The following is a 72089-nucleotide window of genomic DNA, read 5'->3' on the forward strand; positions in this document are numbered from 1 at the left end:
ACAGAATGTTCTAAATGTCCTAGTTCTAACTGTTCTTGTACTAATTGTCTTGCAGCTTCCAGCTTTTCCAAGGAAAGGGGCCACTGAGGGACCCATACCGGCTTATCTACTAGCCAAGGGATGGGCATTGTCTTTTGTGTGGAAGCTACAGCTTCAGTGGCCCCTATGAAAAACCCAAGCCTTTTCTATCTAACTTGGAGACAGTCTCAATAGGATTCTGTCTACCTTGGAGACATTTACCAAGTCCCTTATTGGGAACATAGCCCTGACGTGCCATCATTTGCTTACTGGTATCAGAATAATCATTTGTAAGTCTCAATCTCATTTGAGACTGCACATCCCTGCCCCATAGGTTGATGGGCAAATCAACCACAAAAGGCTGAAAAGTCCCTCTCTGATCTTCTGTTCTCCAGACTAACTCCTTAGCACTTATATGCGGTGTTTGTGCATACCCCAGCCCTTGAAGGGACTGGGAGGCCTGTTGTAAGGGCCAGCGTTTTGGCCATGCTTGGGATCTGATGATACTTTTATCTGCTCCAGTATCCACCAGGCCTGAAAAAATCTTTCCTTCTATTTCTAAATTTAAGATTGGTCGCTGATCAAGCTCCAAGGATAAACATGCCAAATCTACTCCCGTGGTAGCAAGGCTTTTGTCCTTTAAGACAAGCCCCTCTGCTGGAAGCTTATTATGCCCTGAAGGCAGAACTAAGAGTTGAGCTATTCTGTCTCCTGGGGCGATGGAAACTACCCCGTATGGAGAATGGCAAAGAATTTTAATGCAACCTTCATAGGCAGGGTCTATGACTCCAGGATGGACTATCAGGCCTTTCATAATTGAGGATGAATGTCCCAAGACTATGCCAACATTATCTTTTTCTAATGGCCCAAACACGTCAGTTTCTATGACCTGAACTCCCATATCCTGAGTTAATAGCAGTTTGGAGGTGGCACAGAGGTCCAGCCCTCCGGAGCCTTTGGCTGTCCTTCTTGTTGGGACGATGGAGTCATCTCGGGGACTGCCATCGTGTTCTGGATTGCCCCAAATATTTTTGGGCCCTGGGTGCATGGGCCCCTCAATCCGTTTTTTGACAATGACTGAATAGGCATAGGAATAAGTTGTCCATTTATATCCCTAACTGATCTGCACTTATTAGCCCAATGTTTCCCTTTCTTGCATCTGGGACAAATGTCTGGCTGCCTCTGCGATGTTGCAGCTGAGAGCCCTGAAGAATCTGAGGCATTATGACTATTGGGACATTGTTTTTTGAAATGCCCCAACTGTCCACATTTAAAGCATGCCTTTCCCTTATCTCCTCTGACACCTCTGGCAGCAGCAAGCACAGCAGCCGCCAGCCCTGCATTGGTTAGAGGCCCCCCAACTTCACGGCAGGCTTTGATCCAGGCTTCTAATCCCTTTCCCTTTACTGGACCTATTGCTCTTTGACATTCCTTGGTGCTCTGCTCAAATATTATTTGCTGGACAAAAGGCAATGAAATATCTAAATTCCCAAACATTCTTTCAGCTTCCTCTGTCATCCTAGCCACATAATCAGAGAATGGCTCTGCAGCACCTTGAATAATCTTGGTTAGGTTACCAGCTGTTTCACCTTTATTAGGGAGTGATTTCCATGCTCTATAATGAATCTCACTAACCTGCCTATAAACCTCCCAAGGATAATGATTCTGATTTCCAGCAAATGCCCCCTGTCCAAGAAGCATATCAGCCGTCCACTCTGGGTGGCCACTTTGTATGTTAATGCGCTCTTGGGTCTGAGCCTTGTCCTGGACTATAGATTTAAAATCCAGGAACTGCCCTGCTGGAAGAGCTGCTCTTGCAATCTCCTGCCAGTCTGTAGGAGTCAGCGCTACTGTAACAATCCTTCTCAATAATGCGATTGTATAACTGGCATTTGCTCCATAATTTCTCGCAGCTTCAACCAAATCCTTCAGCTGTCTGTATGGGATTGGTTCATACCACCTATTGTAATTCTGTGGCTCCTCAAAAACAGGAAAGGCAGCAGCCAGTTGCGACCAAGTTTGCCTTCCTATGAAGCTGTGACCTTCTGTAGCTACCTGCTGGTACATGGGTGGAGGGGCGGATGGGGGGAGGGCAGCAGGAACTGGCGCCTCGTCTCTTCTGCCCTTTGTAGTAAACACATCAACATCGCCCCGCCTCCGGCTACCTTGCTGCTCTTTCTCGGATTTAGCAGCCGTTCCCTCTAGTTGTTCTTCCTCCTCTGATAAATCTAAATCTACAAATTCTTTCACTACTAAAGCTATGGGGCTTCTCTTCCCCTTTTCTCCTTTTTTTATTTCCGGATCCTTTTAATTTTTCCTTTTTCTTTCTAGGCCTACACTCTTGTTCCTCCTTCTGATCTGATTCTGAAAAGCTGTCCTGATGTTTCTGTAATGCCTTGCGACCCTGTTTTAATATCTCTATATTACGTTCTTCCTTCAAGCAGTCCCGCACCATCCTCCAAAAAGGAAGTGTGCCTCTCCCAACATTTCCTTCTGCTTGTTCCAAATCCCTGCCTAGCTTATTCCAAGATGGTAAAGTTAGGTCACCTGAAGCTGCAAACCAAGGTGAGACATCAATAATGTCTTTTACGATGTTAGCGACAGTGCTAGAAGAGATCTTTAAATCACGCTGTCGCAAAAGTGCCTGGATTGAGCGATAAATCTCCCTGGGGTTCGAACTGGCTCCATAAGAATTGCCCATGGTGCGCACTTACCCCCTGGGCTAAAGAAAAAAACCTCCTTTTTACTTACAAGGAAGTCCTTTTAGAAAAATGCCGCTTGATCTACTGCGGACTTATTTTTACTTTTGACTAGAGCTGCAGTCACAGCAGCAACAAAGGCACTCACCACCTGGTTAATCACAGCGCAACCCAAAGCAACAGAGAAGAACAAATGCACACATTACCACTCTGGACCAGCCTTAGCAATCAGCTTACATCTGGAGGATTTCCTGACGTCAGTCACCGCTCTTTGTGTTGAGTTCTGAATTCTGCTCCCTCCTTGGCTTGTTCAAATCCGGCGTCCCGGTTTTCAGCACCAAAATGCGACGCGCTCCCTGACCAGCAGGAATGGACGGTCACAAAATCAAGAATCCTTCTCAATCACAATTTATTAGAGCTCCTTGCTTGAAAGGGGGAATGGGGAACAGGGATGACGAGAGAGAGCGAAAAATCCAAAGACAGCCGCTTTTCTAGGGTGAGAGGCTCGAATGCTGATTGGTTGATGCCATTCTACTAGGATCCAAGGCCACGGGACAGGTCAGGAGACCGAGTCTCTTGAAATGCAAAACAAGGCTCCAGCACACCGGCCTAAGGCGGCAACATCAAAGGATATGTATACCTCCAGGCTGTAGGAGTGCTGGCACTATCTGGCCAAGGCCACATCCAGGCGGCTCCCTACACTCCCCCCCTGCCCCCCCCCATGGACATGCTGGACCCGGGTCTGGATCCTGCTTCCTCGGCCACCGCTGCTGCTGCCGCCAGCCACGAGCTGCAGGAAGGCGGGGACGGCCCGGGGGCTGAGGAGCAGACAGCGGTGCCCATTGCCAGCGTCCAGCAGGCAGCGTTCGGCGACCACAATATCCAGTACCAGTTCCGCACAGAGAATAATGGAGGCCAGGCTGTAATTCAAAATCCATTCAGCAATGGTGGCAGCCCAGCTGCTGAAGCAGTCAGCTGGGAGGCACGGTTTGCATATTTCCCAGCATCCAGTGTGGGAGATACCACCGCTGTGTCTGTCCAGACCACAGACCAGAGCCTACAGGCCGGAGGCCAGTTCTATGTCATGATGACACTCCAGGATGTGCTTCAAACAGGAACACAGAGGACAATTGCACCCCGGACACACCCCTATTCTCCAAAAATCGATGGAACCAGAACTCCTCGAGATGAGAGACGAAGAGCTCAGCACAACGAAGTGGAGCGGAGACGAAGGGACAAGATCAACAACTGGATCGTCCAGCTTTCAAAAATCATTCCAGATTGTCATGCAGACAACAGCAAGACAGGAGCGAGTAAAGGGGGCATCCTGTCCAAGGCCTGTGATTACATCCGGGAGCTACGCCAGACCAACCAGCGAATGCAGGAGACCTTCAAGGAGGCCGAGCGGCTGCAGATGGACAATGAACTCCTGAGGCAGCAGGTGGGTGCAGACCTGAAACCCACTGGGAGCACCAGGATGCCAAGGCTAGCCCCCTGGCTCATGTATCCTCTGTGGTGCCTGCAGATTGAGGAGCTGAAGAATGAAAATGCCCTGCTTCGAGCTCAGTTGCAACAGCACAACCTGGAAATGGTGGGCGAGAGCACCCGGCAGTGATGCCCACTGGCCTACCCTGCAGCTGCTGCCAGCCTCTGCTGCCCCTCCCCCAGCCCTTAGCACAGAGAGGGAGGTGCCCCTCCCCAAGCTGCATTTTTTTATAGTAGATTTTTAACAAAAACAAGGAGACATAATGCATTTCTGTGGATACATTGCCCACTACCCTCCTCCTTGCGAAAATGATGCCCACCTGCCCACCTGTCCGCCAGCCTCCCTTCTCAGTCCTCACCAGGAGGAGCAAGGGAGGAGGACAGAGGCCCCGCTGCCCGCTGCCTCCTTGGTCTCTAGGGGTATTGAGACAGGGTACTTATGGGAAGGAGGGAGCTTTGGGGGTGCCTTCCCTGGGGCCTGGACCTATGCAGGAAGGCCACGTCCCCCGTCCCTCTTGTTTCTGGATCCCTGCTCCCTCTGGGTGTGTGGGTGTGGGTGTGGGTGTGTATGCGTGTGTGTGTTTTAATTTTCTTTATGGAAAAATGGACAAAAAAATAGAGAGAGAGGTATTTAACTGCAATAAACTGGCCAGTGTGGCCCCGCCTAAAAAAAAAAATTATGCATTGCATTTTTAAATGAACTACACAGTCACAATACCTCAATCAAGATCAGAAATATATATACATATAACAAAATTGACCTTAAAATCCATACCAATGCAAATTATTCAATCTGTATCATATCCCCCTTTAAATGTAAAAGAACATTTATAAACAATATTTGTGAATATGGGCGCAGTTATTTCTCTCCAAACTGCTTGATGCTGAATGGTGACACTGTTATTCAGGTCTTCCATGGTAACACCTGTTTGCTAGGTTCATCTCAGTTGGCAGTTGAATGGAGCAATTTTTTAGGGTGTTCACAGCAATGTTTCAGGAGGGTATGTTCTATCATACCATATCGGGATAGAAGCAGTCCACAGGGTCTCATCATCTGTGAAAACAAAAGAAGAACTTTTCCAAAGCATCATAACTTTAGATCCAAATTTTAAAGTCAAGGTATTTTCAAAATATCTATCTTGGGTTAGTTCAGCATCATTTATAAACAAATACCTTTTAGCAGCTGTTGATCCTTCCTCAGCATTCAAACTGTTCAAAGAGAGCATAATAGCATACAGTATTAAGATTCTCTGTGTATTTTTCATCTTTATGTGGCTTTATTTTAACCTCTATTTCTTTTATTTTTACTTTTAGTTTTTGAGACAGGTTCTCTGTATATCTTTGTCCTGGAATAACTCTGTAGACCAGGCTTTCTTTGAACTCACAGAGATCCACTTGTCTCTGCCTCCCAAGTATTAGAATTAAAGGTGTGTACCACCAGACCCAACTACTTTCTTTCTTCCTTTTTTACCCTAAGGACTTTAACCTTTAGCCTGCCTGTATTTTTAACACATAGTAAACCATTTAGAGTTTTTTCCATCTTTGAATCTCTCTTTACTCTACCTCTCTTTTTCTGACCACATGAGCCTAAAACCATGACTTTGATGGCTGGATCCAGCCCATTCCTTAGCTTTCCAGCCTCATGGCAAAGGTACTGCTGGAGCCATTTTTATTGCCACAACTCTGTGGCGTTTCAAGGTCCCTGCCATCAAGCAAGCTGCAGCATTCTGCTCACAGACCACACTCAGTCGGACTGCCTGCCTGAAAGCATCAGCGATTGTCCTGGCAGGACAGCCCAGAAAGCCAGCATTTTTAAACAGCAAAGCTTTTTTCCTGCTACAGCTGAAAACTGAAAAGCATGCCTTCAGCTTTTCATCAACACCGTTTAAGTGTTTTGTGGCAGGACCTCTTTAAAGAGCTGCAGGGTTTTGCAGCTAAAGCTGAGTCAGGAAGCCTCTCTTAGATGAGAGTGCTTGCTTGCCTCTATCAAGCAGTGCAGATCCGAGAAATTGCTGCTACCAAGAAAACATGCTTTACTCTATTCTTTCCCAAGATTTCTCAGGCTTTCTGTGATTCAGTTATCCACACGTTAGTGCCATTTGTGGTGAAGGAGCTGCGGACAGGCCTGCTTTTCATCCCGCCCAGCTCCCACATGGCTAACTTAGCCCCAGGAATAACAAGAATTCCTCCAACAATCTGAAAAACAACATGAAAACACCAGATCCCAGCGATCTTACGACAGAGGGCTTGAACACCCTATTCCGGAAGAAGTGGAAAACAGTGTCATTATGAAAGCAATAGAGTCTCTTAAACAGGGTATGAATAGCTCACTTAAAGAAATAGAAGAGAAATATAACAAAAAGATGGAAGAAATGACTAAAGAAATGGAAGAGAAATATAACAAAAAGTTTGAAGAAATGAGTAAATTCGTAAATGATACCCTGGGAAACAAGAAAAAACAATCAAACAGGTAATGGAATCAGTTCAAGAAATGAAAACTGAAATGGAGGCAGTGAAGAAAACACAAACCGAGGGCCAGCTGGATATGGAAAACCTAGGTAAACAAACACAGACTTCAGGAACACGCATAACCAATAAAATACAAGATATAGAAGAACGAATCTCAGATTATGAAGACACCATAGAGAAAATAAACGCCCTGACCAAAGAAAACAGCAAATCCAACAAATTCTCATCACAAAACATTCAGTAAATATGGGACATAATAAAAAAACCAAATCTAAGAATAATAGGAGTAGAAGAAGGAGAAGAATTGCAGATCAAAGGTCCAGAAAATATATTCAACAAAATTATAGAAGAAAACTTTCCCATCCAAACGAATTATATTCCTATGAAGGTGCAAGAAGCATACAGAACACCGAATAGACTGGATCAGAAAAAAACATCCCCTCGCCATATAATAATCAAAACACAAAGCATTCAGATTAAAGAAAGGATATTAAGAGCTGCAAAGGAAAAAGGTCAAGTAACCTATAAAGGTAAACCTATCAGACTTACACCAGACTTCTCTATGGAAACCATTAAAGCCAGAAGGTCCTGGATAGAGGTACTGCAGAAACTAAGGGACCATGGATGCAAGCCCAGACTACTATACCCAGCCAAGCTTTCATTCACTATCAACGGAGAAAACAAAATATTCTAGGATAAAAACAAATTTTAAAAATACGTAACTGCTAATCCAGCCTTACAGAGAATAGTAGAAGGAAAATTACATCCCAAGGAATCCAACATTACAAACACTGCCTACACTAACTCAGACATCTAGCGACCCTTCACAAGCACAACTCAAAGAAGGAAAACACATACACTCTACTACCCCCCCCCAAAAAAAAGGACCGGAGTCAACAACCACTGGTCATTAATATCTCTTAATATCAATGGACTCAATTCACCTATAAAGAGGCACAGACTTAGTGATTGGATACAAAAACAGGATCCAACATTCTGCTGTTTACAAGAAACACACCTCAACCACAAAGACAGACACCTACTCAGAGTAAAGGGTTGGGAAAAGGTTTTCCAACCAAATGGACCTAAGAAACAAGTGGGTGTGGCCATTCTAATAGCTAACAAAATCGACTTCAAACTAAAATCAATCAGAAGAGATGGAGATGGACATTTCATACTCATAACAGGAACAACCCATCAGGAAGAAGTCTCAATCCTGAATATCTATGCCCCTAATATAAAGGCACCCACATATGTAAAAGAAACTCTTCTAGAACTCAAGGCAGTCATCAAACCACACACGCTAATAGTAGGAGACTTCAACACTCCTCTCTCACCAATGGACAGGTCAATCAGACAGAAACCAAACAGAGAATTGTGAGATTTATTGGAGGTATTGAATCAAATGGACTTAACAGACATCTATAGAACACTTCACCCAAATAGGAAAGAATATACCTTCTTCTCTGCAGTTCATGGAACCTTCTCGAAAATTGACCACATACTTGGTAACAAAGCAAACTTCCACAGATACAAAAAAATATTAGTAACCACCTGTGTCTTGTCAGATCACCATGGATTAAAATTAGAATTCAACAACAATGCTACCCCCAGGAAGCCTACAAACTCATGGAAGTTGAACAGTCAACTACTAAATCACCCCTGGGTCAAGGAAGAAATTAAGAAAGAAATTAAAGGCTTCCTTGAATTTAATGAAAATGAAGACACAACATACTCAAACCTATGGGACGCTATGAAAGCAGTGCTAAGAGGAAAGTTCATAGCAATAGGTGCCCAAATAAAGAAAACGGAGAAAGCACACATTGGAGACTTAACAGCACACTTGAAAGCTCTAGAAAAAAAAGAAGCTGATTCATCCAAAAGGAGTAGAAGACTGGAAATAATCAAACTGAGGGCTGAAATCAACAAAATAGAAACACAGAAAACAATCCAAAGAATCAATGAATCAAAAAGCTGGTTCTTGGAGAAAATTAACAAGATTGACAAACCCCTATCCAAGCTAATCAAACGGCAGAGAGAGAACATGCGAATTAATAGGATCAGTAATGAAAAGGGGGACATAACCACAGACACAGAGGAAATTCAGAGAATCATTAGATCTTACTATGAAAGTTTATATGCCACAAAGTTGGAAAATGTAAAAGAAATGGACATTTTTTTAGATAAGTACCATATACCAAAGAAGAACCAAGAACAGGTGAACAATCTAAATAGACCTGTTAGTCGTGAAGAATTAGAAGCTGTTATCAGAAATCTCCCTACCAAAAAAAGCCCAGGACCAGATGGTTTCAATGAAGAATTCTACCAGAACTTCCAGGAAGAGCTAATACCTATACTCCTTAAGGTATTCCACAATATAGAAACAGAAGAGTCATTGCCAAACTCCTTTTATGAAGCTACAGTTACCCTAATACCAAAACCACACAAAGACACAACCAAGAAAGAGAATTACAGGCCAATCTCACTCATGAACATCGATGTGAAAATTCTCAATAAAATCCTAGCAAACCGAATCCAGGAACACATTAGAAAAATTATCCATTATGATCAAGTAGGCTTCATCCCAGAGATGCAGGGCTGGTTCAACATATGCAAATCTATCAATGTAATCCATCATATAAATAAACAGAAAGAAAAAAACCATATGATCATTTCATTGGATGCTGAAAAAGCATTTGACAAAATTCAACACCCATTTATGATAAAGGTGTTGGAGAGACTGGGGATACAAGGATCATACCTAAATATAATAAAAGCAATATACAGGAAGCCGACAGCTAACATCAAATTGAATGGAGAGAAACTCAAAGCCTTTCCATTAAAATCAGGAACGTGACAAGGCTGTCCACTCTCTCTATACCTCTTCAATATAGTGCTTGAAGTTCTAGCAATAGCAATAAGACAACATAAGGAGATCAAGTGGATTCGAATTGGAAAGGATGAAGTTAAACTTTCGTTATTTGCTGACGATATGATAGTGTACATAAGCGACCCCAAAAACTCTACCAAAGAACTCCTACAGCTGATAAACACCTTTAGTAACGTGGCAGGATACAAGATCAACTCCAAAACATCAGTGATCCTCCTATACACAAAGGATAAAGAAGCAGAGAGGGAAATCAGAGAAACATCACCTTTCACGATAGCCACAAATAGCATAAAATATCTTGGGGTTACTCTAACCAAGGAAGTGAAAGACCTATTTGACAAGAACTTTAAGTCTTTGAAGAAAGAAATTGAGGAGGATACCAGAAAATGGAAAGACCTCCCCTGTGGAGGGCCGGACCACATTCTCCATTGCTTCTAGGAACAAAGGTAGAGATTGACCTCTGTGACCCCAAGGTGTGGCGGCACACGCCTTTAGTCCTGATGCCTGGGCGGCAGAGGCAGATTGACCTCTGTGACCTGAGGGCGTGGTAGTATACGCCTTTGGTCCCAATGCCTGGGAGGCAGAGACAAGCAGATCTCTGTGAGTTCAAGGTGATGTAGCACACGCCTTTAATCCCAGCGCACGTGCTTTGTAACTCTCTACCGCTGCGTCCCTGCCTACTCCCGAGGCATCATCTGGGATAATGGGCAGTGGACCGATTCAAGAGTGACACGTCAGAAGCGAGGACTGTTTCCTTTATAAGGGCTGGGTTCCCCTCATTCTGGGTCTCCGCTTTGGAAGCTGATGCTCTCCCTCTCAAGAGGCATTAAAGCTTTACTGCAGAAGTATCCTAAGTGCCCCGCGTCGTTCTTGCTGGCGAGACCGTAGCGCGGGACACTCCCCTGCTCTTGGATTGGGAGAATCAACATAGTAAAAATGGTAATTCTACCAAAAGCAATCTATAGATTCAATGCAATCCCCATCAAAAATCCCATCAAACTTCTTCACAGACCTTGAGAGAACAATAATCAAGTTTATATGGCAAAACAAAAAACCCAGGATAGCCAAAACAGTCTTATACAATAAAGGAACTTCAGGAGGCATTACCATTCCTGACTTCAAACTCTATTACAGAGCTACAGTATTGAAAACAGCTTGGTATTGGCATAAGAACAGAGAAATCGACCTTTGGAATCAAATAGAAGACCCGGATATTAACCCACAAACCTATGAGCACCTAATTTTTGACAAGGGACCTAAAGGTATACAATGGAAGAAGGAAAGCATCTTTAACAAATGGTACTGGCATAACTGGATGTCAACCTGTAGAAGAATGAAAGTAGATCCATATCTATCACCATGCACAAAACTCAAGTCCAAATGGATTAAAGACATCAACATCAATCTTTCCACTTTGAACCTGATAGAAGAGAAAGTGGGAAGTAGTCTACAAGATATAGGCACAGGAGGCCTCTTCCTAAGTAGGACCCCAGTAGCACAGACAATAAGAGAAACAATGAATAAATGGGATCTACTGAAACTGAGAAGCTTCTGTAAAGCAAAGGACACTGTCAGTAAGACAAAAAGGCTGCCTTCTGACTGGGAGAAGATCTTCACCAACCCCTCATCAGACAAAGGTCTGATCTCCAAAATATACAAAGAACTCAAAAAACTAGACACTAAAACTCTAATTAACCCAATTAAAAAATGGGGTACTGAACTGAACAGAGAATTCACAACAGATGAACTTTTTATGGCCAGAAGACACTTAAGGTCATGCTCAACCTCCTTAGCGATCAGGGAAATGCAAATCAAAACCACTTTGAGATACCATCCTACACCTGTCAGAATAGCTAAAGTCAAAAACACCAACGATAGCCTATGCTGGAGAGGATGTGGGGCGAGGGGAACACTCATCCATTGTTGGTGGGAATGCAAACTTGTGCAGCCACTGTGGAAATCAGTGTGGCGGTGTCTCAGGAAACTGGGAGTCAACCTCCCTCATTACCCAGCAATTCCACTCTTGGGAATATACCCTAGAGATTCCCTAACATACTACAAAAGCATTTGTTCAACTATGTTCATAGAAGCACTATTTGTAATAGCCAGAACCTGAAAACAACCTAGGTGCCCCTCAATAGAAGAATGGTTAAAAAAGGTGTGGAACATATACACATTAGAGTTTTACTCAGCGGTGAAAAACAATGACATCTTGAATTTTGCATGCAAATGGATGGAAATAGAAAACGCTTTACTGAGTGAGCTAAGCCAGACCCAAAAAGAGGAACACGGTATGTATTCACTCATAAGTGGATTCTAACCATAATTAAAGATCTTTGAGCCTATTATTCGTGATCCTAGAAAAGCTAAATAAGAAGATGAACCTGATGAAGATTATTTAGCTATCCGCCAGGAGGTAGGAAATAGACAAGAGTCCCAGGTAACCTCGGGTGCATGGGGGGGGGGGGGTGGGAGGGTTGTTGGAAGGGGAGAGGGTTAGAGAGAAGGGAGTAGGGGAAGAATGGGGAAAGCTCAGTGGACCGGGATGGGGGGGAGGGAGAAAGGATGAATATGGGATAAGGGAAGAATATATTTCAACTAAGGGAGTCATTTTAGGGTTTACAGGAGACTTGATTATATATGGGATCCCAGTTCCAAGGAGAGATCCCCAGATGGTTCTCTGGACAGAGGAGAGGATTCCTGAACCGGCCTTGGCCCATAACCATACTGATGAATATTTTGCTTATCACCATAGATCCTTCATCTGGCGATGGATGGCGATACAGTCGGAGACCCACATTGGAGCACCGGACTGAGCCCCCCCAAGGTCCAAATGAGGAGCAGAAGAACGAAGAAAATGAAAAAGGAAATTAGGACTGCGAGGGATGCTATCACCCACTGATACAAGGGGACCGACCTAATGAGAGTTTACCAAGGCCAGCTGGACTGCAACTGAATGAGGACGTGACCCAACCAGATTCTCTGAATGTGGCCGGATTCTCTGAATGTGTCTGGCCCGGAGTCTTTCTGAAAAGCCATTGACAATGACTCTGAGACCTGTTTCCTCTGCATATACTGGATTTTGGGGATCCAGTCTGTTTGGATACTCACCTTCCTGGACCTGGAGGGAGGGGGGAGGAACTTGAACTTCCCACAGGGCAGGAAACCCTGACTGCCCTTAGGGACGACGAGGGTGGAGGAGAGGGAGTGTGGGGAGTGGGAGGGTGTTGGGAAGAGGGGCGTAAATGGAAACTTTTATAATTTAATAAAATTACTTTCTAAAAAAAAGTTAATTAATTTATGAGAAAATAGTATTTTTTGTTGCATAAAATATCACAAATTTTTTGAGCTTTATTGTACTGAAACTTTTCCCAGAAGTTATACTTACACCATTTTTAATTTTTCCTCAACCTTATTCAAGCCATTAATCAAATTTATCATTTTAATTAGTTTGAAAGAATGAAATCTTCATTTTTGTACAATTTTTTTCAGATGATTGTCATTGCACTATTAATGAAAACATGTCTCCTTGAAAAGTCCTTCCACTTGTCTTAGCCTTACAAATTATTTTTTTTTAACTTTAAAACATGCCCACATTCTAGGGGAGAGAAATTCACTATTCATTAAGTTTGAAGTACCTGGTAAACTGATCATGCTCCTGTAAAGTCACATGTCCTAGTATATATAGATACCAGAAGCTCTTCTTTCTGATTTTGAAAGGGGGAACATTAAAATTTGAGTGGGTAGAGAAGGAAGAATAGATCTGAGAGAAACAGGGGAGTACATGTGAGCACACTCGTGCACACACACACACACACACACACACACACACACACATACATACACCACAGGAACAAAATGACAGGAATCAACACATTTGATGGATATCTTCCAACATGAACAGTCTTAACTCACAAAGAAAAAGACACAGAATAAATGAGGAAAAGCAACCCATTCTCAAGAGGGACAAGGAGTTTCAAACAGTGCCATATATCCTGCCTGACCACCACGGGTCAAAGATGAATACCAATAACAGCAGAAGTTGTTAAAATTTTACAAAATGGGGACTGGGCTGGAAGTGTAACCTTCACAAACATGTGAAGTTTCTTTATCAAACATTTTTTAAAATTTTCTATTCTGAATTCTGTGGGAGTTAGGTTGACTAAGGGAAATTACCAAGTCAACTCCTTCTAGATATATTATACTTAAAGTTGTTTTAAATAGATAAATAATGCATACAAAATGATAATTGCTTCTATATTACTCAAACTGAAGTTAGGATAAATATTTGTGAATTAGTAGCTTTGATAAAAATTATTTTAATTCCATTTTAATGTTGTATTAAAGTAAAATCTAGTTTCACAACACTAACATACTATCTTAATTTAAATTAGTGTTTATTGAAAGCAGTAGCTAAGTACACAACTTGCCTTGAGTGTCCACATGTTATTCTAAGATCATTAAAATGTATTGTGACATTGCCAATATAAAAAAGAATTTTATCTATTCATACTGTATATATATACACATATATATGTATGTATATATAGGAATGATTGATAGAACCATCAAAAATAATAGGTGATTATGCTATTTTATGGATATTAAAAGTACAAATGATATTTTGTTATGCATTAATTCTACATAAAAATTAGAAGATCAGGTTCTATGACTCATTTTACTTGTGAAATATATGAAATGACCATGCTGTTCTCTGTGCTGACCATTACAAACAAATAGCCCCTGCACCTTGAAGGGAGGAATTTGATGAAAGTAAGTTGTTAAGGACTGTGAACTCCAAAATTTCTTACTCTTTACACATTGTCTTGTTTAAATCTCTTTTTTTAATTCACATCTACTGTAGGAAGAAGTTTTTCATTTTGATGTTGAATGATGAACTGATCTGTGGGTTAAAAATATGTCCTTAATAATCATATTATGCCATGTTCTATTGAGTATTATTGGACATATCAATCACATTTCAAGATATTTCCCATGTACAGAAGTAGTTGGTCAACACAAAACAAATTCCTTCTTTACTTAGGATCTTTGTTGTTGTTCTCATATCATTGTTTATTAAAGCATATTTAACCTGTTCAAGGTCTCTGCATTTAATTGTGCTTAGTTACAAGTGTCTAGGGACCACCTCTTTCTTTTAGATTTTTCAGGATTTTGAATATAAATTTTTACAATTTTTTGTCGCTCTCTCTCAGAATGTCTATTATTAAACTCTTAAAATTGTAAGAATCTTTAATCTGTTATAGATCAATTTTAAAAGGTTAATAATAAATGGTAATAGTTTGATATTTTGTTATTTGATATGAAGAATGCTGACTCACACTGTTGACACCAGAAATAAATTTTGCTGAAAACGTAAATAGTTTGAATTACTGCATATATATGAGAAAAGCTAAGAGAGAATGTATTTTTGCTTTTTCGTTTGTTCAATCAACTACATAGCTCTCTATATAATTTACTGATAAATAATAGTTTATTTATGATGATACTTTAATTATTGTTGATGATAAAGTGATAATTTAATTGCCATGATACTGAATCACTCACGGTAGAGCTCTCCCAAAGCTTATGGCTAAACTAATTCTACTCATCTAGATATTCTGTAATAATAAAACTAGATAATGTTAGAGCAAACTATTGAACTGCATTCAATTTCCTGAAGAGTTAAACACAGCACTCATCAAAATATGTTCAAATGCTGAATTCAACATATACCAAATCTGGCCACTAGAATCACACATACACATACACAAACACACACACAGACAAAGTTCAATATATTATATTGAAAGTTGCATGTTGAATTAGTATATACTTTAATATGCATATTTAGTATTATACGTTTAATGAGAGTAAATATTCATAAAATTATATATATGTGTATGTATGCATGTGTGTATGTATAGGTACATGAACTACAATAATGTAGCAGGTCCGGGCCGATAACAAGTTAAGAAATAAAGCAAAGAACAAATTACAAGCAGTTCCAGGTTTTTGGTTTTTTTTTTTTCATTTTCCTGGCTTGAAATTTTTCATTTTCCTGTTGAAACATGTAGCTTTTGAGGTGGGGAGGGGTCAAGACAGTCTTTCTCTGTGCAACTTTGGAGACTGTCCTGAAGCTATCTCTGTAGATCAGGATAGCCTCAAACTCACAGAGGTCCATCAGCCTCTGTCTCCTGGGTACTACGATTAAAGTTATGCACGACAACCTGCTGGCTTAATATGGTTTTAAGGAGGTATGAGCACATACAAAACAAAGCAAATTTTCATGATACCCAAAGTGAGAAACAGAACTGAATTGAGACCCTGAATTGACCCTGACATGCATAATAGATATAATACCACAACTTACAATTTTGTCAACATAAATATGAGATATGATTCATTTTCTCTCAGACATCGTTTAGAAACCTTACCTATGGACCTGTGTTGAAAGTTTGCCCACAGTGTTTCTGTTATGAAATACTTAATGGAAACTAAGAGCACATTTTGAAGTTTATTGTGAGGATTTTCACATGGTGTTCAGCACATGCAATCTGTTTCCAGACCACATTCAGTAGTTTGAATCTAATTGGCCCACATAATCCCATAGGGAGTGGCACTATTAGCAGGTGTGATTTTGTTGCAGTTGGTATGACTCTGTTGGAGGAAGTGTGTCTCTATGGGGGAAGGCTTTGAGGATTCCCATGCTTCGAACACTGCCCAGTGAACCAGTCGACTTCCAGTTACGTACAAGATGTAGGACTCTCAACTACTCCAGCGCCATGTCTGCATGCACTCTGCATTGCTCCCTGTCATGATGGTAATGAACTAAACTTCTGAAACTGTAAGCCACCTCAAATAATTTTTATAAGCGTTTCCATAGTCATCATGTCTCTTCACAACAATACAAACCTTAAGTAAGACACCACATTAAAATATATGATAATGTAGGCTGGGTGGATGTGGTACATGTTTTAAACCCAGCAGAAGAGACAAATTTCCATGAGTGTGTTGGAGGCCAGTCTGGTCTATAGAGTGAGTTCCAGGATAGCCAGGGCTACACAGAGAAATCTTGTCTTGAAAAAAAAAATATGACAATGTAAGCAATGTCAACTGAAATATTGAAACAATTTATAAGAGGCATTTAAAATTAGAATTTTTGAACCAAAATCTAATTCTATAGTTACATCATTCCCACTCTCCCTCTCCTTTCTCCAGTTTCTCCTGGGTGCCTCCTACTCGGTTGCAAACTCAAGGTCTATTATTCTTTAGTTATAATTATTTGACATATATATATACATATATATGTGTATTAAAGTTTATAAATATAAGCAGCTAAGATCATTTAGTATTATCCAATCTTATTTAGAACTGACCTCTTGGGATTGGCTAACCTATTGGGGAGTATGTCCCTAGAGAAGACTGATTCTTCCTCTCTCAGTAACCGTTAATTGTCAGTATCTCTTCCTCTAGGAGTATAGCCTTGTGAGAATTCCCTCATCTTAGTAGGCATGAAAAATGGTGTTTTATTTTAGATCTTGCTGACATTTCATGGTTGCAGATCCTCTGTTATATATAAAAGACACGTTCAAACAACTGACTTATTGTCCTGCTTCTCTGCCTCTTACAAATTTCTGTCCCCTCTTCTGTGACATGCTTTTACCAGCTCTCAACCTGTGAGTCACAACCCCTTTGGGGGTTGCTAATCAGATATCTTGCACATCAGTTATTTACATTACTATCTGCAACAGTAGCAAAATAGCAGTTTTGAAATAGCAAATATTTTGAAATAGTAAATAATTTTTAAGAAGTAAATAAATAATTTTATGGTTGGGGTCACCACAGCAGGAGGAATTGTATTAAAAAGGCACATCATTAGGAAGGCCGAGAACCACTGACTTAGATATTAGGGCTGCATTGCAGATGTGTTAAATAGGATAAGACACCCTGTGGTCAGTTCTTGTCTGTGTTCTGATCTGTTGTTGTTTTCTATAATCATCTCCACCTGCTGCAAATGAAGTTTCTTTGATGAAGGTGTGAACTATAAATATTAGAAAGCAATTAGAAAGTATACTGACTCAGTGAATTAGTATTAGTAGCTTCTCTTCTGGGATCCATGGCCTCACCAGCCAGAGCCAGCAGGAAAGACTTACAATACCAGGCATGATTTCTCGACTATTGTTTGAGATGTAAGTACAATTTCATGACTTTTTGTGACTTTTACAATATTTGTGACATCATTTCATCTTTCAGTATATCTTGTTATTTTTATGTAAATAATTTATACGGCTTTGTAATGATTGAATTTTTATTTACAGAGGAGGGGCATGAGTCGTTCAGTGAGAAACACAACATGTTCAAACAGAAAGTGGACCGTGATTGAGATAAAGCATAAGTTTGTCAAGAAGAAGTCACTAATACATTTGATACATGAAATTCCAGCAGCTCATTTTGGAAGTGTGCCTGCCTTCCATAACCCACTCCTCTGCTGTAGACTGCTGCTCAGGATGAACTCTGTGATTTCCTACAACAGAAGCCAGAGGTGGAATGAGGGAAATGGGAGCATGGTGTCTTCTTTTATTCTCTTGGCCTTGTCAGAATTCCCCTACCTCCAGGTGCCCCTCTTCCTGGAATTCTTGATCATGTACACAGTCACTGTGTTGGAAAACCTGGGTATGATTTTTGTCATCAGGATTAACCCCAAACTCCACACTCCTATGTACTTTTTTCTCAGCCACTTATCCTTTGTTGATTTTTGCTACACTTCTGTAATTGTACCTAAGCTGTTAGGTCCCTTGCTTGTAGAAGACAAGACTGTCTCCTTTGAAGGGTGCATGGCACAGTATTTCCTTGGGTGTACATTTGTGATTACAGAGATGTTCATGCTGGCAGTGATGGCCTATGACAGGTTTGAGGCTGTTTGCAACCCCCTGCTCTACACTGTTGCTATGTCTCACCAGCTCTGTTCTCTCCTAGTAGTCGTTACCTACATATGGGCTGTCATCTTCTCCTCAACCCTCATGTATATCCTTTTGCAGCTCTCCTACTGTGGACCTAATGTCATCAATCACTTCTGCTGTGAGGACTCTGCCCTCCTTTCTGTATCATGCTCAGACACCTCCTTCAGCCAAATGGCGTGTCTAGCCATTTCCATGTTTAATGAGGCTTGTTGCCTCCTGATCATCATCACCTCCTATGTTTTCATTGTTGTCACCGTCCTCAAAATTCCCACGAAGTGGGCCCTCTGAAAAGCCTTCTCCACCTGTGCCTCTCACCTCACAGCTATCGGTGTCTGTCATGGAATTGTTCTTCTACTATATTGCGTGCTCAAATCTAAAAGCTCACTATTTCTCGTGAAAGTAGCCACAGTTTTCCACAGCACGGCCATCCCTATGCTGAATCCCCTCATCTACAGCCTCAGAAACAAAGACGTTAAAGACACTGTGAGGAAGTTAGTCTACCTAAAATGTGATTTTATTCCTTATAACCAAACATGTTTTTAACGGTTTTAATAAACATACTTTATATATTTTATTGATAATTTGTAGCTATTGCTATCAATAAAATAAAATTTATTGAGGAGCTAAATTGTGCATATGATTTTGTATTTCTATAACGAATAAATCTTAGTATGATTTAGGAAGTAGAGAAAGGAAATTATCATTATGGTCTTCTAAGAATTTAATATAATAATGTGGGGTTTTAAAATCTTTTCAAAAATTGTATTTTTAATAATTAACTGACTTTTCTAATATATATCAGTACTGAGATGTCCAGACAGGAACACAAAATACCTAAATGAACAAAAACTGTATTTAATTCTGATCAGACAACTCTAATATAGATAAATTTACCAAATAAAATATGATTATATACACAGAAATCTATTACTTTCAAAGTGTATACTCTGATATAGTTCAGTTTATTCCAGTTTTATAAATTAAACACTTTCTCTACTGTATGAGAAACAGTGATAGAATTTAAAGTATATTCTAATCTTGCAGTTTGTCTTTAGTGATAGTGTAATCATTCAATGGCTATTGTTTATTATTATTCATGTGATACCTGAATGATATTATTTTAGGTTCATTTCTTTGGAAAGAATCATATTGATGTAATTATTTAACCCATGTTCTTCCATAACTATCTAACATAACAGCAAGTATATCAATATTGATGTTTTTTATACATCTGATGCTGACATTGACTATTTATTTGAAAAAGAGCAATTGTTTAACAATTGTTAGTTATAAATTGTCATTAGTTCTATGCTATAGACCATCCATTTGCACCTGTGACTTTTTAAAAACTGAAGCTAAATTTTACTGAATTACATGAAACAGAAGTTTCAAGTCTAGGTTCCTAAACTAGTAAATTTTAGTGTTTAGGCCTATGTGCATGAAGACATCCATAGAACATTAGACTCTTCACCTAGTAGTAAACAGAGTCAGAATTGAGGAATCTAACCCACCTCATGTCACAGATTGTATTTCATCTGTTAACATTTTACAACTCAGAAGAAATTGGAAGTCTAAGCCCAAGATCTACAGAGGAATCTAGTAATGTTTTGTGAACAAAGTTTTGTTCACAAGGTAACTGCAGTAACAGGGCGTCATGCTTAATCAAGGTGTTGATAACCTATTTCAGGTGCTAAACTCCACAGCCATTGTGCTAAGTCAACTTGAATTGTTGCCCTCATTGTTATATTGCATATTGTAGATGCTTATATGAAATGCAAAATGAAACTTTTACTCTCCTGAAATTTAAGAACTTCAGGATAAATAAGGTGGGAAATACAAATGAAGTATTATCGAAATATGAACTTATAGACTAGCAAAACAGCTCCTGAAAGAGTGGAAACAAAGACAGAAATGTTGAAATATCCTTTACACTTTTAAAGATTGACTTTATAATGGTCATAACATGCAATCATGAAGGAATAAGTAGAAAGTACCAGATAGTGGTGAGAAACAGGAAAGCGAAAACACCAACAATGAAGGAGGAAAGCAATGAAAGTCAGATCTAAAACTGACAGTTAAGGGGCAGATTCTGTGACTATATTATAATCTCATAAAAACCTAACTACTAATGAACTATTGAATATGAAACCTTAGAATGATTCACAAGTCCCAATCATTAATGCTCCAAAGTTCTTGGTTTAATTAATTCTAGATAACTATGTAACCATTTTCACATAATTATCACGTGACTTTACCTGTAAGTTACGTTTTTGCATAGTATATTCACTGTTGCAGGATTGGTGCAAGAACTAATGTGTAATTCAGACCTTGCTCAAAAAGCTTATTAGATGGTTAATGAAGAGGTAACAAAAAGTCTTTGGAAATCATAAACATTGCTGCAGTTCCTTCTAAATACTAATTCAGAAAGGTATCAGAATGCATAAGACAACTAGAATCCCTGGATTAATAAGATTATTTTAAGAGATTTTCTTATTATTACAGAAAATCCCTGTAAAATGTAATATTAGTTAGTTGGTTAATTAGTTAGTTAGTTATTTTTTTCATTCTCAGAAAAATAAGAAACAGAATGAATGTTTTAAGTGTCTTGATGGGAGAATATATAGACAAAAAATAAAAAAAGCAAACAGTCTGGCCTAGAAATATGAAGTTTCTATCAGTCTTCATGAGAGCTTATCGTTAGATGAGAAAATCCCCTTGCATTCAGTTTTTCTTTTTTCTTTTTTTGCACTCCTTCTTTGTGATGGTGTTAAGAATTAATCTATTTTCCACCATAAATGCTCCATTTTTCCACAGGTTAACCCCAAGAGTACTAACTAATATTTAGCAATGATTATTAAGAGGAAATATGTCCTCATCTGGCCCTAGAAGATGAATCAGTTTGCTGTAGGGAAGTGTATATGTGACTAGGTATGTCGGGATCAGAGGTGTCAATAATTGTATCATAGTGAGAAACTCATATTTCTCTGTTTGAGGTATTAACAAATACTATAAAGAGTAAAATACAATATCTTTTTCTGCTCTATCTTTATTATTCTGTCTATGTGGAATGATAAATAAATAGAACTGTCTGAATTCAAGAGCATATAAACAGAAAAATATTTTTTATAAATCTACTTTTAAATTGTACTGAGTAATAGGGTGAAGAATAAAGTGAAACAAGATCTAAACCTAGGACCACAACATGAATTGTTAGGACTGTGTAAAGATACTGAGAAATCTCTAGTCTGTAATTCTATATATCGTTTAAGATAATATGTCAACATATTTACACCATCCCTATTATTTAGGATCTAATGATGAAAAATTAACAAATATATAAGTATAGTACAATCTTACTCTATAATAAGAAATATAAAGGTCAAGAATTTGCATTTTAACTCGGTGTAATTTTTTATGTTTTTTTTATTTTTTTCTCAAAGTTTATTAAAATATAAAAGTTTCCATTTCTGCCCCTCCTTCTAACACCCTCCCACCCTCCCACTCCCCCCACTCCCTCACCTCTTCCCTCTCCATCCCTAAGAGCAATCAGGGCCTCCTGCCCTGTGGGTAGTTCAAGTTCCTCCCCCCTCCCTCCAGGTCCAGGAAGGTGAGTATCCAAACAGACTGGATCCCCAAAATCCGGTATATGCAGAGGAAACAAGTCCCAGTGTCATTGTCAATGGCTTTTCAGAAAGACTCCGGGCCAGCCACATTCAGAGAATCCATCCTCATTCTGAGAATCTGGTTGGATCACGTGCTCGTTCAGTCCCAGTCAACTGGCCTTGGTGAACTCTCATTAGATCGGTCCCCTTGTATCAGTGGGTGATCGCATCCCTCGCGGTCTTGATTTCCTTTTTCATGTTCTTCTGCCTTCTGCTCCTCATTTGGACCTTGAGGGGCTCAGTCAGGTGCTCCCATGTGGGTCTCCGTCTGTATCGCCATCCATCGTTGGATGAAGATTTCCTCTGATCTGCCTTCTTTGCTCACGTTCTCTTTCCTCCTGCTTCTCGTTTGGACCTAGGGAGTTAAGTCCAGTGTTCCGATGTGGGTCTCTGTCTCTATCTCCATCCATCGCCAGATGAAGGTTCTATGGTGATATGCAAAATATTCATCAATATGGTTATGGGCCAAGGCCAGTTCAGGCACCCTCTCCTCTGTCCAGAGAACAATCTGGGGATCTCTCCTTGGAACTGGAATCCCATTTATAATCAAGTCTCTAGTATACCCTAAACTGATTCCCTTAGTTGAGATATATTCTTCCCTGATCCCATATCTATCCTTCCTCCCTCCCCCCCTCCCAGTCCCCCGAGCATTCCCCATTCCTCCCCTGCTCCCTTCTTTCTAACCCTCTCCCTTTCCAACAACCCTCCGACCCCCCCATGCACCCGAGGTTACCTGGGACTCTTGTCTATTTCCAATCTCCAGGAGGAAAACTACCTGAATTTTCTTCAGGTTCACCTTCTTATTTAGCTTCTCTAGGATCACGAATAATAGGCTCAAAGACCTTTAAATATGGCTAGAATCCACTTATGAGTGAATACATACCATATTCCTTTTTTTGGGACTGGCTTACCTGACTCAGTAAAGCGTTTTCTTTTTTTATTTTTTATTTTTTTATTTAATTTTCACTGGGAACCCCTCCAGAATCAAGTCTCTTGCAAACCCTAAAATAGCTCCCTTAGTTGAGATATAAACTTCCCTGCTTGCTACATCCACAGCTGTCTTGCCAGTGTAGCAGAAATGCTGACTGGATGGGCAAATATTGCCGGTAGGAGTGGGATTTGTGCTTCTAGGAGCTGTGTGTTCCAGGCGGGTCCCTGGCAACCAGTTGTGGTGTAATGCTACCTGAGTCGCCATTAGTATTGACTCGACCTGGCTGTCCTTGGAGCCATATGTGTGTCTTTTCCCTTGTCTGTGTGTTCTTTGTGATTCTTGCATATTGCTAACAGATCAGACTATTCCAGGCAGTTGCGGATACAAACAAGACTGCTAAGGACATTTTTGAATTCTGCTCCACTATTAATTAAAGCCTTAAAAAAGTAGCCAGTTCTGGGAATTGCCAAAATCATCATTAGGACAATTCCTTGATGATGTGGAATAAAAGGAGTTAATCTTAGCAGAAAAAAACTTAGAAGCCTTCTACAGGAAAACAGCATTAGGCATTTATGTGCAACTTAACAGGAGGCCTATGCAACCTTCCTTATGGCCAAAAACCTAGGCTAATTACAACATCTGACCCTGAGAGTCGGGAAGGAAAAGGAGTTGAGATTAATGGTACAAAATGAGTCTCAGAGAGTTTTTCCAGGAAGATAGTAGCCTTCTTCTTCTTTCTCACCCAGACACACAAGGTCACTTAGCTGAGCCCAAGTCAGCCACCTGGTACAAGCTGATAAAGGTGGGCTAACTCAAAAACAATGGTCTCTCTAATAACAAGAAAAAAGAAGGGGTAACTTTACAAATGTAAGGAAGCAAAAGTCCTTGTACCCATGCCAAAGCATCTTTAAAGATTCTCTTTTAAAACTGTTTTATGCCGTTCTTTTCTATTTTATGATCTGATGATGTATGCCTTTGCCAAGTTCTTTGTTTGTAATAATATATAATCCTGCACTGAAGTAAGTAAATCGCAACAGCATGTCTCAAAAACAATGAACGTGTCTGTGTGTCACTTTTCCTCGCCGTATCCTGATTTCTCCTGTGCCTTCGCCCTGATTCCCTTACGGTCTGAGTGGCTCCCTTGAGCCGGTCCATAGCACCTGCTCCCATAACCATCCTTCCTCCCTCCCCCCCCTCCAATTCCCCCAAGCCATCCCTAATCCTCCCCCTCTCCCCTCTCCCTAACCATATTCCCTTACTTCCACCCCCCCCCCACACCCCATGCACCCGAGTTTGCCTGGCAATCTTGCCTGGTTCTATTATCCAGGAGGATAACTATATGACTTTCTTCAGGTTCACCTTCTTATTTAGCTTCTCTAGGATCGCAAATTATAGACTCAAAGACCTTTAACTATGGCTAGAATCCACTTATGAGTGAATACAAACTATATTCCTCTTTTTGGGTCTGGGTTACCTCACTCAGTAATGCGTTTTCTATTTCCATCCATTTGCATGCAAAATTCAAGATGTCATTTTTTTTTTACCGCTGAGTAAAACTCTAATGTATATATGTTTCACACCTTCTTTAACCATTCTATTGAGGGGCACCTAGGTTGTTTCCAGGTTCTGGCTATTACAAATAGTGCTGCTATGAACATAGTTGAACAAATACTTTTGCAGTATGATAGGGCATCTCTTGGGTATATTCCCAAAAGTGGAATTGCTGGGTCCTGAGGGAGGTTGACTCCCAGTTTCCTGAGAAACCGCCACACTGATTTCCACAGTGGCTGCACAAGTTTGCATTCCCACCAACAATGGATGAGTGTTCCCCTCACCCCACATCCTCTCCAGCATAGGCTATCATTGGTGTTTTTGACTTTAGCTATTCTGACAGGTGTAAGATGGTATCTCAAAGTGGTTTTGATTTGCATTTCCCTGATCGCTAAGGAGGTTGAGCATGACCTTAAGTGTCTTCTGGCCATTCGAAGTTCATCTGTTGTGAATTCTCTGTTCAGTTCCATACCCCATTTTTTAATTGGGTTAATTAGAGTTTTAGTGTCTAGTTTCTTGAGTTCTTTGTATATTTTGGAGATCAGACCTTTGTCTGATGAGGGGTTGGTGAAGATCTTCTCCCAGTCAGAAGGCAGCCTTTTTGTCTTACTGACAGTGTCCTTTGCTTTACAGAAGCTTCTCAGTTTCAGTAGATCCCATTTATTCATTGTTTCTCTTATTGTCTGTGCTACTGGGGTCCTACTTAGGAAGAGGCCTCCTGTGCCTATATCTTGTAGACTACTTCCCACTTTCTCTTCTATCAGGTTCAAAGTGGACGGATTAATGTTGATGTCTTTAATCCATTTGGACTTGAGTTTTGTGCATGGTGATAGATATGGATCTACTTTCATCCTTCTACAGGTTGACATCCAGTTATGCCAGCACCATTTGTTAAAGATGCTTTCCTTCTTCCATTGTATACCTTTAGCTCCCTTGTCATAAATTAGGTGTTCATTGGTTTGTGGGTTAATATCCGGGTCTTCTATTTGATTCCAAAGGTCGATTTCTCTGTTCTTATGCCAATACCAAGCTGTTTTCAATACTGTAGCTCTGTAATAGAGTTTGAAGTCAGGGATGGTAATGCCTCCTGAAGTTCCTTTATTATATAAGATTGTTTTGGCTATCCTGGGTTTTTTGTTTTGCCATATAAACTTGATTATTGTTCTCTCAAGGTCTGTGAAGAAGTTTGATGGGATTTTGATGGGGATTGCATTGAATCTATAGATTGCTTTTGGTAGAATTGCCATTTTTACTATGTTGATTCTCCCAATCCAAGAGCAGGGGAGGTCTTTCCATTTTCTGGTATCCTCCTCAATTTCTTTCTTCAAAGACTTAAAGTTCTTGTCAAATAGATCTTTCACTTCCTTGGTTAGAGTAACCCCAAGATATTTTATGCTATTTGTGGCTATCGTGAAAGGTGATGTTTCTCTGATTTCCCTCTCTGCTTCTTTATCCTTTGTGTATAGGAGGGTCACTGATGTTTTGGAGTTGATCTTGTATCCTGCCACGTTACTAAAGGTGTTTATCAGCTGTAGGAGTTCTTTGGTAGAGTTTTTGGGGTCGCTTATGTACACTATCATATCGTCAGCAAATAACGAAAGTTTAACTTCATCCTTTCCAATTCGAATCCACTTGATCTCCTTATGTTGTCTTATTGCTATTGCTAGAACTTCAAGCACTATATTGAAGAGGTATGGAGAGAGTGGACAGCCTTGTCGTGTTCCTGATTTTAGTGGAAAGGCTTTGAGTTTTTCTCCATTCAATTTGATGTTAGCTGTCGGCTTCCTGTACATTGCTTTTATTATATTTAGGTATGATCCTTGTATCCCCAGTCTCTCCAATACCTTTATCATAAATGGGTGTTGAATTTTGTCAAATGCTTTTTCAGCATCCAATGAAATGATTATATGGTTCTTTTCTTTCAGTTTATTTATATGATGGATTACATTGATAGATTTGCATATGTTGAACCAGTCCTGCATCTCTGGGATGAAGCCTACTTGATCATAATGGATAATTTTTCTAATGTGTTCTTGGATTCAGTTTGCCAGTATTTTATTGAGAATTTTCACATCGATGTTCATGAGTGAGATTGGCCTGTAATTCTCTTTCTTGGTTGTGTCTTTGTGTGGTTTTGGTATTAGGGTAACTGTAGCTTCATAAAAGGAGTTTGGCAATGACTCTTCTGTTTCTATATTGTGGAATACATTAAGGAGTGTAGGTATTAGCTCTTCCTGGAAGTTCTGGTAGAATTCTGCATTGAAACCATCTGGTCCTGGGCTTTTTTTGGTAGGGAGATCTTTGATAACAGCTTCTAATTCTTCGCGACTAACAGGTCTATTTAGATTGTTCACCTGTTCTTGGTTCAACTTTGGTATATGGTACTTATCTTAAAAAATGTCCATTTCTTTTACATTTTCCAACTTTGTGGCATATAAACTTTCGTAGTTAGATCTAATGATCCTCTGAATTTCCTCTGTGTCTGTGGTTATGTCCCCCTTTTCATTTCTGATCCTATTAATTTGCATGTTCTCTCTCTGCCATTTGATTAGTGTAGATAGGGGTTTGTCAATCTTGTTGATTTTCTCCAAGAACCAGCTTTTTGTTTCGTTGATTCTTTGGATTATTTTCTGTGTTTTTATTTTGTTGATTTCAGCCCTCAGTTTGATTATTTCCAGTTTTCTACTCCTCCTGGGTGAATCGGCTTCTTTTTTTTTCTAGAGCTTTCAAGTGTGCTGTTAAGTCTCCAATGTGTGCTTTCTCAGTTTTCTTTAATTGGGCACTTAGTGCTATGAACTTTCCTCTCAGCACTGCTTTCATAGTGTTCCATAGGTTTGAGTATGTTGTGTCTTTGTTTTCATTAAATTCAAGGAAGACTTTAATTTCTATCTTTATTTCTTCCTTGACCCAGAGATGATTTAGTAGTTGACTGTTCAACTTCCATGAGTTTGTAGGCTTCCTGGGGGTAGCATTGTTGTTGAATTCTAATTTTAATCCATGGTGATCTGACAAGACACAGGTAGTTACTAATATTTTTTTGTATCTGTGGAAGTTTGCTTTGTTACCGAGTATGTGGTCAATTTTCGAGAAGGTTCCATGAACTGCAGAGAAGAAGGTATATTCTTTCCTATTTGGGTGGAGTGTTCTATAGATGTCTGTTAAGTCCATTTGATTTAATACCTCCAATAAATCTCTTATTTCTCTGTTAGGTTTCTGTCTGATTGACCTGTCCATTGGTGAGAGAGGTGTGTTGAAGTCTCCTACTATTAGTGTGTGTGGTTTGACTACTGCCTTGAGTTCTAGAAGTGTTTTTTTTTTTTTTACGTATGTGGGTGCCTTTATATTAGGGGCATAGATATTCAGGATTGAGACTTCTTCCTGATGGGTTGTTCCTGTTATGAGTATGAAATGTCCATCTCCATCTCTTCTGATTGATTTTAGTTTGAAGTCGATTTTGTTAGATATTGCATTTTAACTCGGTGTAATTTTAAGAAGAAATTTTAAAATGATATTTTCGTTAGTTTGAGCCGTGGTCCGTATTTAAAATGCCCTGCAGTCTATCTAAGCCAATAAGTACACAGATGATGACAGGTATTCTTTGTTTTGCTCTACAGGTTTCATAAGTGAATAAGTATTTCACTGATAATTTTTATTTATCTTCTATTAATTTTTCTCACTTTCAGGAATACTCTTCATACAAACCAATGATGGTGCTGTCAGAAAGAAACAATAGTGGGTCCATATCCCTTCTCTTGGGCTTCTCAGATAACCCAGAACTGAAAATCCCAATCTCCTTGGTGTTTCTCAGCATCTACAGCATCACTGTAGTAGACAACATCGGCATGATCCTCATCATCAGAATTAACCCCAAACTGCACATCCCCATGTACTACTTCCTCAGTCACCTCTCCTTTGTGGATTTCTCCTATTCCTCCATCATTGCTCCCAAGATGCTGGTGAACTTTGTTGCAAAAGACAAAATCATTTCATTTATAGGATGTATAGTGCAATACTTTTGATTTAGTATCTTTGTGGCAACTGAAGTGGTTATGGCTTATGACTGGTTTGTGGATATCTGCAACCCTCTGCTCCGCACAGTAGTTATGTCTCAGAAACTCTGTGTAACACTGGTAATTGGATCATATGCACGGGACTTCACATGTTCCTTGACACTGATGTGTTCCATGGTTCAATTATCTTTTTATGGTGTCAATAGAATTGATCACTTCTGTGAATTCTCTTCACTGCTAGCCCTTCTTCCTCTGATACTCACATCAGCCAATTACTGCTGTTCACTTTTTCTACATGTAATGCTGTCAGCACACTTCTCATCATCCTTTTGTCTTACTTGTTTATTGTTGTTACTGTCCTCAAGATGCCTTCAGCCAGTGGGCATCGTAAAGCTTTCTCCACCTGTGCATCCCATCTGACAGCCATCGCCACCTTCCATGGTACCATTTTATTTCTTTTTTGTGTGCCCAACTCTAAGAACTCCAGGCTCACAGTCAAAGTGGGCTCTGTGTTTTATACAGTGGTTATTCCCATGTTGAACCCCCTGATCTACAGTCTTAGAAATAAAGATGTCCAAGACACAGTCACCAAAATAATGACAATGTTACCACATGCTAAGAATGATAGACACAATTAAAATTTTCAGACATTTACAGTCAAATAATTTCTCATTGGACATCACAGGATTTTGTGGTCTTGGTTAATATTTAAATTGTCATCTTATGTGGTCTTAAACATACTTTTAAGGTTAGTTAAATTAATATTATGCATGGCTAAATTAATAGGTTTGGTTTGGAAAAATAAAACCTAGTTCTAGCTTCTGAAATAAATAATGATTTATTTTAACATTTAATCCAAAAATGGGTCATGTTAAATTATTCAAAATACAAATATTCAGATTACATAATGATATGTTTGTCATCTGTAGATATCTGTATAACCATTAAATATTATTCTGTGTTCTATTCTTGCCAGATATTTAGGACACAGGAACATCTTAAATAATAGAATGTTTTCATTTTCACATAAAATCAAACTCACTGTGAATATAAGAAATAGTACTTGCTTTAAACAATGCTAACATCTAATAGTATGGCAAGGATGAATGTGACTATTCACGATACATGATACAGAAAATTATAACTTTGTAGAGGTTTTTATAGAGGAAAATGTGGTAATTGAAAAATGATAGAAGGATGTTTTCACAAAATATGTAAAATTACAATATTATCTTGTAAAACGGAATATATACCTTTTGAAAGCATATTACTTTCATTAAGGAATGAATTTTACTCAAGAGAAAATAGAATTATAAAATCAGGCACATAAAAATATTGTTATTGTATTAATAGTCAATAAAGTTTTTGAGAGCTAATGTTAATTTAATGATGTGTAATTATATGTATGTGCAATATTTTTATTTAAATAACTGATTCTCAGTAAAGATTAAAGAATAGCAAGTGAGACTTAACCAAAATTTAAAGTAATTTATTGGATTAGAGAAATATAACACCACATATCAGGGCTTTTGTGGTACTATGTACCTTTTATTTTCTATTGATATTGTTAGAAGATGCAGGAACCAGAAATCAGAAGATGTATCTCCAGAATTTCACAATCAGCAGCAACTATTTGCTTTAGAGACGGGATTCTCTGACTGCCAAAACTTTCTTCAATTCGTGTAGAAATAAAACGACTAGATTACCACCTTCCATGGTACCATTTTATTCTGTTTGTATGTGTGTTCCTATCCTAAGAACCCCAGGATGACAATCACAATGGGCTCTATTTCTTAGAGACTGATGATCCCCTTGATGAATCCCCCTATTCTAGAGAGACTCCAGTGCTGCTCCTTCATGCCCAGGAGAGATTGAGAGTGACATGGGTGGTTTTGAGAGCATTCCTCAACCAAAGTCCTCTAAGTAAGGTCAATAACTTCACTACTCTTGAGTTGAGAGGTTTTATTACTTTTGTCTCCCCTTAGTGCTCTCACTTAGATGAATACATGTATACTCACCTTTTCTAGAAAATGAAACAATGTAGACTTATTTTTAGCATACTTGTAGTAAAGATGATCACATTTTATATGAAAACAATACATCAAGGTGTCTTCCTGCTTCATTATGATTTTCACAGTATCACTTTCATACTGATATATGTAGTTTTCTATGTTCTTATTTGCTTTGAGACTCTCTGGGCAATCAGACCTTCTCTACATTACAAGTTCACAGTAAGAATGGGGCACTTATCAACATAATTTCTTCACTCTCTCTCTCTCTCTAGCCAGATAAATAATCCAGAAAGTCAAAGCAGTAGTAGGAAAAAAAGAATAATACAATCAGAATAGAAAATAAACTTCTTAAGAGGCAGTAGAAAACTTCACTCAGTAGAATTCTTAAATGCCATAGATTCAATTCAATTATTTAAAAATTGAAAATAGATTCTTCTCTCATAAAATACATTCTAGTAACAGTTTCCCCTATCTCCACTTCTCTCACTTTCCCCACCATATCTAGACAATACTCGAAGAACTCATTCCTACATTAGACATATTTGAAAATGCATGTTTATTGCTGCACTGCCCTCAAGAAAAACAGAAGTCAGTGTAAATAACAATCAACTAGTGACTGTACACATGACATGTGGCACATAAAGAGAATGAAAATTATGTTCTTCGTAAAAGATGAATAAAGTGGATTGATCTTAACAAAATAAATCACTCATAAATAAAACTTTGAATTTTTCTCTTTCATATCTAAGTTCAGAATTTCAGAATTCATATTTGGGCTTATAAATTAGCTTGAATTTCATGAAACTATAAAAAGGCCATATGCAATACTAAGTAAGTAGGGTTTGAATCAAATGAGGATAATGGAATACATACTACACAATAGGGAAAGAGGGTCATTGCTGAGAAGAAAGGAACAAGTGTGTATAGATCATAGGACACAAAATGTTAAAGGAAAGAAATAGAGAAAATATATTTATAAAAACATAACAGAATCAACTACTTTGTATGTTTATTAACAGATATTAAGTAAAATATAAAAATAATATATGAAATTGACATAGATAAGACCCAGGGAGGACATGAGAAGAAATTTAGTGTATAATGTTGGAGTTTCAAGAGTGAAAAAAGATTAAATAAATTTTCAAGAACTATGAATAGAGGAATACACTACAGAACATAGTTAAAGAATGTATCAAAACTGGTTCACTACTTTTGGCCAATTTATGCATTAACAAACATAAGGGATTAGTAATGGAGAAACCATAAAATGAAAAAAAGGTCTAAAATATTTATTTTTCATTATTAATTAAATCCATGACTACACTAAAGAATAAACACTATCAAAAAGAAAACCCATATCAAAAATACAATTAAGAGATAGATTTATATAATGCTTATGAGTTTTTACTGCAACCTTATCTGAGGAGTGGATGGGGTTGTGTGGGAAAAGGTTGATGGGATAGGAGAAGGTAATGGAGTGGGAATTGGATTGGTATATAAAATGAGAAAAGTTGGTTTTTAAAGAAATAAAATGTTAAAAATGTAGAAATCACTTGAAGTATTTTAGTAAATCAGTAAAAATTTAGTATACAATGAAATTTTATATTTTTCTCAAAAAAGAGTTACTAAGTAGTTTTAAAAGAATAAATCAATTCCTATAATATTATTTATATCTTTAGATATAATGTCATAAGGATTCTTGGTGCAGGAGAATTGTCTGTAATCTGTCAGTCATATTTTAAATAAATGCTGATTGGCCAGGAAGGAAGTATAGGTGGGAAACTGGACAGGAAGTAGACGTGGAGCAAAGAGAATGGGAGTATTCTGGGAAGCAGGAAGCTTCCTCCGCCAGTCCTGCCCAGACCACTGAAGAAGCAACATGTGAGCTGACAGCTGGAAAGGTACTGAGCCACATGGCTAACACAGACAAGAATTATGGGCTACTGTGAGATGTAAGAATTAGTTAATAAGAAGACTGAGTGAATGGGCCAATCAGTTTATAATCTTATGGAGTCCTGTGTGTGATTTTCTTTGTTGCATGCCAGCTGTAGGGTACTGGGAGGGACTGATACCCCAACAAGCTGGCTCTGTCATGTTACAGATTCCAAAAACCTCTTATCTCCAATATATAAAAATAACACAAGAAACTAGACATCAAACGAACAAATAATCCAATAAAATATGGGGTACAGACCTAAAGAGAAAATCTCAACAGAGAAATCTCAAATGGCTAAAAGACATGAAGAAATCTTCAACATCCTTAGCCATCAGAGAAATGCAAGTCAAAACAACTCTGAGATTCTATTTTACACCTGTCAGAATGTCCAAGATCAAAAACACTGATGACAGCTTATGCTGGATTGCAAACTTGTGCAAGTGCTTTGAATTTAATATGACAATTTCTCAGAAAATTAGGAAACAATTTACCTCAAGTCCCAGCAATATTGCTGTTGGATATACCCAAAGGATGCTCATTCATACCACAAGGACTTGTGCTCAACTTTGTTTATAGCAGCATTATTTGTAATAGCAAAGAGCTAGAAACCATCTAGATGCCCCTCAACTGAAGAAAGGATAAAGAAAATGTGGTGCATTTACACAAAGGAGTTCTACACAGTGGTAAAAGAAAATTTACATCTTGAAATTTGCAAGCAAAAGGATGGATCTAGGATAAAAAAAACATATTGATTGAGGTAACCCAGACCCAAAGAGACAAATATAATAGGTACTCACTCATAAGTGGCTTCTAGACACAAAGCAAAGAAAGACCAACCTAAAGTTCACAACCCCAGACAGTCTAGACACCTAGGAGGACCCTACAAGTAACATTTATGGATCTCATTGGAAGGAGCGAAAGACAAGATCTCCGAAGTAAATTAGGAGTTGGGGTCACAGAAGAGGGCAGAATGGTGTGGGGAGGAAGGGAGGGTAGCAAAGAAAAAAAGTATAACTCAATAAAAAACATTAAAATAATAGAAAAACAGACTAATAGTGTTTCTTCTAACAGAGATCACATTTTTAAACTAAGGGTAGGATTCATCTGCCTCCGTTTTACTCACCTTATCTATAAAGGTGACATAGAAATGTTGAATTCATTCAGTTTTATAAACTTGGATTATGACAATAGTTTATATAAGTTTATTATGTAAAATGTAGAGAGGACTCAGCAGGATTTATCACATCACTCTGCTCTTAGGGGAAACTGTGTGGTGACTTGTCACCCTTTATTATATATGTAGTGGACTGGTCAAACATGGCATCTTAAGTCACCTATTCACATATTACACAGAGGTATTGCTCAGGAATAACGTTCACTGTTCATCAAGAAATGTGAAGCAAGACAGTGGCAGTGCTCGCCTTGAATCTCAGCACTTAGGAGGAAGAGGCAGGCTTATCTCGCTGAGTTTCAGAACAGTCTGGTCTACAAGATCTGGTTACAGGACAGGCTTCCAAATCTACAATCACTGTATAATTTTATTATTATAACATATAAAAAGGGGGTTTTCTTTTTTATTCTTTACGTTTTGATTTCTTGTTTGTTTGTTTGTTTGTTTTGTCTGAGACAGAGATTCTTTGTGTCACAGTCCTGGTTGTGAAGGAACTCTCTTTATGTACTAGGCTAGTCTAAAACTTGAGTTTTATACCTTGATGCTAGAGTATGCATTAGTACACACCGTGCTACGAGAATGCAAGTAGGAAGATATACTTTTTCCTTGGGAAGAGATAATTCTGCAGAAAATGTTGTTTGCTCTGCTGAAAGATGTCAGACAGCTACTGGTCTGAGAGGGAAAGTGTGAACAAATGGACGAAAGTGTCTGTCTGTCGTTTAAGTTATTTCTCACTCGTGCGAGCCTAACCCATTCCATATGGCAGATGCTGTGTAGTATTTTTCTCCCAGTCAATCAAACACAGGGAGTGGCAGTAATAAATACCCCCTCAGCATGGTTCATGCAGGAGCATAGACATAAGAACCATGTCTGAAGTAGAAGAGAGGATCTATTTCAGTCTTGAGAAAAGATGTTTGATATGTCACTCTTACGCATTTTTTCCAACTCTAGGCCGAGTGACAGTTTCGTACTTTGTGTAATGTATCTAGTGTGAAATCTAAAGTACATGGGGAAATCAGTAGCATTTCCCTTAGGCGTTACCAGGCTCCCTTACTGCTGTGACAGCAGAAACTGCCCTGGGCACTGATAGATGTCCTCTTGTGTCACATTCCTTACTAATAGAGAAGCAGTCTTTTTCGGCAATCAGAAAGAAATTTTTTCATCATTAGCCCTTTTAATGGTAAATCATTTTTAAAATTATGATTCCTTTTGAACTCAGAGAAGGAAAAAATGTTCACTTTTCTTGTACATTTGAGGAATGAATCCCCATCAAAGCAGAACAATGGCATATGCTGAAAATTAGACATGTTAATGAATATATCTTCATGTCTTATACATCAGGTGATAAATTGAGAAAAGCTTGTTTCTGGTGTTCTCTGTATTCTTTCCTCCACAAATGCCTTGTTGGTGCCTCAAGGATGTTTCTATCAGGATCAAGGCAAGAGGACAATGAAGGGACTTTCTGCATATTTGAATTTCAAGTTCTTAAATAATTCCAACTTCCTATACAGCTATAGCCTGCAAGTTTTCTTTAGAATCTGATCATGCTATAAATCCTTCATTGAATCATAATATGAATAAAATTATTTATGTTCAGAGGCAAAACCAAATCATATAGTTTTTGTATGCAATGTTTGTCCTATACCCATCATGTTTTTAATTTCCTTTCCCATTCTCTCCTACTCTGTGCAATTAAATTGAACAAGTTTATCAGATTAAATTATATGGTTTTTTATGTCTAACAAATTTTTCTAATCACACTCAATTTTCCACTTTATTTACAAATTATAATAGCTCAAATAACTTATATTTAACAGCAGCCAATTGTCTTAATTACATGCTCGACATTTTTAGTTTCCCAAAATATGTAATGCAACATATTTGTTTTAAAAAGATATTTAATTGAAAAGCTAAAGAGTCATGTATATAAAAAGGAAGTTGGCAAAGAAGAATATTTATTCTATGAACCATGGCTTGAAACAAATCTTAAAATTAACCAAATAAGATTGATTAGTTCACAGAGACAATTGATAACTTAGAAACCAAACCTGTTCTTTTACTTTAAAAGAGCTTAGGATAGCAAATAACTCATGACATCAGTTGTTTAAATTTTTCTAGAGATAGTGGAGGCTAGCTTCAAGTGTAGAAGTCATTTCCAAGGGTACTGGTATCTAAAAGATTGGCTGATAAGAATTCTGGGTAAATTAAACTTGAATTTTAGAGATAAATGTGTTAACTGACAAATAATAATTAATATGTCTTTTTAATTTCAAATCATGTTTACAATTTTGACAAAACTTAATGAGTTAATCAAGTATAATGCACAGATTTTCATTTTGCTGGGATTTCTGTATTAAACTGTGGACTTTAAGCATATCTACTATCAAGGCCTTAGTCAAGGAAAAATTGAGATAAACATTTTCTTATATCTTTACAGATAATTATTGCAACCCTACACCCAGAATTTGTTTAGAGGAGAGAGGCTAAACTACATTTTAAATCATACATAAAGAATAATGTGGTTCTTTTTTCCAACCAATTTTAAATGGAGCACATGTTTGAGAAAAACTGCACTGCTGTGGCACAGTTCATTCCCCAGGGATTGTCAGACGTCCCTGAGGTGAGTGTTGTCCTCTCCTTGGTGTTTCCTCTCATTTATGGGGTGATTGTCTTGGCCAACCTGGACATGACTGCCCTGATTCAGGTCAGATCCCAACTGCACACCCCCATATACTTCTTTCTCAACCACCTGTCATTTGTGGATTTCTGCTACTCCTCCACCATTGTGCCCAAAATTCTGGCTAACATCTTCAATAAGGACAAAGCCATATCGTTTCTGGCATGTTTGGTCCAATTCTATCTATTTTGCACATGTGTGATCACTGAAATCTTCCTATTAACTGTGATGGCCTATGATTGCTTTGTGGCCATTTGTAACCCACTACTGTACATGGTCATCATGTCCCCAAAGCTCCACATGGTGCTGGTGTCTGGCTGCTACCTCTGTGCAATAGTGTGTTCTCCGATTCACTTGTGCTTAGCCCTTGAGATCCCAACATTTAGTTCAAATGTGATAGACCACTTCTACTGTGATCTGCCTCCTCTTTTAAGTCTGGCTTGCTCTGATGTCACTGTTAATAAGGTGCTGCTGTTTGTCATAGCCACCTTCAAAGAGAGCTTGAGTATTGTGATTATCTTCACCTCCTACTGTTTATTCTTATCACCATCCTGAGAATGCGCTCTGCAGAGGGGAGGTGCAAAGATTTCTCTACCTGTGCCTCTCATCTCACAGCCATAATTGTCTTCCATGGAATGATTCTTTCCATCTATTGTTCTTCCACTTCAAAAAAAAGTGGGGCTGCGGAAAAAGTGGTCACAGTGTTCTACACTGTAGTGATTCCCATGCTGAACCCCTTGATCTACAGCCTGCAGAACAAGGATGTGAAATGTGCTCTCAGGAAAGTTGTAAACTCTAAGATATATTCCTAATAAACATTGTATTGTCAGTGTTCAGAATTCTATGGTAGATGTTGGCAGAGGGATTAATAGATGAAACAAGGTTTTGCTACAAACTGAAGAAACAGCATTTCAGAGTAACTCTTTTTGTGATTTTCTTTTACCATTTTGTGACTCTTAAATTACAGGCAAATATTAAAAATAACACAATTGCTTGTAAACTATTGGAAAATATGCAGTCTTCTAAAGAAAATATTTTTGTAATAATGAATAATGCAAATAATTTTTTTCAATTTCATTGATGTGTGTGACTCTGTACGTGAGCTTTGCATATGAGTGTAGTGTCCACAGAGAACAAAATAATCTTGGGTCTTCTGAAACACCTGATGTGTGTCGTCATTATGGTTCTCAGGACATCTGAAAGATAAGAAAGGCATTGTAATCTCTGAGTCATCTCAACAGTCTGTTTAAAGGGCATAAAGCATGCATAAGAATCCTTAAATTCCTAGAAAATAAGTGCTTCCAGCTCATTTTCATTATGTCAATTAAATAGTGTCATTGTAGAGAAATTTAGAATGTCTTTTTACTTATTTTATATCTAATTCTGTGCTCATGCTAACACTGCTACAGGTGAAATAATTGAAGTCACCTCAGTTCTTACTTTATTCTTATATATATATATATATATATATATATATATATATATATATATATATATATTCCATTACTTTAAAGTTGTTCTTTGTTGGTTGCATACACAGTGTAGGGACCTGTCTCCCCTTGGGTTGTTCATAAAATTAAATATTTTCTTTCAATGTAAAAGTTCAGTGTTTTGTTCATGAGATTTCTAGAAATTTCCAGGAAATGTTTATCTAGGAAACAAGTGAGGGACTTATTTCTAGGGTCAATAGACTCACACACAAGAACAACTTCTTAATATTTTAACACTTTATTTGAAAATATCTCCAGTTAAATGAATGTCATTTAATCTTTATAATGGTAAAAATTCAGTTCAAATGATGTTTTGTTCACATGCACTTTATGTTACTTTAATTAAACCTGGATGGTTCCACAGAGAATAATTTTTAGTCTTCCAGGACATACATCTTTAGTTCAACTTTATTACCTTTAAGGCACAGAAGTTAGTCTTTGATTTACATAATAGATCATTTTCCCTGGAATAATTTACAGAGTAAACTCTCTGCTTATGAGAAATGTTTAAAATCTTCTGTGCCTGGGAGAAAAGTCTCAGGTTTGTTAAAAAAAAAAACAGAAGACTCTAGCTGCCTGAATTTAGAAATGGACACATTTTATTAAATTTTTCATTTTAAAATGTGCCTTGCTTACCTGTGTTCTAATGCAGGTTGCACACGAGAATGGTTCAACTTTACTTGGTGTTTTATCGAGAGAGAGTTGATGATAAATGAGAATTGATTCTACTGATAGCAAACATTTTCAGCATGAAAAGTTTCAGACTACAAAATGTAGTGAGGAGCTGCGGGCAGGCCTGCTTTTCATCTTGCCCAGCTCCCATACGGCTAGCTTAGCCCCAGAAATAACAACACACAAATTGTATTCATTTAAACACTGCCTGACCCATTATCTCTAGAGACTTAGTTACTGGCTAACGCTCACATTTAGATTAACCCATTTCTAATAATCTGTGTAGCACCACGAGGTGGTGGCTTACGGGAAAAGATTCAGCATGTCTGAGCTGGTGGCTAGCTCCATGACGTCTGCCTCATTGCCCTCTTCCCAGCATTCTGTCCTGTTTACTCCACCTACCTAATTTTCTGTCCTCTCAGAGAAGGCAGTTTCTTTATTAACCAATGAAAATAACACATAGACAGAAGGCCCACCTACATCATTTCCCCCTTTTCTATTTAAACAAAAAAGAAAGGCTTTCACTTTAACATAGTAAAATTACATATAACAAAACAGTTATCAAGCAAGAATTACAGTTACAATATTTATATCTATTTTATCTTGCATCATAACTAAGGAAAACTATAACTAACCATTCTTCAACTCCATCAAAGACTCCAGAAGATTATAATATTACCTAACTTAACTAGAAATAAGCAACTTCTAAAAATCCATAAATGACAGAGACATCTTGCTGCCTGTACAGTCACCCAAAGTTCTTTTGTACCATTGGGGCATCCATCTTCAGCCTACAGGCCCATACTATCCAGAGACATGGAGCAGAAATTTCAAAGGCAGTTCAGTCACTATCTGCTGTGTCCCGCAGAATGTCTCGCAGACTGTTTCATGAATCAGGAACCCCAAAAGATCATCTCACCCTTAGGCAAGTTCAACAGTCCTCTCGCTGTGGGTTCTTTGTGTTCAGTCTATGCATCAGTACAGGCAAGAGCAGTTTCTTGCCCAAATGGCTATCAAACTCCATAAGAAGCCTCTTCAATGCCCATCTTCCTCTTGAAGTAGATTGGTGCTGCAAGGAGCAGATGTGTCTCATTGTTATGAAAAGATCCAATTTATTAAAACATTTAAAGCCATGTTCTATAGTCTTTGAAAGAGATGAAGAATGGGGATCTTAAATATATCTATGCACATCTAGAAAATCAAACTAACATTACCACAAGCTTGACTATTATCAATGATTATCCATTAATCTATATTTTTAATTATACATTGCATTTTTAAATGAACTACACAATCACAATACCTCAATCAAGATCAGATATATACATATAACAAAATTGACATTAAAATCCATACCAACGCAAATTACTCATATCTATATCATATTCCCCTTTAAATGTAAAAGGACATTTATAAGCAATATTTGGGAATATGGACGTAGTTATTTCTCTCCAAACTTCTTCCTGCTGTATAGGGGCACTGTTAACCAGGTCTTTCATGGTATAAACTGTGTGCTAGATTCATCTCAGTCAGCAGTTGAGCAAAGTAATTTCTTGAGGGTGTTCATAGCAACCTTTCAGGAGGACGGAGTCTATCATACCATGTTGGGATAGAAGCAATACACAGGGTCTCATTCTCTGTGAAAACAAAAGAAGAACTTTTCCAACGCATCATAACCTTAGATCCAAATTGTAAAGTCAAGGTATTTTCAAAATATCTATCTTGGATTAGTTCAGCAGCATTTATAAACAAAAGTCTTCTAGCAGCTGTTGCTCCTTCTTCAGCATTCAAACAGTTCAAAGAGAGCATAATAGCAAACATTATCAAGATTCTATCTTTTTTTTCCATCTTTATGCAGCTTAATTTTAACCTCTATTTCTTTTATTTTTACTTTTACATTGAGACAGGTTCTCTGTATATCTTTGTCCTGGAATAACTCTGTAGACCAGGCTGTCCTTGAACTCATAGAGATCCACTTGTCTCTGCCTCTCAAGTGCTGGGATTAAAGGCATGTGCTACCACACCTTGAACTCAGAGAGGTCTGTCTGTCTCTGTCTACCAGGCATTGGGTTTAAAGGTGTGTGCTATCACATCTTGATGTCACAGAGATCAATCTACCTCTGCCTCCCAAGTATTGGAATTTAAGATGTGTATCATCATACCCAACTACTTTCTTTCTTCCATTTTTACCCTAAGAACTTTAACCTTTAGCCTGCATATATTTTTAACACATAGTAAACCATTTAGAGTTTTTTTCATCTTTGAATCTCTCTTTACTGTATTTCTCTTCTTCTGACCACATTAGTCTAAAAACGTGACTTTGATGGTGGGATCCAGCCGATTCCTTAGCTTTCCAGCCTCATGGCAAAGGTACTGCTGGAGCCATTTTTATTGCAACAACTCTGTGGAGTTTCAAGGTCCCTGCCAGCAAGCAAGCTGCAGCATTCTGCTCACAGACCACACTCAGTCAGATTGCCTGCCTGAAAGCGTCAGAGATTGCCCTGGCAGGACAGCCCAAAGAGCCAGCATTTTAAAACAGCGCAGCTTTTTCCCTGCTACCTGCTGAAAACTGAATAGCATGCCTTCAGCTTTTCATCAACACCGTCTAAGTGTTTCATGGAAGGACCTCTTAAAAGAGCTGCAGGGTTCTGCAGCTAAAACTGAAGCCTCTTTTAGATGAGAGTGCTTACTTGCCCCGAGCAAGCAGAGCAGAGCCAAGAGATTGCTGCTACCAAGAAAACATGCTTTACTATATTCTTTCCCAAGGTTTACCAGGCTTTCTGTGATTCAGTTGTCTACATGTTAGCACCATTTGTAGTAAAGGAGCTTCAGGCAAGCCTTCTTTTCATCCTGCCTGCCTCCCACATGGCTAGCTTAGCCCCGGAAATAACAACACACAAATTGTATTCATTTAAACACTGCCTGGCCCATTATCTGTAGAGAGTTAGTTACCAGCTAACTCTCACATCTTGCTTAACCCATTTCTTTTTTTATTAATATATAAAAATTTCCACTTTCACCCTTCCTCCCACTACCCTCCCACTCCTCCAACTCCCTCTCCTACTCCCTCTCCAGTCCTAAGAGCTATCAGGGTTTCCTGCCCTGTGGGAAATTCAAGTTCCTCCCCCCTCCCTCGAGGTCTAGGAAGCTGAGCATCCAATGAGACTAGGATCCCAAAAAGCCAGTACATGCAGAGGAAACCAGTCCCAGGTCCATTATCAACAGCTTTTCAGAGAGTCTCCGTGTCAGGCACATTCAGAGAATCCGGTTCGATCGCACTGTCGTTCAGTCTCAGCCCAGCTTTCATTAGATCAGTCCCCTTATGTCAGTGGGTTAACACACCCCTGGTGGTCCTGACTTCCTTGTTCATGTTCTCCCTCCTTCTGCTCCTCATTTGGAACTTGAGGGCTCAGTCCAGTGCTCCAATGTGGGTCTCTGTCTCAATCTCCATCCATCGTCGGATAAAGTTTCCCTCTGATCCTGCCTTCCTTGCTCACGTTCTCCCTCCTTCTGCTTCTCATTTGGACCTAGGGAGTGAAGTCCAGTGTTCCAATGTGGGTCTCTGTCTCTATGTCCATCCATCAACAGATGAAGGTACTATGGTGATATGCAAAATATTTGTGAGTATGGTTATGGGCCAAGGCCAGTTCAGGCTCCCTCTCCCCTGCTGTCCAAGGAACAATCTGGGGATCTCTAGAATTAAGTCGCTTGCAAATGGTAAAATGGCTTCATTAGTTGAGATATATACATCCCTGCTCCCGTATCCATCCTTCCTCCCTCACCCACCTTCCCATTCCCCAAAGCTTTCCCCAATCCTCCTCTACTCCTTTCTCTCTAACCATCTCCACTTCCTTCCACCACCCGTCCCCCGTGCACCCAAGGTTGCCTGGCTATCTTGTCTACTTTCAATATCCAGGAGGATAACGATATGATTTTCTTCAGGTTCACCTTCTTATTTAGCTTCTCTAGGATCACGAATTATAGGCTCAAAGACCTTTAATTATGGCTAGAATCCACTTATGAGTGAGTATATACTATATTCCTCTTTTTGGGTCTGGGTTACCTCACTCAGTAATGCGTTTTCTATTTCCATCCATTTGCATCCAAAATTCAAGATGTCATTGTTTTTTACAGCTGAGTAAAACTCTAATGTGTATATGTTCCACACCTTCTTTCAAGCATTCTTCTATTGAGGGGCACCTAGGTTGTTTCCAGGTTCTGGCTATTACAAATAGTGCTGCTATGAACATAGTTGAACAAATACTTTTGTAGTATGATAGGGCATCTCTTGGGTATATTCCCAAAAGTGGAATTGCTGGGTCCTAAGGGAGGTTGACTCCCAGTTTCCTGAGAAACTGCCACACTGATTTCCAGAGTGGCTGCACAAGTTTGCATTCCCACCAACAATGGATGAGTGTTCCCCTCACTCCACATCCTCTCCAGCATAAACTATCATTGGTGTTTTTGAGTTTAGCTATTCTTACAGGTGTAAAATGGTATCACAAAGTTGTTTTGATTTGCATTTCCCTGATCACTAAGGAGGTTGAGCATGACCTTAAGTGTCTTTTGGCCATTCGAAGTTCTTCTGTTGAGAATTCTCTGTTTGGATCAGTACCCCGTTTTTTTAATTGGGTTAATTAGAGTTTTAGTGTCTAGTTTCTTGAGTTCTTTGTATATTTTGGAGATCAGACCTTTGTCTGATGAGGGGTTGGTGAAGATATTCGTCCATTCAGTAGGTTGCCTCTTGGTCTTACTGACAGTGTCCTTTGCTTTACAGAAGCTTCTCAGTTTCAGGAGGTCCCATTTATTCATTGATTCTCTTACTGTCTGTGCTACTGGGGTTCTACCTAGGAAGTGGTCTCCTGTTCCTATATCGTGTAGACTATTTTCCACTTTCTCTTCTATCAGGTTCAAAGTGGTCAGATTAATGTTGAGGTCTTTAATCCATTTGGACTTGAGTTTTGTGCATGGTGATAGATATGGATCTACTTTCATTCTTCTACAGGTTGACATCCAGTTATGCCAGCACCATTTGTTAAAGCTGCTATTCTTCTTCAATTGTATACCTTTAGCTCCCTTGTTGAAAATCAGGTATTCATAGGTTTGTGGGTTAATATCCGGGTCTTCTATTCAATTCCAAAAGTCGACTTCTCTGTTCTTATGCCAATACCAAGCTGTTTTCAATGCTGTAGCTCTGTAATAGAGTTTTAGGTCAGGGATGGATATACCTCCAAAAGTTCCTTTATTACATAAGATTGTTTTGGCTATCCTGGGTTTTTTTGTTTTTTCCATATAAAGGTGATTATTGTTCCATGGTCTATTAATCTCTGCAGTACTTCTATCCAGGACCTTCTGGCTTTCATGGTTTCCATAGAGAAGTCTGATGTAAGTCTGATGGGTTTACCTTTATAAGTTACATGACCTTTTTCCTTTGCAGCTCTAAGTATTCTTTCTTTAATTTGTATGTTTTGTGTTTTGAGTATTATATGGTGAGGGGATTTTTTTTTTTGATCCAGTCTATTCGGTGTTCTGTATGGTTCTTGAACCTTCATAGGAATATCGTTCTTTAGGTTGGGAAAGTTTTCTTCTATAATTTTGTTGAATATGTTTTCTGGGCCTTTCATCTACAATTCTTCTCCTTCTTCAATCTCTATTATTCTTAGATTTGGTCTTTTTATTATGTCCCAGATTTCTTGAATTTTTTGAGAATTTGTTGGATTTGCTGTTTTTTTAATCAGACTGTTTATTTTCTCTATGGCATCTTCAGAATATGAGATTCGTTCTTCTGTCTCGTATTCTATTGGTTATGCTTGATTCTGTAGTCTCTGTTCGTTTACCTAGATTTTCAATATTCAATCGGCCCTCGGTTTGTATTTTCTTCATTGCCTCCATTTCAGTTTTCAATTCTTGAACTCTTTCCATTACCCGTTTGATTGTTTTTTCTTGGTTTCTCGGGGTATCCTTTATGGATTTACTCATTTCTTCAAACTTTTTGTTATACTTCTCATCTGTGAGACGCATCCCTTGACTAGCAAGCATAAGCGACCACAAAATTGAAAATCCTTCCCAAATCACAACTTTATTGGAGCACTTGGTTGAAGGGGTATGGGGGACGAGAGAGGGACGAGAGAGAGAGAGAAACTGAAAGGCAGCCGCTTTTCTAGGGTGGAGAGGCTCGGATGCTGATTGGTTAATACCATTCTGCTGGAACCCGGGGCCTCGGGACAGGCCAGGGAACCAAGGCTCTGTTATGCAAAATACACACCCCAGCCGCTCTGGCCCTCGCGGCAGCATCAAAGGATCTATTTACCTCCAAGATGTAGGACACCAGCACCATTTAACAATGGCGATGTTCTGACGCCTCCTTACAACTCCCCCTATTTTGTTTTAAAGAGCAATAAGGCAAAACCTATTTCCCAATCTGGTCCCCACCTCATGATGTGTGGATCGTTCAAGGGAAATGAAAAAACAAGATACACCCTTCCTGTGCAATGGGATAGATTTTTTTCCCTGGGAGTGCTAGTGCTGTATCCATACACCATCACCTATGCATACCTTCCTCTGTGCAGTGGGACTGTCTGGTCCCTAGAGGGTGCTAAGACTATGCATGGCTTTTGCCTACGAGCTCTTTTAAGGCGGAAAGCCAAACTTGGGGTGAGGTTCCACTTTCCAAGGCAGCCAAGGCCTGTGCCACAATGCCCTTGTCCCTCCTCATTTGGGCCAGCAGATGGCACACCAACCAAAGACATACCGCACATCCACCTAGACAGCATGTCAAAAATATCTCTGCTCCCACCCATTCCTAAGGAAGGAAAAAGGCAGAATAGAGTCAGTCAGAAAATTGCTTAAAGGTAAGAGGCTGCACAGGGTGCTGCTCAAGGTGATAGTGTGAAACAGCTGCTCTTGACACCGCCCAGAGGGTCATCTCTGCTGCCTCCACACGAATCTTCCACTGCCCCGCGCTACTGTCTCGCCCGCAAGAACGACGCAGGACACTTAGGATCCTTCTGCAGCAAAGCTTTAATGTGTCTTGAGAGGGAGAGCATAAGCTTACATTGCGGAGACCCAGAATGAGGGGAACCCAGCCCTTATAAAGGAAACAGTCCTCGCTTCTGACGTGTCACTCTTGGATTGGTCCGCTGCCCATTATCCCAGGTGATGCCTCGGGAGTAGGCAGGGACGCAGCGGTAGAGAGTTACCAAGGTAGAGAGTTACCAAGCACGTGCGCTGGGATTAAAGGCGTGTGCTACATCACCTTGAACTCACAGAGGTCTGCCTGTCTCTGCCTCCCAGGCATTGGGACCAAAGGCGTGTACTATCACACCTTGAGGTTGCAGAGGTCAATCTGCCTCTGCTGCCCAGGCATCAGGACTAAAGGCGTGTACCGCCACACCTTGAGGTCACAGAGGTCAATCTCTACCTTTGTTCCTAGAAGCAATGGAGAATGTGGTCCGGCCCTCCACATTCCACAGCAGGGCACTCAGCATCTACTGGGTCATCTTTCTTCTTTGCAGCATCCTCCACTTCTCTGTTCAGTCTCGCTGGCACCCAGAAGGATCCTCACGATTCTGAGGAAAAATGCAAATAGCTCCCCTGGATCTGGTAATTACCGGATCTGGTCCAAACCATTTGTTATTTAGTACATCTCTCCACATGACCAAATCTTGCTCTGTAGAGCTTTCAAGCAGGGCATGCCTGTCTGCTGCTGTTTTTCCACCAATATTTTGAATTAAAAAATTAAGTGTAAAGAGTGCAAGAGAGATTCTTTCTCTGGGGGAAGCTGCTACAGCTATGCCCCCTTTCTGTTTTTGCAAAATTTCCTTTAAATTTTCATTTGCTCTTTCTACAATACCCTGGCTTTGCTGATTGTATGGTAGGCCAGAGGTATGTTCAACTTGTAATTGCTTGCAAAAGGCTTTAAAGCCCTGTGAGATATATGATGGGCCATTGTCGGTTTTTAGACGACTTGGCTTTCCCCAAGCTGCCCAGGCCTCTAAGCAATGCATTTTTACATGAGCTACCTTTTCCCCTGCTAGTGGGGTGGCATGAATTATCCCAGAGCATGTGTCCACCGACACATGAACATATTTTTGTCTGTTAAATTCCGAGATGTGAGTCACATCCATTTGCCAGAGTGAGTTTGGCTTTTAGCCCCTGGGATTTACCCCAATATGTGGGGGATGTAACATGGTCACACAGGAGGGACAGGCTTTTACTATTCTCCTGGCATTCTCCCTGGAGATCTTAAACTTTAAGCATAGTGTATTCGCCGGGACATGATAGAGCTGATGGAAATCTCTAGCTAGCTGGAGTGAATCTGTAGCCACAAGGGCGAGTGCTCGAGTAGCACCATCAGCTTCAGCATTGGCCTCTGCCATAGGTCCTGGCAAAAGAAAATGGGCTTGAATATGAGCAACATAAAAGGGATTTTCTCTTTTTAAAATATGTTTTTGTATTTGTAAAAGAATATTAGACACTGTACTTGAGCCGTGATTTGAGGCTGCAACCTCAAGGGAGGCCACAGCATTGACCATATATTGTGAATCTTAAATTAAATTAAATGGCTCAAGAAATCTCTGAAACACCTCCAAAACCACCAAGCACTCAGTGACTTGGGGGGAATCAGGCTGAAATTGAAAGACCACAGATTTAGCATTTCCTGTCACCAAAGCCCCTTTTCCCATTTTTGAGCCATCTGTATAGATAGTTAAGGCTCCTTCTAATGGGTGGGGCGAGGTAATCCTGGGAAAATACACCAAATTTCTCTCCACAAAATTTATCAAGGGGTGTCTTGGCACATGATCGTCAATAACATTTGGGAATGCACAAAGCAGGACAGCCCAGCCATCTACCGTGGCTGTCAAAACTTCTACCTGTTCCCTCGTATAGGGAATTATCAACTTGTCAGGCATTCTCGCAAAGTTGGCTAAGCAAAGCTTTATTCCCATTAATGCTTGGCCAGCCACCAATTCTGGATAATATTGAACAGATCTTGCTCCTATGGAATTTCCATGCATCCACCAGAGGGGCCCATCTTGCCATAACACTCCAGTGGGATAATTCTTTGTTTTGAAAATGCATAGCAAGATTGGTAAGGATGGATTCATGCACTGTAATTGAGCTGTAGTAATAGCAGATTCTACCCTCTTAAGGGTCTGCATTGCAGCCAGGGTCATGGCTTTAGGTGAACAGATATCAGGGCTGCCTTCTACGATGGAAAACAAAGGCAAGAGCTCAGATCGAGGTATATTTAAATATCCTCTAATCCAATTTATATCTCCCAGCAACTGCTGGAAATCATTAAGAGTTTTAAGGTGATGGGTGCGAATAAGCACTTTCTGAGGCCTGATGCTTTCAGGAGTGATTATAGTCCCCAAAAACTTCACCATTGAAGATGTTTGTACTTTATTTGAGGATATGTGGAGTCCTTGTTCCTCCAAAAGGGATGTAACCTTTTGGAAAACATCCTTCAGGGTTCCCTGATGGGGGGGGGGCAGATAACAATAAATCATCCATGTAGTGGCCAATTTTTACGGTAGGAAATTGTCTCCTAACAGGACTCAATGCTGCATCTACATATAGCTGACACATTAATGCGCTATTGGCCATCCCCTGGGGCAAGGTTTTCCATTGAGCATTGGGTGGTTCATTGTTAACAGAAGGAAGGGTAAATGCAAACCTTTCCCAGTCCTTAGGGCACACGGGAATTGAAAAGAAACAGTCCTTGATGTCCGAGGAAATTACCGGCCAATTCTTTGGTATTGCTGAAAGCAATGGGAGGCCCTACTGGGCTGGGGCCATGCCTTACATCTGAGCATTGACTGCCCTAAAGTCATGTGGTAACCTCCAACCTCCAGAAGCCTTTTTGATCACAAAAATAGGCGTATTCCAACGCGATACAGAATGTTCTAAATGCCCTAGTTCTAACTGTTCTTGTACTAATTGTTTTCAGCTTCCAGCTTTTCCAAGGAAAGGGGCCACTGAGGGACCCATACTGGCTTATCTATTAGCTAAGGGATGGGCATTGTCTTTTGTCTGGAAGCTACAGCTTCAGTGGCCCCTATGAAAAACCCAAGCCTTTTCTATCTAACTTGGAGAAAGTCTCAATAGGATTCTGTCTACCTTGGAGACATTTACCAAGTCCCTTATTGGGAACATAGCCCTGACGTGACATCATTTGCTTCCTGGTGTCAGAGTAATCATTTGTAAGTCTCAATCTCATTTGAGACTGTACATCCCTGCCCCACAGGTTGATGGGCAAATCAACCACAAAAGGCTGAAAAGTCCCTTTCTGATCTTCTGTTCTCCTGACTAACTCCTTAGCACTTATGTGCGGCATTTGTGCATACCCCAGCCCTTGAAGGGACTGGGAGGCCTGTTGTAAGGGCCAGCATTTTGGCCATGCTGGGATCTGATGATACTTTTATCCGTCCCAGTATCCACCAGGCCTGAAAAAACCTTTCCTTCTATTTCTAAATTTAAAATTAGCCGCTGATCAAGCTCCAAGGATAAACAAGCCAAATCTACTCCCATGGGAGCAAGGTCTTTGTCCTTTAGGACAAGCCCCTATGCTGGAAGCTTATTACACCCTGAAGGCAGAACCAAGAGTTGAGCTACTCTGTCTCCCGGGGCGATGGAAACTACCCCGTACGGAAAATGGCAAAGAATCTTAATGCAGCCTTCATAAGCAGGGTCTATGACTCCAGGATGGACTATCAGGCCTTTCATAATTGAGGATGAATGTCCCAAGACTATGCCAACAGTATCTTGTTCTAATGGTCCAGATACATCTGTTTCTATGACCTGAACTCCCATATCCTGAGTTAATAGCAGTTCGGAGGTGGCACAGAGGTCCAGCCCTCCGGAGTCCTTGGCTGCCCTTCTTGTTGGGACAATGGAGTCATATTGGGGACTGCCATTGAGCTCTGAATTGCCCCAAATATTTTTGGGCCCTGGGTGCATGGGCCCCTTAATCTGTTTTTGACAATGACTGAACAGCCTGAGGAATAAGTTGTCCATTTATATCCCTAACTGATCTGCACTCATTAGCCCAATGTTTCCCTTTCTTGCATCTGGGACAAGTGCCTGGCTGCCTCTGTGATGTTACAGCTGAGGGCCCTGAAGAATCTGAGGCATTATTACTATTGGGACATTGTTTCATGAGATGTCCCAACTGTCCACATTTAAAGCATGCCTTTCCCTTATCTTCCCTGGCACCTCTGGCAGCAGCAAGCACAGCAGCTGCCAACCCTGCATTGGTTAGAGGCCCCCCAACTTCACAGCAGGCTTTGATCCAGGCTTCTAATCCCTTTCCCTTTACTGGACCTATTGTTCTTTGACATTCCTCGGTGCTCTGCTCGAAAATGATCTGCTGGACGAAAGGCATTGATATGTCTAAATTCCCAAACATTCTTTCAGCTGCCTCTGTCATTCTAGCCACATAATGAGAGAATGGCTCTGCAGCACCTTGAATAATCTTGGTTAAGTTACCAGCTGTTTCACCTTTATTAGGGAGTGATTTCCATGCTCTATAATGAATCTCACTAACCTGCTGATATATCTCCCAAGGATAATTATTCTGATTTCCAGCAAATGGCCCCTGTCCAAGAAGCGCATCAGCCGTCCACTCTGGGTGGCCGCCTTGTATGTTAATGCGTGCTTGGGTTTGAGCCTTGTCCTGGGCTATAGATTTAAAGTCCAAGAACTGCTCTGCTGGAAGAACTGCCCTTGCAATCTCCTGCCAGTCTGTAGGAGTCAGCGCTACTGCAGCAATCCTTCTCAATAATGCAATTGTATAACTGGCTTTTGCTCCATAATTTTTTGTAGCTTCAACCAGATCCTTAAGCTGTCTGTATGGGACTGGTTCATACCACCTATTATGATTCTGTGGCTCTTCAAAAACAGGAAAGGCAGCCACCAATTGCGACCAAGTTTGCCTTCCTATGAAGTTGTGGCCTTCTGCAGCTACCTGCGGGTACATGGGTGGAGGGGCGGATGGGGGAGGGGCAGAAGCTATGGGTACCTCGACTCTTCTGTCCTTCGTAGTAAACACATCATCATTGCCCCGCCTCCGGCTACCTTGGCTTTCTCAGATTTAGCAGCTGCCTCCTTAGCTGCTCTACCTCCTCTGATAAATCTAGATCTATAAATTCCTTCACTACTAAACTTATGGGGCTTCTCTTCCCCTTTTCTCTTTTTCTATTTGCGGATCCTGTTCTTTTGATTTTTCCTTTCTCTTTTTAGGTCTATTCTCTTGTTCCTCCTTCTGATCTGATTCTAAAAAGCTGTCTTGATGTTTCTGTAATGCCTTGCGACCCTGTTTTTCATTACGTTCTTCCTTCAAGCAGTCCCGCACCATCCTCCAAAAAGGAAGTGTGCCCCTCCCAATCTTTCCTTCTGCTTGTTCAAAATCCCTGCCTAGCCTATTCCAAGATGGCAAAGTTAGATCACCTGAAGCTGCAAACCAAGGTGAGACTTTTAACAAAGTCCCTCACGATAGTAGCGACAGTGCTGGCAGAGATCTTTAAATCACGCTGCCGCAAAAGCGCCTGGATTGAGCGATAAATCTCTTTGGCACTCGAGGTGGTTCCATAAGAATTGCCCATGGTATACACTTACTCCCTGGGCTAAAGAAAAAAAACTCTTTTTACCTACAAGGAAGACTTTTTAGAAAAATGCCGCTTGATCTACTGCGGACTTAGTTTCACTTTTGACTAGAGCTGCAGTCGCAGCAGCAAAGGCACTCACAACTTGGTTAATAGCAGCACAGCCCAAAACAGCAGAGAAGAACGAACACAGACATTACCACTCTGGACCAGCCTTAGCAATCAGCATACATCTGGAGGATTTCCTGACGTCACTGCTCCTTGTGTCAGGTTCTGAATTCCGCTCCCTCGTTGGTGACCGATGTCCCAGTGTCCCGTGTTTAAACGGCACCAGCTGTGAGACGCATCCCTTGACCAGCAAGCAGAAGTGACCACAAAATCGAGAATCCTTCCAAATCACAACTTTATTGGAGCACTTGGTTGAAGGGGGAATGGGGGACGAGAGAGGGACAAGAGAGAGAGAAACTGAAAGGCAGCCGCTTTTCTAGGGTGGAGAGGCTCGGATGCTGATTGGTTAATACCATTTTGCTGGAACCCGGGGCCTCGGGACAGGCCAGGGAACCAAGGCTCTGTTATGCAAAATACAAGCCCCAGGTGCTCTGGCCCGCATGGCAGCATCAAAGGATCTGTTTACCTCCAAGCTGTAGGATGCCAGCACCATTTAGCAATGGCGATGTTCTGACGGCTCCTTACACTCATCCAATTCTTTAAGGGAATTATTCATATCCTGTTTAAGGGACTCCATTGCTTTCATAATGGCACTTTTTCCCACTTCTTCTGGATTTAGGTGTTCAAGTCCTTCTGTTGTAGGGTAGCTGGGATCTGGTGTTTTCATGTTGTTTTTCAGATTGTTGGAGGAATTCTTGCCTTGGCGTCTGCCCATCTCTTCCCTCATGGATTTTCTGATACCGGGTCAGGTTCCCTTGTTGGGCAGGGACCTCACTGACAGAAGGCTTAACTTTCCTCAGGCAAGCAACTAAAACACAGGAACTCCCTCATGCCGGGTTGCGCTTACAGCCCAATCCCAGCACGCGAGGAGCAAACTCACCCCTCCGATGGATGTCTGCTAGAGGATCAGTGTCCCTTGCTTGCCAGGAAACTCGCTGAGCTGGCACAGGGCCAACCTTTCCTCAGGCAGGCTATTGAAATACAGGAACTCCCTCCTGCCGGGTTGCGCTTACAGCCCAGTCCCAGCATGCAAGGGAGCTGAGCTGGGCAATTTTATGGACCCAGGAGGGAGGAATAAAGGAAAAGGGACCTGGGTGAAATCTGGGATAGGGTACGAGGCGAGAGAGCTTAGCACGGTGGAGCCACCCCTGTAAGTGACCAGGGAGTCAAGGGGGTTGGGGAATGTCTGAGCTCCTCCTTACTTGGTTTCAATCGTGGTTCAGGACCAAACTCACCCTTCCGATGGATGTCTGCTAGAGCGATTAACCCATTTCTAATAATCTGTGTAGCACCACAAGGTGGTGGCTTACCAGAAAAGATTCAGCATGTCGGACCTGCCTCATTGGCAGCTCCATGGCATCTGCCTCATTGCCCTCTTCCCAGCATTCTGTTCTGTTTACTCTGCCTACCTAATTTTCTGTCCTATCAGAGGGCCAAGACAGTTTCTTTATTAACCAATGAGAAAAACACATAGAGAGAAGGCCCACCTACATCAACAAAAATGTAAGAAAGCCTTTTGCCTTTGTTTCTCTCTGTTTTTCGGTCTGATTTTCCTTATCTCTCTGTCTCTTTCTCTCTCTCCCTGTTTGTGTGTGTGTGTATTTTACTCTTTTTTGTTTTTAACAACTTACTTCATGAATTCTATAACTTTGGGCAAAGGATAAGCTTCTTTTTGCCCTAGGCAATGCAAATCAGGGTACTGAACTTCTCTATAAACTAGTCATGTAGTTAGATCTTGTGAACTTTGTTTGCTTGGAAACAGATAAGTATTTTGTGATCAATTTACTTTGAATTTACCATAAAATAACTTTATGTTAGCAACAGAAATCATCGCAAACCTGATTTCTAAGATTTTTTCAATCTTACCAAAAAAAGTTTTCCAGGCCAGGCAGTGTGGCACACATCTCTAAACCCAGCACTCAGGAGAAAGAGGCAGGCAGATGAATGTGAGTTAGAGGTATACAAAGAGCTACTTTAAGGGTAGTCTACAAAGCAACAGAGAAACCCTGTATTGAAAAACAAAATAATAATAATAATAATCAATACAAAGAAAACTTTTCTGACTTTTCAAATTGTCCCTTCTTTCTTATTGTCTTTCTTAAGATTGATTTTATTGAGCTCTACATTATTCTGTTCTTCTCCCTACCTCTCCCTCCCCTTATACCCTCTCCCATGGTTCCCACGCTCCCAATTTATTCAGGAGATCTTGTCTTTTTCAACTGCCCTATAGATTAGGGCCCTCATTGTTGTCGAAGTTCTCTGGGATTGTGAATTGTAGGCTGGTTTTCTTTGCTTTATGTTTAAAAGCCACTTATGAGTGAGTACATATGATATTTATCTTTCTGGGCCTGGGTCACTTCACTCAATATGATGTTTTCTAGATCCATTGGCTTGTTATTCTCAAGATGTTTTTTTTTCTCTTGTGTAATTCTCCATTGTGTAAATTTACCACATTTTCCTTATCCATTCTATATATTAAGTGGAAGTTTTAAAGATATTGTTGCTTTGGTTTGGAAGATTATAATTTAATTACATTTCTCCCTCTATATCCTCTCATATATTTCTCCCAGCTCTCCTTCCATAGCCTCTATTGCCACAATTAACATTGCATACATAAATGTACATACATATATATTCCTAAATATAACCTGTTCTGTTCATACAGAGTTAATTGTGTGTATGTTTTCCAGGCTGATATTTTTAACACCATGCAGCCAATTGATGAGCTTTTGCCTGGACAAGAGTACCTTCCGGCTCCACCTTTAGTCAGTTGTCTATAGTCAGTTCATTATGTAGAGTTGAAGCCTGATGTGCTTTTCCTTGCTAAATTTAGCATGTTTGTTAGTGTCTTCCCTTCATTTCTTCCTTTTTTATTTAATTTTAATTTATTTTTTTTTTCAGACAAGGTTTTTGGTGTAACCCCAAATGTTCATTTGTAGGGTTTCTCTCCAGTATGGGTTCTTTTATGTGTTTGAAAAGTACAGTGCCATACAAAGGCTTTACCACACTGATTACATCCATAGGGTTTCTATCCAGTATGGGTTCTTTCATGACTTCGTAGATTACTGTGACATACAAAGTCTTTACCACACTGATTACATTCATAGTGTTTCTCTCCAGTATGGGTTCTTTTATGATATCGAAGACTACTGTGATGTGCAAAGGCTTTACCACAATGATTACATTCATATGGTTTCTCTCCAGTATGGGTTCTTTCATGACTTTGTAGATTACTGAGACGTGGAAAGGCTTTACCACACTGATTACATTCATAGGGTTTCTCTCCAGTATGGGTTCTTATATGATTTTGTAGATGACTGTGACATGCAAAGGCTTTACCACACTGATTACATTCATAGGGTTTCTCTCCAGTATGGGTTCTGTCATGACTTTGAAGATGACTGTGCTGTGCAAAGGCTTTACCACACTGATTACATTCATAGGGTTTCTCTCCAGTATGGGTTCTTTTATGCTTTCGAAGACTACTGTGACATGCAAAGGCTTTACCACACTGATTACATTCATAGGGTTTCTCTCCAGTATGGGTTCTTTTATGACTTTTTAGATAACTGTGACGTGCAAAAGCTTTACCACACTGATTACATTCATAGGGTTTCTCTTCAATATGGGTTCGTTCATGACTTTGAAGATGACTGTGCTGTGTAAAGGCTTTACCACACTGATTACATTCATAGGGTTTCTCTCCAGTATGGGTTCTTTTATGTATTTGAAGACTACTGTACTGTGCAAAGGCTTTACGACACTGATTACAATCATATGGTTTCTCTCCAGTATGTGTTCTTTCATGTCTTTGTAGATGACTGTGATGTGAAAAGGCTTTACCACACTGATTACATTCATAGGGTTTCTCTCCAGTATGGGTTCTTTCATGACTTTGTAGATGACTGTGACGTGAAAAGGCTTTACCACACTGATTACATTCATAGGGCTTCTCTCCAATATGGGTTCTTTCATGACTTTGAAGATGACTGTGCTGTGCAAAGGCTTTACCACACTGATTACATTCATAAGGCTTCTCTCCAGTGCATGTTCTTTTATGCATTTGAAGATGACTGTGATTTGAAAAGGCATTACCACCCTCATTTCCTTCATAGGATTTTAATCTAGTATTTGTTTTTTCATGACTGTGAAGATGACTGTCACATGCAAAGGTTTTAACACATTGAGAATATGCAGAAATTTTTTTTCTAGTTTGACTTTTTTCATGCCTACAATGATAATGATACATGTGAAAGCATTACTACATTTAATACATTGTTGAATATTTTTATCTGAATAAATTAATTTACAATTTAGTCCTATTTTAAAGAGGAATTATATGTTAAGGTTTTATCACCATGCTTACAATCTTGTTTTTTCCCTTCATTAATGCTTGCTTTACATCTTTGAAGATAACTGATAACAGCCTTTAATAGATGGCTCACATTTACAGAATCTTTTTTCTGTATGAGAACTTTCATGTATTTGAAGAGAACTGAAAAAACTCAGAGCTTTACCACTCTTATTGCATTCATAATGTTTCCTATACTGCGAGTGACGCTAGATTTGCTAAGTTAACTAGGACACACAGAAGTAATTACATAGTCCTAGTACTCATGGTGCTTTCCTGAAATGTGAGTTTGTTGATATATTAACAATGAAATTAGAAAACCAATTACTTGTATATGTGTACAGCAAATTCATTAAGTATACTCAACATAGGGACTGCTACATATTTTCTATTTGTTCTGAGAGAGGTATGTTATGTCTTTTCACATCCCTATGATCATGTGTCTTGCATCCAGAGTAATAAATGATGTACCTAGTAAAGGAAGAATAACAAATAAAAGGTTTCCACATTGAGTTCAGACAGTTTGACTTTCTGTCCTAATAGATTTGTGGTATATGGATTAAGCCAACACCAAAACAGCTGCACCTTGATTCGTCACTCTAAATGCCCCCTCACTGAACTTAACACAGTCACAAGTATATGGGTTAAACTACCTTTTCCATGGATTACTATTGTAATAAATAGATTTAGGGATATACTTATCACCTATTCAAAATGTATATCTTTTATAATATGAATAATATGAGATAAATGGATTGACAACTTTACAGTATAGCTCTCATTGTATTATGATTCAAATGGTAAAATAGAATAAGACATCGTTTTCTTAACTTCATTCTTAGAGAATGGCTTGCAAATGTAGTTCACCTATCTGAAATTAAGGTATATGATTTTGTGAGAATTTAATAAACATTAATGCACTTTATTATTTATACTGTTGCTTTTGTTTAAAACATATAGGATTAATTACAATTTCTTCAGAGGTACATTTGTATCAGCTTATACATGAAAATTACCTTTCATGTCTTCTAGAATTTTGACAATGTTCTTCAATATTGTGGTCTTCCCAACTGTATCCTAAAATATAATGACAGAAATTGTATGATTTATATTAAAAATTGTAAAAAATTTAGTTACCATTTGAAGCAAACCTTACAACCATGCCTGATTTAATTACCCCATTCTTCTTTCTCAATCATATTACAAAAGAGCATCAGTAACCAATGAATAGTTGTCCCCTTATATGAAACATAAAAGATAATACAGTCATACCTATAGTAGTGAGGTTTCTGTAGGTCTCTACCATCACATCTTTGTAGAGACTCTTCTGGGAAGGATTCAGCAAAGTCCATTCTTCCCAGGTGAAGTTGACATGCACATCATCATAGGTCACTGAATTCTAAAATATCCCATACATGTGTACAAAAGAAAGTATAATTTTGACAACACTGTAAATGTATACTTCTTTCACAGTATAGACATATAATTCTGGTGCTCCCCATATTTATTTCATGACAAAGACATCATAAGTCAATCAGAAAGACACTTTAGAAGCAAACTGAATAGGAGGTTCACCTCTGTCATTTCTGAACCCTTTGAATGGGATATCACATTGCAAGAGAAATGCCTACTAACCAATAATGAAAGATACATAAACAGATCAATAGTACAGAGTACAGATAAGAAAAATTGTATGAATGATTAATTCCTAACTACAAAAAAGAAAATAAAATGAAAAAGCTGGATGCATTGAATCATGACTCTAATCTTTGCACTCAGAAGGCAGAGGCATGTATATCTATCTGCCTCTGAGGTGAATACTAGGGTAATCCATGCAATCTCTTGTAGGGCAACCAGAAATACAGGTTAAATACCTGTTTCACATGGAAAAAATCAATCAAACAAACATAAAAGCTAGAAATAACTCATAGGTTTTTGCTGAAGTATCTACAAAGAGTTACATATACACTTCAACTCTTTATTCATCTACCAGAAACATGAAGTGCCCCAATTTAAACAACAACATAAATGAGATTTTATTAAAAGGCACTGTGTGTTTAAAAACTTAAAAATGGACAAATGAAAACAATAGAAATTAATATGCTGATTACAAATAATCAACACAGAGCAGGAAAGATGGCTCAACAGTAAAGAGTCCTCCTGGTCTTGCATACAGGTGAGCTCAAGGACTTACATGGGGGAATCATAACTATCTCTTATTCAAGTTCCAGGTTTCTAATACCATCTTTAGATCAATGTAACGACCAGGTACTCACATGGTGCATATCCATGCATTCAGGTATAATATTCTTTTTAAAATAAAAATTCAAAACAAACAAAACAGGCAGGAAGAAGATTATGCACCTGCAATAGAAGAACACAGAAGGCACAGGCAGTATTAATGTCATGAATACATGCCATCCTGGGAAACATAATGATACCCTCTGTCAAATTTTAAAATTCAAGATATGGGTGAAATTAAGTACAACAACATTTGCTTGATAGGAACAAAACCACCATACAACAATATATAAACAAAAAAGCCCACCTTTAATCCTAGGACTTGGGAGTCAGAGTCAGAGGTTCTCTGAGTTTGAAGCCAGCCTGATATATAGAGCTACTTTCAGGACAGCTAGGCCTACATAGACAAACCTTGTCTTCAAAAAATAACAAACAAAAATGAAAACAGTAGGCTACCAAACCACCTTAGCACCAAATGGCAGCTAATTCTACTGAATCTTGTGTGATTTAGTGATAGAGTTTATGATGGTGGAAAGTTATGACAGCAAAAGAAGAAAGCTGACTGATTAGTTTCAACCACAATACAGCAGGCACAAAGAACAGGAAATGTGTTGAGGATATAGAAACTCAAATTGTGGAATTCCTTTCTGTATGCTGTGTTTATCATTAGTTAATAAAGAAACTGCTTTGGGATTCTAACAGAGCTTTAGGACAGAATTAGGTAGGTGGAAAAAACTAAACTGAATCCTAGAAGGAAAAAAGCAGAGTCAGAGAGAAGTCATGTTGTAGAAGGAGCAGCAGGCTGCATTCCTGCCTGGCTCCCACATGGCTAGCTTTACACCCAGAAATAACAACACACAAACTGTATTCATTTAAACACTGCCTGGCCCATTAGTTTCAGACTCTTATTGGCTAATTCTCACATCTTGCTTTAACCCATATTTAGTAATCTGTGTAGCACCATGAGGTGGTGGCTTACCAGGAAAGATCCTAACTTGCATCTGTCTTGGAGAGGAGAGTCATGGCGACTGTCTCACTGCCTTCTTCCCAGCATTCTGTTCTGATTACTCCACCTACCTAATTTTTTGTCCTATCAAAGGGCCAAGGCAGTTTCTTTATTAACCAATGAAAGTACACATAGACAGGTGACCCTCCACCATCAGAGACAGACGCCGAGAAATTTACCTAGTAAGCCACAGCTACATGAAAATACACAAATAAATAGAAATTGATTGAATTAATATGTAAGAGTTAGCCAATAACCTAGAGCTAATGGGCTAAGCAGTGATTTAATAAATACAGTTTCTGTGTGATTATTTTTGGGCTGAGCAGCTGGGAACTAACAAGCAGCTTCCCACAACAAACTGGTGCTGACACAGTCGCCTAAAATCTAATTAAAATCTTAGAGAGCTAGGAAAGGAATTCTAGACATTAAAAAATGAAGTTTAGCGACATTTATTTCCCCAAATGTGTTTTGCTTATTGGTAACATGCTGTGGCTCCTTTTAGAGAAGTTTTCCTGATTCAAGATAGAAGAAAAAAAGCTGAAGATTTTCATACAGTTATCCTCGTGGATATTGGAAGTAGACAAGATTGCCAGGCAAAACTTGGGTTCACGGGGGTGTGGGGGGTTGGATGTGAAGGGAGATGGGTAGAGAGAAGGGAGAAGGGGAGGATTTGGGAAAGTTGGGGGAATGGGATGGGTGGGATGGAGGAAGGGTGGATAAGGGAGCAGGGAAGTAAAAATCTTAATTAAGTGAGCCATTTTAGGGTTTGCAAGAGACTTGATTCGAAAGGGATTCTCAGGTCCAAGGAGAAGTCCCCAGATTGTTCCTTGGGCAGCAGAGGAGAGGGTGCCTGAACTGGCCTTGTCCTATAGCCACACTGATGAATATCTTGCATATCACCTTAGAACCTTCATCTGGCAATGGATGGAGATAGAGACAGAGACCCACATTGGAGCACTGGACTTAGCTCCCAAGGTCCAAATGAGGAAAAGAAGGAGGGAGAACATGAGCAAGAAAGTCATGACCACGAGGGGTGCGTCCACCCACTGACACGGTGGGACTGATATAATGGGAGCTCACCAAGGCCAGCTGGACTGGGACTGGTGAAGCATGTGATCAAACCAGACTCTCTGAATGTGCCTGGCCATGAGGGCTGACTGAGAAGCTAAGGACAAAGGTTTTGATTCTACTGCATGGACTGACTTTGTGGGAGCCTAGTTTGTTTGGATGATCACTTTTATAGACCTGGATGGAAGGGGGAGGATCTTGGAATTCCCACAGGCAAGGAACCCTGATTGCTCTTAGGACTAGAGAGGGAAGGGGAGCTTGGGAGGGGGGAAAGGGATGTGGGGAGGAGGTGGAAATTTTTAATAAATAAATAAAAATGAATGAATAAATAAATAAATAAATAAATAAAGCTGAAAATTTTGAAATGCCAGCTTTCCTAACTGTGCTGCCAGAGCAAACACTGACTTTTTTGGAAGACCAACTATGGGTCTGTGAGCAGATTACTAATGGCAACTTAGACCCCGTGTATGCCAGAAAATGGGGCAATGTAGATGGCTCTTGGAGGCAGCAAATATGCCTCTGCCATGTTGTAATATATGGAGCAAGCAGGCAGGCCACATTTACCCTAACAATGGCACAGTTTAAGTTCATAAGAAGTGCTTAGCATTTTAAGAAGTGCTCCTTATTTTTCAAAAATAGAAGATACTAACAATTTCTAGGATCAATACAGTTGTTGCTTCCAAATTGATAATGGATTCCCCTCTGTACACTGTAAATATGTTTTATTCCCATTGGTTAATAAAAAAAACTGCTTTGGGCTTATGGCAGCACATGATAGAGCAAGGTAGGAATTCCAAGAAAAGATAGAGGTGAAAGAAAGGAGAGTCAGGGAGATACCATGTAACTGCCAAAGGAGACAGATGCTGGATGGAACATTACTGGTAGGCCACAACCATTGGCAATACACAGATTAATAGAAATGGGTTAATTTAAGATGTAAGTGTTACTTAATAAGAAGCAAAAGCTATTGACCAAACAGTGTTGTAATCAATACAGATTCTGTGTAATTATTTCTGGGCAGCCAGGAAACCAAGAGCCTCTGTCAACAGAATGGTGTCAAAATAAGGCAACTTCATCAACAAAAAACCTGAGAAAGTTAAAAACAATCTAGACACAAAAGAACAGATTTAAGTAAGACTTCTTGGAAGCCACATATTTTTCCAGATGGGCTTTGTTAGCTGACAGCAAGCAAGGGTGCCACACTTCCTATAAGAGAGATCTTCCTGACTCAGCATTGGCAACAATTGATGCACAGCTTCTTTAGGGAAAGGCTTCCTGCTTCGTGAAGACACAAATAGCTCTGACTCTTTTGGGAGGAACTGCATTGAAATGGGGTCTGTGTGGACCATGTTACAAATTGCTTAAAGGAGACATAGACGTACCAAGTCCCTGGAGCTGGGGCACAGAGAATGGCTCACAGAGCTGGCAATAAACATACCTCTGCCAAGTTGGACTAAGAGAGCAAGCAGGCAGGGCTGAGGAGTTGGTCCTAGCCATGGCTGTTCAGCATTTTAAAAAAGTGCTTCTGGTCAGAAAATAATTAGAAATGTGTAAATAAACAGATTCAGATTAAAAGACCTGTAAATAGGTCACAGTGTATAAATGTAAGCAAGCTTGGGAGAGAGAAGACAGTCACAGATTAAAGGAGTAAAGAAAAATAAGCCATGTAAAGATGGGAAATACACAGAAAGTATAGATTATGTGAATTACTGTATTTTCTTTGAGTTTTTTGACTGTGAATGATTTAAGTACAGAGACACATTTAATCTTATGGACTGCTAAGCCAAACCAATATATAGTTTAAAGGTATCTTGACTTCAAAATTTGGGTCCAAGGATATGTTGCTTTGGAAAAAAGGTTCTGCTTTTGTTTCTGCAGAGGATGAGAACCTGTTGATTCCTTCAAGAATAAGGTGGTTTGATGGACCATGATCCCCTGATAGGTTCCATGAACACTCAAAAATTCTTAGCCCAACAAAAAGCAGAAAGCAGTTTGGAGGAAACTACTCCAAAATTCCCAAATATTATTTACAAGTGTTTATTTACATTTAAAGGGAATATGATATAGAGATAATACTTTGCATTTGTATAGATTTTGGTCTATTGATACAAATTTAAGGTCAAGTTTGTTAAATGAATCTCTACTCTTCTTTAAGATATTTGTTCAGTTCATTTAAAGATGCAATGTATAGTTAAATACAAATTAATAGACAGTCATTGATAATAGTTAAACTTGTAGTCATATTAGCTAGGCTTTCTAGATATACAGAGACATATTTCATATGGAGAGATATTCTTCAAATCTTTCAAAGACATACAGAATATGGCATTTTAAATGTTTTAAAAACGGGCCTTTTCATGACAGTGAGACATGTCTCCTTCTGGTAGCACCAATTATTTCAGAGAGGTTGATGGGCATTGCAAAAACTCGTTATGAAATTTGTCTTCAATGTGACAAGGCTAGCCATTTGGGCAAGAAACCGCTCTTGCCTGGATTGCTTGATGGTATGTTGTATAACCTACACATGCAGGACCTACAAAAAATAACTGTTAAAGTTGCCTAAAGAAGATGAGACAGTACCTGTCTCATGAAAGAGTCTGTTAGACATTCTGAAGGACACATATAAAGGTGACTGAGAAACTGCCATTATAGGTGGAACTGTCTTTGAAATTTTCTGCTTCATGGAAAAGTCTGCCAGACACTATGGGCCTGAAAACTGAATATGGATGCCCCAATGTTACAAAAAAACTTTGGGAATCGGTCCAGGCAGCAAGATGTCTTTGTCAATTCTAGAGTTTTGGAAGTGCTTATAATTATTTAAAAAATACATATCCTTCTGGAGTCTTTGCTGGAGTTGAAGAAAGACAGTTTTATAATTATAATAGATTAGATATAAAACTTTAGACTCACAAAGATAGAATAGATGATAGATATTTTCCTTAATTTGCCAAATTAAATGGACTAAATATTGTAACTATAATTCTTGCTTGATGATTTTTTTTGTTATATGTAATCTTGCTATATCAAAGTTAAAATCCTTTCTTTTATTTAGACAGAAAGTGTGTGGGGGGGGTGTTGTGCAATTCCCCTCTGTATGCTGTGAATATGTTTTATTCCCATTTGTTAATATGGAAACTGCTTTGGGCCTATGGCAGCACAGAATAGAACAAGGTGGGAATGCCAAATGGAGATAGAGGAGAAAAGAAGGCAGAATCAGGGAGATGCAATGTAGCCACTGAAGGAGACAGATGCTGGATGGAACCTTACCAATAGGTCACAGCCATGTGACAATATACAGATTAATAAAAATAGGTTAATGTAAGCATTCATGATTCCTTGACTACTAAGGGATCATACAAAGAAGTACAAATCAGCCAGAATGCTTCACTGCCTGAGGGAATGCAACAGTCTGTCAGGAACTGGGAGGTATAGAGTGACCCAGGAACCATGGACTTTAACCTGGTCTCTCAAGGGAGTTAGGTTGGGCCAGCTCCATGATTCCCTGAAGAGTCTACTGCCCAGTAAAATCCTATGACCTTGACCTCCACTGTCGGCTATTACTTGCAACATTCCCATCTTCTAGGTCATAAAAGAACAGATGATTAAGCTCTTTGTCCAGTTTTCTAATATCTTAAGCATTCTTATCAGAGTCAACATTCTTAGGTCCTTTGCAGAAACAAAATCCTCTTTGAGTCCCATTTTTGTTCCAACTTTCTTCTCTGTTGCTGTTATTAAATTATGCAATCAAAAGCAACTCAGGTAATGAACATGTTTATTTGGTTGTTAACCCTATTTCACAATTCTTCCTTATGAGAGCTTAGGCTAGATACTCAAGCTAATAACTAAAGGCAAAACAAGTGGAACCATTGTTTTCTGGCTTTCCCTCTTGCTTTGTCACTGTCTTGTGCTCAATTAGCTCTCCTATCTATCCCAGGGCTGCTTGCTCAGAGATATTGCCAACTCAGTGGAAGAGCCTTCCTATATCAATCAAAATCAATAAATCTGTCTCAGATACGTAAATCAGGTATTCTGAACTAGGCATACTCTCAATTGGTATTTTCTCAGATCACTCTAAGCTATGTCATGCTGGTAGCTGAGATTATCTAGAAAGAGACAATAATATACAAGAAGGTTTTAAAGATCCAAAGGCAATGTATTAATCATATCAATCACTTAAGCAGCAAAAACATAGACAAAGATAGATATGCCAGGAAATGGAAAGAGGCAAACATCTAAGATAAAGAAGAGAAAATTAAAACTGCCTCTCCACAGAAACTTCTCAAACCATGCAAATTAATAAGATCAGAAATGAAAAGGGGGACATAACCACAGACACAGAGGAAATTCAGAGAATCATTAGATCTTACTACAAAAGCCTGCATGCCACAAAATTGGGAAATGTACAAGAAATGGACATTTTTTTAGATAAGTACCATAGACCAAAGTTGAACCAAGACCAGGTGAACAATCTAAATAGACCTGTCAGTCATGAAGAATTAGAAGCTGTTATCAAAAATCTCCCTACCAAAAAAAGCCCAGGACCAGATGGTTTCAGTGCAGAATTCTACCAGAACTTCCAGGAAGAGCTAATACCTACACTCCTTAATATATTTCACAATATAGAAACAGGAGAGTCATTGCCAAACTCTTTTTATGAAGCTATAGTTACCCTGATACCAAAACCACACAAAGACACAACCAAAAAAGAGAATTACAGGCCAATCTCACTCATGAACATCGACGCAAAAATTCGCAAGAAAATACTGGCAAACTGAATCCAAGAACACATTAGAAAAATTATCCATTGTGATCAAGTAGGCTTCATCCCAGAGATGCAGGGCTGGTTCAACATACGCAAATCTATCACAGACCAGTCAAGGCCCAGTCCTGCAGGAGTTGCAGGACTATCTATCCAGCACTGGGCAGCAGAGGCAGGATTAGGTGTTTAAAGTAATTTTCAGTTACATAGCATGAGGTAACAATATTATAAGCTCATAGTCTCCCACACCAGGATGGCAGAGTCTCCCCCTCCCCCAAGCAATGCACACTCAACAAAGCTCAGAGGCCAAGGGCCACTACCCAGGTCACCACAAAAATTAACAGAACCTGTCTGGCTCATGGTCCATTCCTTTCCAAGCAGCTCTGACAGCTCAGCCAACCTGCTCTTCCTGGTCGGGGCACCGTGGCTCCTACATTCACCATGGCATGGCTTTGTGGTCCTCCTCACAGCTCCCTTCAGCAGAACAAGAGAATTCTGTAAAGAACCTGTAAACTACCTCCTACTGGTGCTCCTGATTGCCTAGGAGAGTCCTTCATTAGCTAGGATCACCCATCCTGGCTTCAAGACATTAGAATTACCCTACTGGGTGAATAGAGATCAAATGTCTCAGAGAGCAAAAACCCTCCAGGTTTGTCCTTCCACACTATGGTGAGACAAGACCATAATTTGTAGTTTAGTAAAATCCTCCATTCTCCCAGAGCACTTCCTGTTCCTCCTCCAAGGCACACAGTCCTATGTGTGCACATTCCATTACACACTCAATGTCCAATGTAGCCAACCCTTTACTTCAAAGCTGGGAGGTCCTGCAACCAAACACAGGACACATTCGAATAGTAATTGTTAAACAAAAAGAGGCCATGGATTTGAATATAATAAAAAGTCCATGGGAAGAGTTGGAAGCAAGAGAGAGATAGTGAAAATAATGTAATTACAATGTCAAAAAAATATGGTTAAAAAGTAGAAACAAGCTTCATGGTCATGTGCTCCAGAGACTAGGGATCTGTACTAGAGTACACCAAGTGCAACTCACATTATTCTCTAGGGTATACAGTCATGTTAGGCAGAACCACACCATTTTATCCAGTTCTTCTAATTTGCAACTACTGTAACTACAGTAATTTGGTTTAATAATAAGTTCAGTTTTTTTATCAATTCTTGAATGCATGGTCTGTGGTGTGTCGCTTCTCATTGCTAATGTCAGCTACTGTCACAGCAGGAAAGCTTTCACCCTCTTTCTTGTTCATCCACTTTTCTGTTGTGACTATGCTTGCTTTACAGTTGGTCAGTGAACTAAATTCTTATACCGGTCCTACTTCACTTATAAATTCACAATAAAATATGGAGAAGTTGGAGGATACTTTTTCACTAATCTATTTCTCCTTCCCACAAACCAGTCAAGGTCCAGCCTGGTAAGAGTTGCAGGACTGTCTTTCCATCACTGGGTAGCAGAGGCAGAATTAGGTGTTCAAAGCAAATCCCAATTATATAGTGTGGCGGAAGCCTGAGCTACAGGAGACATTGATATAAACCAGTTGTTCTCAATCTTCCTAATGTTGTGATCCTTTAAAACAGTTCCTCCTGATGTGTTGAACCTCCAACAATTAAATTATTTTCACTGCTACTTCATAACTATATTTTTGCTACTGTTATGAATTCTAATATAAAATATCTGTGCTTTCTGATGGTCTTGGGCCAGTCCTCTGATAGGGTCATTTGATCCCCCAAAGGGAGATGGGACCACAAAGGTTAAGAAACCCTGCTCTAAACTGATATAAATAAACAGCACTTAAGACAAAATGGAATGAAATTATTAAACTAGGAAACATTGAAAAATATAGCAATAATGCATTTAAAGAAAATGAATGTTAAAAATGATACCAATAATTGATGATTTAAAATGATTTTTAAAAACAACAGAAAACTTATCTATACTAAATCTGAAATGGAGTAGGCCCTTCCCTGATAGAGAGAATGCCATTAATAAGGGACTGTATGACTTTGTTCCATGTAAAATATTAGCTACTGAGTGCTGTAATGTGATGGTGTTACAATCAATCGCCTGTTTCTCAAACCCTTCAGCTGACTTAACTATGTCAACTAAGGTTGTACATATCTGCATAGGAGAGTTCTCTACTTGGAAACAATATTTAGTAGTTCAAGCTATCCTCCCTAAATTGTACACCCACCAACTCTATGTGTCTTGATTCACATGGGAAAATTAATACATGAAGGGAAATTACAAAGAAAGTCACTCACCATGCCACATCAGTCCTTCTTTGTAATGGAGACCCCTGCAGTGCAGCCTGTGACCTAGCCATTATCTAGTCTGTTTCCTCATGCATTGAACACAGAACAATGTTCCTCCTCTTCTGGTCTGAAGGAAGAAGCCATGCTCCACACACAAATCCTTTCCTGTTCTGCAATGGGCAGTCCACTATGTGACACAAACACAATTTTAGAACTGTGTGGTGCTGCAGACATGTAATCCAAGGTTTAGTGTTTCGTCAAGAGGAGAACAAGGGCAATGCCATGTGGGGCTACAGACAGACAGGGTTCAAGCACATCTCAATCAAAATAGGAGACCTTGACTCAAAATTAGTTTTCAAAAAGACTGGAGATTAATTCTAGAATTAATATACCTTTATGTCACAACAGAACTTAAAGTTGGTTGTGACCCTGTAATGGCCCCTTCAGCAGCATTTAGAAGCCAGTTTTTTAATGGAGGGATGGGTATTTGTGGTGGTTGTAAATCAGGTTTGTCTCCTTTGTTATGGGAATGTAGCTGGTTAAAACAAACTTTTATAATACTATAAAATAGATTTTATAATACTATATTATATATACTATATTATATTACTATACATACTAATCTCTAACAGGTTAGAATAACAATACCTTTGGGGTATCTGGGGTGAAGCTCTTCCTTACCTAAATTCTACGTTGTGACTTAATGTTTCCCAAGAACTGGAAATTCTATTACCATCAATTCTACTCTACTACATCACAGTTTAGCAGTGGAGTGCTACTCTATACAGGAAATACTGTTTACAAGCTCCACAGAATTAACTCAGGATGGATCCGAAACCTAAATATTAAATATTCAATGTGCAGAACTTCTGGAAGATACTAGAGGGACCAGAGCTCTCTGACCTTGGCAAATCTGTGTTCCATTGCGACAATACAAGCACTAAGGGAGCCTGCATTTCACAGTGAAGTCAACAACAAGGGTATTTCAAAGCACAGTCCCGCTCCCAAATCTCTGACCAGGCGCAGTAAGTATAATGAAGTCACTCAGAGGCGGCCAGCCAGCTCGGGAATTTCAAAAAACATGCAGAATCAAGCAGCATCACGCAGACCCTGCTGAGGTGTGCAGGACCCTAAGGACCAGGCAGAAACATGATGAACTCTGCACCTGGTCACCAGCTCCTACCCGGCCAGAAGAGGATCCACAACACGGTCTCCTATGGCTCAGCTAGCTGCTTCTCCTGGTCTGAGAAAAGCCCCAAACTCACCACATTGTGATTTTCCAGCTTGTCCATGCTTTGCTCAGCTTACTGCACTCACAGCAGAGAACAAAAAAGCACGGACGCCGACTTCTCCTCAAAGTCAAGCTTGAAAAAGGCCGCTGCCGGAAGAATCCTGCACAACTTCTGACTGGCAGTTCACCTGAGGGTCTGATTGGCTAGTGAGGTCTGAGTGACAAGAACACCTTCTTTAGTGGTACCGTATACTTAAAGACAAAGCACAATTTTTCCTGGCCGCGACTTCCAGTCAGACACAGAACTTTTCTAGCCACAGGCTGCAGGATTGGCTTTGAAGAGGAGCTGGTGCCAGAGATTTTGGGGCTGCAGTGTTGCTGCTGCCGGGATCTGCGCGGAGAGTTTGGGAAAGCTGGAAAACCACGACATGGTGAGAGCGGGCCTGCTGGCCCCAGATGGGGTGAAGCAGATGAAGAGGTGCCTGAGCCAGTATGGTGGGTCCTCCCTGGATCTGGGTGGGAACCTGCAGCCACATTCCCTGCCCTGTGAGGTCTCTTGCAGCCCTTGCAAGTCGTTGGACCAAGAGGCAGGCCTTTGAATAATAGTTCCGTGGGCTGAATTTGCTCAGAGCTTTAGGAATAGGGAGCTGTATGTAGAAACATCTTTCTATTCCATGAAAAGCAGGTTGCCAAACTCGGAGACCTAGATTCCCCAATATCTTCTAGACCTTCAGCACTTTGCATTTAATCTCTACCTGTAAGATCCATTTGATTAATTTTGTGAAGGTTGTAAAAGGCATCTCATGTGTTGTGTAGCACTCAACTATTCCGAGTCTCACAAAATAGAATTTAGCTGGGGGAGGACCCAAAAGCATATGCTGACTAAGCCTATTAGAGATGCTAGAATACACATTTGTTCACCAGGATTTTCCCGACATTTGACTCCAAATCATTATAAAGAAGCTCCCCCACCCCTGTTTTACAACCAGCCTCTAGACCCATCCCCATACATCATAGAACAGGCCTCTAAGCTGCTCAAGGAAGCATTACAGGGTCACAACCAACCTTAAGGCCTGGTATGCCATAAAGTTGCAGTTTTCTAATTGAGAAAATCATAGTTCTAACAGATCCACAGTAAGACATCAGGTACAAGTATTTGAAAAGTAGAATACTGTCGTGTTAAGGAGTGACCTGATCAAGCAAGGTTTTCATTTAGGCCCTCGGGCAGGGAGGTGGAACAGTCTGAGGCCTTGGCCTTGAAAACTTTTCCTATGACCTGGGGTATTGATTATAAATCAGAGCTCCTTTGAAACCTGGAATATGTTTGGGACCAGGGCCTTTTTGGACAGGTTGCTCCAGATCCTGAGAATCCAACTCTTTCCACCAGATGGAGCTATGGTTATCAGTCCCAAGGCTACTGTAGGCTTTGAAATTAATGTTTTGAAATACTCTGCCCCCCTTGTGTAGCATTGCTTGATTAGCTTCCTCCTGAATTTGTCCCACTACTGTCTTCATAGAAGCCTCCCATTTCCTTCCATTTCCCTACTGGAACTAGTAAAGACGCCATTTTTTTCTTGAGAAGCTAACTTGGCTTAGGACATAGCTTGTACTAGACCTCCCCAGTCCAGCTTTTATCTTTCTACTTTCTACTTGTCTTTTCTTGCTCAGACCCTGTGACCTTCACTATAGGACCCTGCCACTTAAGAATGACCTGCTGTTCCAGGTCTCTGAGAATATCTTTGCTGTGCCACTCTCCCATTTGCCTAAGTTCCTAGACTGGCAAGTTGCCTGTCTCTATTTAAATTGTTCAAAGTGTAACCTGGAGTGTGAACCTGAAAGACACTGAAGGATGATGGCATATGTGGGATGAAAAATCTGTCTAAGATGGCTTCTCATTGAGCATCAGTTAGAGATGGATGCATATCATCATTAGAGAGATTAGATTTTTCTTTATTAAGTATGTGAAGTGATTTCACACATGTTAATATTAATTAATTCTAGAATAGCTGCATTTCCATCCCATTAGAAAAATGTTTCTGAGACAGGCTTTCCTATGTTGACTCAGGTTGGTTGATTCCATCTATTGCTCTCTGCGGCAATGACCTTGCTGTCCTCTATATTACAGCTTCAAAATTCTTAAGTTAAATGACTGTACCACCTCAGAGTTTTAAAATTATCCATTTGAGTCATGTAGTGGACTATCTAATGCCGTCACAAGAAAAGGATTCACATGTGGAACATTGCTTCTGTCATCAGACCAAAATAGGAGAAATAGTTTATTATGTTCTCTTTAGGGAAAACAGGCTAGGAAATCAGCTGCCGGAGTCACCTTTATGAAGTAGGACCTGATTGTGGTACGGGGTGGGAAGTGGTGATTTTGTAATTTCCCAACATGTTTTAATTTATGTCATGTAAATGAAAACAGACCAGATTGTGTTGGTGTGCAGTTTGGGAGGGTTATCTTGAGCCAATGAATATTGAATTTCTAATTAGGCAGCTCTCCTATGCAGATATGAATGTTCAATCCTGCTTGAAAAGTTGTGTCAGCTCAAAGGTTTGAGAAACCAGCCATTGATTATAACTCTATGTGTCAGGTTTCAGACCTCAGCAGCCAATATATACATATGGGCAATATCAATCTTATTAATGACATTCCCTCTTCTAGGGAAGAACCTATTCTTTTTCAACATCAGTATATCTAAGTTTTTTGGTTCTTAAAATACATTATTTTTATCATTTTAAAATCACTTATGGGTATCATTTTTAAATATTTTCCTTAAGTGCATTATGCTCTTATCTCCATTTGTTTCTGTTCTCTAGTGTTCTAGGCAATTAATAGTCTTATTCCTTTTCTCTCAAGTGATGTTGATTATTGATTTCTGTGTAGAGCAATGTCTCCTATAGCTTGGGCTTGCCTCATGCTATGTAACTGCGAATTGGGAAACTGTTTGAAATAGGTAACTAATTCCCAAATATGTAACAGAAAAGGAGTTGGCTGCAACAAAATCTACAGTAAAGGACAACCACTCATTCACAAAGTAATGACAACAAATTCCTTGCTTCTTGGCTTAAAAACCTTTACCAAAGCTATTGGCTTTGATAAGTCAATCAAAATAAGATGATTGAGCAATTATTGTATAATATTGTGGCTTATAACAAGAATTGAACTCAGGGCCTTACCCATAATAACTACATACTCTATCAATGCATTCTACAGCAGTCTAGCTGGTGTCTAGAAGAATAGGTCTTTCATTTATCTAACCCATCTACAAAACTCTGAAACATTTGTCTTGAGCTAGCTAAAAGTTAATTTCTTTTTGAATTACAAGATTAAAAAAATGGTGTTTCACACCTGTACATGACTATTTTCATTTCAGTGTAACTCACACGATTGATGAGGGGATTATGCAAGGGGACAATCATCTGTAGAATGTGGGTACCCAGGTTGTTCCCCATTTTTCCCGAGGCGCTTTGCAGGGCTGTTCTGCTTCCTGGTTCCACTGCATCAGCTTGTGGGTGTGGCATAGAACTGCCCTCTCCTGTTATGTTAATTTCACCTATGGCCCAAGGGTGTAGCTTAGAGAGAACTCTTCTGTCATGGTAATTCCACCTGCAAGCAAGGTTCTCGCCCTCAGGCAAGGTTCCCAGGTCAGCTTTTCTCTGAGCCTGAGCACGCCCACCTGGCTTCCTCTTTTCTCTGTTCAGCTGCTCTCCGACCTTGGGTGCGGCCCCCTGACTTTTCTCTTTCCTTGATCCTGA

The 72089-nt window shown here is 39.6% G+C and overlaps 1 protein-coding gene and 3 pseudogenes across 1 annotated transcript; all 4 read left to right on the plus strand.

Annotated features, from left to right (window-relative positions):
* Nucleotides 1–3435: 3435 nt before the first annotated feature.
* LOC146896052 (upstream stimulatory factor 2-like) lies at nucleotides 3436–4847 on the plus strand. Its single transcript, XM_087898501.1, has 2 exons — nucleotides 3436–4158; nucleotides 4243–4847. Exons 1-2 carry the CDS (start codon nucleotides 3439–3441, stop codon nucleotides 4330–4332), a joined length of 810 nt encoding a protein of 269 aa, XP_087754627.1. The 5' UTR covers nucleotides 3436–3438; the 3' UTR covers nucleotides 4333–4847.
* A 13272-nt stretch (nucleotides 4848–18119) lies between these two features.
* Nucleotides 18120–20246, plus strand: LOC148122839 (olfactory receptor 1165-like; annotated as a pseudogene).
* An 8123-nt stretch (nucleotides 20247–28369) lies between these two features.
* On the plus strand, nucleotides 28370–29313 carry LOC148122840 (olfactory receptor 5D18-like; annotated as a pseudogene).
* Nucleotides 29314–36348: 7035 nt separating this feature from the next.
* LOC125409710 (olfactory receptor 5L1-like) lies at nucleotides 36349–37283 on the plus strand (annotated as a pseudogene).
* The last annotated feature ends 34806 nt before the right edge of the window (nucleotides 37284–72089 follow it).

This window comes from Myodes glareolus, chromosome 2, assembly GCF_982192425.1.
Source record: "Myodes glareolus chromosome 2, mMyoGla1.1, whole genome shotgun sequence".
Taxonomy (NCBI): domain Eukaryota; kingdom Metazoa; phylum Chordata; class Mammalia; order Rodentia; family Cricetidae; genus Myodes; species Myodes glareolus.

Coding starts and splice junctions, on each gene's coding strand:
- LOC146896052 (XM_087898501.1), top strand. CDS start 3,439: ATGGACATGCTGGACCCGGGTCTGGATCCTGCTTCCTCGGCCACCGCT. Junction 4,159..4,242: donor ATGAACTCCTGAGGCAGCAG/GTGGGTGCAGAC, acceptor TGGTGCCTGCAG/ATTGAGGAGCTGAAGAATGA.